We start from the raw sequence: 69,529 nt of genomic DNA, 5'->3' as shown, positions 1-69,529 counted from the left end.
AAAGATTTAGCTTTAGTCCAAACTTTATAGCAAATTTTACAAGATTGAACTAAGTTGAGTAATTTAGGATCCAAAGAGTTCCATAAAAGATCACACAATTGTGCATCAATTCGGGTCCACTTAGAAGTTGAATTTTCTTAGTTTCGTTAAGCTTGAATTGGATATGATTCATGGTTTTAGCATCGTTTGAGGTTATATGTTTGGTTGAGGTCCTAGGGCCTCAGGTTTGATTCGGAGTGGTTTCAGACCATTTTCCCTTGTTTTGCAACTGTTGGAGCCGGTGTCTTGTATTGTTCTTCGCGAATGCGAAGGGTCTCACGCGTTCGCGAAGAAGGATTTTGGAGTGCTGGGAATTTTCCCATCGGGAACGTGATGCAGTAGACGCGAACATGGAGCAGAGGTGGGGCAAGCCTACGCGAACGCGAGTGGGCTATCGCGAACGCGAAGAGGAAGGGAAGTTGGGGGCCAGCCTGGTGTTAAGCCTTCGCGAATGCGGCTCGTGGCTCGCGAACACGTAGGGAAAAGATCGAAGGCTTCGCAAACACAATAAGGAGGTCGTGAATGCAAAGGAGGAAATTATGGCAACACATTTTTGTGCTTCACGAACGCGAGGCAAGGACTGCGTTCGCGAAGAAGCAAAGCCTGGGCAGAAACTTTAAATTCTGAAATCCATTTTTGACGAATTGGAGCTCGGGAAGAGGCGATTTCCGGGAGATTTTCAAGGAAAACAACGGAGTAAGTGTTCTTAAATCAATTTTGCTCAAATTATCCAAATTCATGGCTGTTTTTAACATTTAATTGGTGAATTAAGTTGGAAATTTTAGAAAAACCCTCTTAGTTTAATTTGAAGATTTGAGGGTCAAGTTGATATCGGATTTGAGTAAAATTTATATAGTTGGACTCGTGGTTGAATGTGCGTTCATATTTTGTAACTTTTGTCAGGTTCCGAGACGTGGGCCTCACGGGCGATTTTTGAGTGTAATTTCGAATTTGGGGGAAAATTAGTATTTTGATATGGAATTAATTCCTATAATTTGTGTTGACTGAATCAAATTAATTGTGACTAGATTCGAGCCGTTTGGAAGTTGATACGTGTAGAATGGAATTTCTGAAGTATTGTTTAGCTTGCTCGGCATTGGATTCGGCTTGTTCGAGGTAAGTAACTCTTCTAAACTTGGAGCTGAAGGTATGGACCCTGATTATACGTGTTATGTGAATTATTTGGGGGTGACACACATGTTAGGTGACGGGCGTGTGAGTGTGCACCGTAGAAATTGAGACTCAGTTGATTCAGTAGAGATGTATAGTCAATTAACTTGTATGTTTTCATGTATTTTTATGTGTTAGAGAAACTGAGTTGTGACTCGTGTTAGAAATCATGCTTAAGCAAATGTTGATATTATTGGGACCCACTAAGGTCATTTCTACTGTCGAAGTATATGTTTATATTGTAATTTCATACTCAGTCATATCCATTCATTGCATATCACATCTCAGTCTCTGCTGTTATTTATTGATATATCATATCATCATTTTGGGCTAGTTTCATGACATTGTGAGCCCGAGAGACTAGAGAGATTGATGACTAAGTGAGGTCGAGGGCATGATGCATGTGGTTTGTCCGTGCAATACGTGAGTTATCCATGCGAAAAAGTCCAAAATCACCATACAAATCTATTGGAATCATCAAAACTCTATTCCGGGGTCGTTTACACATAAGTCAATATATGATCAACCTTTTCAACTTAAGCTTTCATCCTTGAGACTAAGTGTATCAATTCATTCCGAAACCTCACCGGACTCGAACTAATTACCCCGACAAGTCACATAACAGTTGTAAAGCTCATATTAAGTAATAAATGAGGGAATAAAACTGTAATACTCAAAACGACCTGGAGGGTCGTTACAAGAATAAATGCCTTAGATAAAAGAAATGTGGGAGATTATTAGTTTTTTTTAGGGCTTGGGATAATTTTTAAAAGTTTGCTAGTAGTAAGGGTAAATTTTACCGAATAGTATAATGGTAGGGATAAATTTGACTGAATAGTTTAATGAAGGTTAATTGTAGATAATATATGAAAGTAGAGGGGCTGATTTGGCTATTTTCCCTTGTTATTAAATTAAGTGATTGTTGCGATTATAGAAGAAGATAGGTAAAATGTATGTAAGTTTACATTTTTGCTTCTCTTTCACTTGTACATCTTTTTTGTGTTTGACTTAGTTAAACTATAGGAGTGAAAATAAATCTCCTTAGTTCTTAGTAAGATATAACCAGTGCATATTATATTAATGTTTCTTTCTAATTTTTAATTCATTTTGAATGTGTAGGAAAATGTGAGTGATGCAATTGGAAATGGACACAAATCAAATTTGATCTATTAAAGTGAATGATGAAGACTTTTAAAAAAAAATTGATGTTTATTTTTGTTGATACTATAAACATGAATACATTCTGCTTTGTAGAGCTCATTACTAGTGAACTTCTTGAACCAATGCTTTATTACTATGGATAGTACACAAATTATGTTTCTTTGTTGAAGTTTATTTCAAGTATATGCATTTGAATTATTTATTCTATTACTTATTATCTAGTTTAATGCTTGAGATCATAATGTATATACTTGAAATAAATTGAACATAATTTAATGTAAAAAAATATAATTTTTTAACCAAAAATTATGGCTAATATAAAAATTTAAAAAATTACTTCATAGTGTAGAAACAATTGCCACGCTTAGAAAGTGTGGCCATATGGATTGTGAATCTGGCGTTGTTAATGATAAATGTTGCTTTAGACGCCACACTTTAAAAGTGTGGTCTATAAGGTGACAAAGATCACGTTTCAAATGTGTAGCGTTATGTCAGAAAAGTGTGGCTATATGAGAAAATATAAGCGTGACCTTTGTACCGTATCGGCCCCACTTTTAAAGCGTGGCATCTAAAGCAACACCTACAAAGCGTGGACAATAGTCAATGGTTACGGTGCTTTAGGCCTCCCCCAAAACGTTGCCTAAAGACGTAAAGTGTTGCCTTTGACCAAATGCTACACTTCTTGGCATCTTAGGCCACACTTCTCAGGGGTTGCAAGAGGCCTAAAATGTTGTAGTGATGCATTTTAAATGGCAATCTTTTACCGCCGTACACTCATCATCTGCTATCACCACAGCTGAGGATTAAAAAATTTGTAGTTAGCACCTTGCAAAAACATAATTGAAAATAGTGGGCGCAAACTAGAGGCAAATTTAGAATCTGAATTTTATGGGCCGGGTTGCCACTGAACGAATTGAGCGTTAGAGTTACACGCTCTACTACAAAATAAGACGAGGGATCGACGCCCCATAGAGAATCCATCCTTTTCAAGTAAGGCATGAAAGAAATCAACTGAACCAATTTTCAGACAAAGAAGATAAAAAAAGAAAAGTATAGTGGCTAGGATTAGGAAAGAAATGGACCATCGATGGAAAATATAAAGTAGACGAGAAGATAAGGTCCGCAGGATTTTAAAAATTGATTTGGGCGACCACATCTATTACTGATGGCTACCATGTTTATAAGTTTTTTTCAATCAAAAATAATTATATAAACATTGTTAAGGTTATAATTTATGTTTCAGTGTTGTATCATTGTGTGTGTTTGAAGAAGAGGGAGAGAAAGAGAGAGACTAACCAGTTGAAAAGATCAATGAGGTGACTAAGAAAAATGTAATCACCGAAGCCTTGCCCATTTTCTGTCAAAAGAAAATCCTTTTGCAGTTTTGAGTGCTTCAGATAGTAGCAAAATTTATATAATACCTAATTCATAAAGAGTTTTTTAATTTGTAAACAAAAATTATAGTAATAATTTCCAATAGTAACTTTGACCTCGATCTTGAATTTTGGATAGCTAAACGTAAAAAATCTTTTATTTATGGCAAGTTAGTCAATGAAAAATGTCTAGTAAATATAACATACCACATGTAGAGATTCACTGCATCTTCTTATGAATCTTCGAATAGCTACCATAGAAAAGGGGCGGAGCTAGAACATAATCTACGTGTTCGGCTGAATGTATTTGTCTTCAAAATTTATTAATATGTATAATTTATTATTTAGAATACAGTAACTTAAATAGATTAGATTTTCGAACTCGTAAACTTCAAATCTTGGCTCCAGCTCTATCATAGAACATCTATTTAGCTTGGTTTGTCACGGTTATGGAACCAATTCTAGTTGCATTAAGCGCGATCACTCTTATTTACCAAACACTACCAAAAAATGCAATTTACCAACAAAACAAATCGGGTGAATTATTGAAATAGATCGGTTAGTAAATCTGGGTTACTGTTTACAAGTAAAACGGTACAGTTGAATTTATACGTAATTTATAGACAAATGAATTAATTTGATCTGGAAATAATAGATGAATTACACAAAAATGTAAGACTTAGCCTTAAAATTGAAATAAAATAGCAGATATCTTAGTCTCGGGTGAAGAGCTTCCGGAGACAGTAAGAATAATATTAATAAGCAAGAAAGTTAAATATTATTGAGCCTTTGATAGAATACAGTGTATGCTTCTCAGAAAATTCGTCCCCCTTACAATGATAATAGAGCTCACTATTTATAGTTAAACCTAGCGAATAAGGTCCTAGGATCAAGCCTTTCTTTAATGACAATTATGAGAGCCATTGAATAATGTGTAATGGTAGGCAGTGAATGCCATATTCTCTGTAACAGGCCACATACTTAATGCTTTAGAATATTCTTCATTAAATATTTTCGGGTGGTAGGAATTTATCTCACCTTTATGAGTATCATTCTCTCCGGTAACAGACGAGATCGTTGTCTTCGGATCCGACTGCCTTCTGTCTTTGGCTCCACGTGTCAGTCTCTCATGTTAACATTAAATATGAACATATTGTACCCATACAGATAGTCCCCCTGCTTTCTGGTGGCATAACTTTGTGTCACCGAGAAGTTGGTAGAGATACCTTTCTTGGAGGGAAATTCTCTGACCCCTCTGAAAAGTTTCTGACGGCTAATCAGACGCACATCTCTCCACTTTTAATGCCCCAAAAATGCGTCATCCCACGATTCAACATCACTTTTTCCGGTGATGGAGGTAATTATGGCTACGATTTTAGCCGCCTATTCCTTTACGTATACACATCAAACTTCTTCATTTACACTTCTCAATCTCTCTTTATTCAAATCGTACTTTCTCTTCAACCTTTCTTTCACCTTCTTCTTCAGAGAAACTCTTCATTCCTTTCTAATAAAAATGGCTTCTTATTCAAAAAAGCCCTAGTCCCTCAAAGAACAAAGGTAAAGCCGATGATGCTGCTCCTCCTACGGTGAGTTCCATCTTCCCAAGAAGTCTTGTCACAACTAAAGACTTCAAAGAGAAGTTTTCTTCCGCTAACCCTCGTATGTGGGCCATAGGTCTGTACCCTTCTTCTATCCATCCTTCTAGCATTTCTACTATGAAAGAGGACTTCCACTGCCAAGATTTAGACATTATCGCTCCTGATCTAGCAGAGCGGATAACCTTACCTAAGAAGGGCTTCACGTATTTTTATACGTATCCTTTTACTTTGGGGTCGTTCTCTTTGAGTGGGGAGATTGACTCCGTTATTGTAAGTTATTCTGTGTGGAGGACAGTCACTTCTCTTCGGCGTTTGTGCCAGGAGACGGGAGAGGAGCTAACCCTAGCTCGATTAATGAACCTTTATTTCCCCAAGAGTTTTCATGGGGGAATGATAAATTTCAGCAAACGTGGCCACCATGCTCTGCTAGCCATCTTTGATGATGACAACGGCCAGATGGATGGAACGATTCGTTGCAGTTTCCCCCAAAGGCATTATTCCGACCACAGCTCATCCTTTCCGAAGTTGTGGAGCCGTACTCATAAGTTCATCGTGTGTCTCTTCTTCTAGTTAAAGGTGACCCTATGTCGTTATCGATTCCTTTTCTTCTACCTGATTCAGCAACTCAGTGGGTACCACCTAGGGTTGAAGGCTTGGACCATTGGGTCAAGAAAACTTTGGATGTTACTACACGCGAAACACGCACGTGGAAAGAACTGGCCCTTAAATACAGGTGGAAGGCCAAAAATCACAGTAGGTTAAACTATTCTTCTTTTTGCCTTTCGTATAAGAAATCTAATTAACCCTTTTTCTCTTGTTGAATTCAGGTCTACCCAGGGCTCTGTTGTCGTCCCTGAGGAGGATATTTTGGCTGATCCTACTGATGCGACGAGGCTTCTACAAGAGGCGTTTACCTGAATAGGTGTCTCTAGGTCTGCTTCTGATGCAAGTGCTTCTTCTCGGAGTCCCCGGTCGGAGAACAAGCAACCAAAAAAAAGATGTTCCTCCGCGGCTAGGGAAAAAAATAAAAAGGCAAAGAATATAGCGCCTGAGCCATCCCCGGATGTTGTGGAGATGAACGTCGTGCCCTAGCCGGTCCTAGTAATCATGGTGATCGATGATGATGGAGAAGCTAGTGATGATGGGGCTTCTTTACATAGAAGACGGCGACCTTCATTAGCTCAATATGTTATGTTAGCTATACCAACCGAGGACGATGTATCAACACTCTAGGGGGAGGGGAGTTTGATATGGTGTAAGATGCCAACTCAAGCTTCCGAGTCCTAGTTTCCACTCCCAGTACTGTAAGGCCGAGTAGTAGGCCCCTTCCGTCTTCAATTGACGAGCAACCAACAACTAGCTATGCACTTGTCGCAGCTTCTTTTCACCCTACAACGCCATTTGCTTTATCTCCCTCTTCCCTTCGCCACCAGCAACTGCTACATTGTCTCCGCCGACCGCAGCCGCTGAAGAGGAGGATGTCCCCCTTCCCCAGTCCCAGTGCATGAGAATTCTGGGCAAAATTATGTTGTTCCCTCTGAAGATCGTCAAAGGAGGAGGAGTGTCGACCTCTCGGTCTCTACTGGGTGCCACCTATTATCCCGGCCGACGGAACTCTCTCAGGAGAGTGTTTGTTGAACAATGCTATGCATAACACAATAACGGTGTATTCTTTGTGTAGGCCAACTTCCTTGCTTCTAAGGGCGTTCAAAGGCTGATTCGTGATAAGGAGGTACTTACCTCTGAGCAGGATCAACTTTTGGCCGAGCGAGATCAGACTGCTGCTCGCCTCTCAGAACTGGAAGCACAAGCTATTGTGGCCATTGAATTGGAGGCTCAGTTGCAACAACGTGAGTAAGAAGTAGTGACTCTTATCCAAGAGGTTTCTCCGTTGAGGGCAGAATTTGAAAAGGCTAAGGCCAAATGGGTTGAAGTCCGTAATGTCGTTCTTGCTGCATCCGATTGTGAGGCTGCCTCCACTGAAAGATTGAATAATTTTAAGGCAGCCTTAAACTCCAAGATCAAATTAGTTACTGCTGTCGATGAAAAGTATGCCCGGTTGGAGGAGAAGCATAAGAAGACCTTAAAGCATAATAAAATCTACAATTCCACTGTCTGTGAGTTTGATGCCAGCCTCTGGTCCATGAGATTCGCACGGGAAACCTTTTCTGCTGAAGTTGGTCGGCTTAAAGATGAACTTAAGCGCCTAGCAACTTTCCTCATTATTGAAAACACATTTTCCATGTACAGCATGAGGAGAAAAATCTTGGAAAAGACTAAAGCGGGTATCATTGACTTTGATGCCGAATTTGCTAAGGCCCGTGAGCTGGAGTTAGCTGCAAAAAGTGGTCTTTCGGCCTGACCTAATGCTACCGATTCTTCTGGTTCCGGTTATGAGTTCTTGGTAACTGAAGAAGAAGCGGAAGGTGATGATGTTGAAAGTCAAAATGATAAAGGCCAAGATATCGAACCGGCATTGGATCTACCAACTTCTCCCGGGGGCGTAGATGTTTCTCTTCCGTAGATGCAACAACTTAGTTTTGTTTTCTTTTTCACACTTTTGTATTTGTGCTGTTTGGCCCAATTATTGTAAATAGAGACATTTTTTCGTTCAAATATCATATGACTTTTTCTCTCTACGTAATGGTTTTTAAGTATTTGTGCAAGTTTTATTCTTTGCGTCTTTTTCTTTTAAGTATTTGTGCATGTTTTACTCATTGCGTCGAACTGTGCAAGATTCCAGGTGTATTTTCCCCCGAAGGCATTTGGATTCCGGGCATTAGTCCTTCCTAAATCAACCCTTTAACGTGAGAGTTTTCATAAGTGAGGGCCCTCTTATATTTATGGTGCTCTTGAAGAAGACGTTTCCTGTTCATTACGGCACTAACATTTGAAGTACTTGTTTAACTTTCAAATGATAAAATCAATTTGTCGTTCAGACAAGAAATAAGATAGAAATAAAAGGACTTTAATTTATTCCTTCCATTTTCAAAAGTACATAAGCATTCATTGTGCTAAAAATAAATTGCCATTGCTTGTGGCTAACTTGTACAACTTGTATCTACGGGGCTGGCCGCAGTCCCCGGTCCCGATGATACAACTATATTTTTGATTTTTGTATTCCGGTCAACATGGAAGTCAATGTTGTTGTATCCCCATATCATCCCCCCTTCGAATGCGAAGAATACGAATTTGAGCACTTGAAGCTTTGCTCCTTCGAGGATTCCTCTAGTGAATTGCTTGACAATCTTCAGTTCGATAGAAGACTTCATTTCCCCTTAGGAATTTATGCATCAAGCCAAAGATTATCTAACAATCCCCTGGTGGCTTGCACTTGTGAATGGTCGGGTAATCTTTGTTCGACAGTAAACTTAACTTCCCGGAAGGAACTTTGCTATCGAGTAAAAGACTATCTAACTGCTCTGCAGTGGTTCTTCGCTTATGTTCCTTGTTATTTAAAGGTCTTATTGATGTTGCTGAAGCTTCCTTCACAGTATGCCTTTCGTTGCTGCCTCATTAAAAACCTTGCCCGAAAAACCCAAATGGGACATAAATTGGACGAAGGGAAAAAGAGTGCAGCACATACATTTAGTACATGCGATGTTTATCAGCAATAACATATCTTGAGTTGTACCACGTTCCAGTAGCTTGAAAATTTTTTTCATCTTTATTTTCTAACTCATTTGACCATTTTCCGGTGACAGCTAAAACCTGGTAGGGGCGTTCTGTAATGACCCGATCGGTCGTTTTGAGAGTTGTAGCCTTGTTTCCCCTATTTACTGCTCATTTTATGCTTAATAGTTTGCTATGTGACTTGCCGGGGTAATTGATTCGGTTCTGGGGATGTTTCGGAATGTGATGAGACACTTAGTCTCAAGGGAAGCTTAAGTTAAAAGGCTAACCGAATGTGAATTTTGTATAAACGACTCCGAAATGGAGTTTTGATTGTTTCGTTAGCTCTTTTGGGTGATTTTGGACTTAAGAGCAGGTCTGGACAGTGATTTGGAGGTTCGTAGTTGAATTAGGCTTGAAACAACAAAAGTTAAAAAATTAGAAGCTTTGGAAATTTAGAAGTTTGACCGAGCATTGACTTTGTGCTTATTAGGCTTAGATTGGGGTTCCGAGAGTTTGATTAGGCCTGTTGTGTCAGTTGTTAATTGTGTGTAAAATTTGAGATCAATCGGACTTGATTTGATATGTTTCGGTGTCTAATGTAGAAGTTGGAAGTTCATAAGTTCATTAGGCTTGAATCGATGCGCGATTTTAGCGTTGTTTGATGTGATTTGATTCTTCGAGCGAGTTTGTATGAAGTTTTAGGACTTGTTGGTGGGTTTGATTGAGGTCTCGGGGGCGTCAGGTGGATTTCAGATTGTTAACAGATTAATTTTTGACTTGGAGATTGGCTAACATTTTCTAGTGTCTCTGATCTGGTTTCCTTATACGCGATAGCATGGACAGGTCCGCGATCGCCTAGGCTTAATTGGACAGTGGAGGACCTTGCTCTACGTTTTCATGTGAGAGGGTTGCAATCACGTAGTTTTGAGAAGCTGTGCATCGCGAACGCGTGGGCTAGGCCGGGTTCACGAATAGGAAATGAGGTAGGAGCTGACTCCTATCTTTTAAGTTATGAAAATGGTCGATGCAATAGTAATACCCAACAAGAGTCGGGGTCGAATTCCGAAGGGAGCTATATGAATGGGTGTTAGTAGTATATAACTTAGTGCACGAGTTTGTATATCTAAATTTACACTTTCGCAATATTTGATTTTGTTTGAAAATCTAAATTAAACTATAATTGCGATTCAAAGAATGAAACAAGGAAATTGTTTTTGTTATTTTTCGATTACAAATGATATAAAAGGCCTAGGGCTATGACCTTCACCTAGGTGTTGGTCTAATGGGTTGTAAACTTTAAAGCTTGTTTTATTGGTCAGGGTGTATTATAGCTATTAACACCTAAAGTACCCACTCACTACCTCTCGGTCAGAGAGTGATTTTGCCCAAGTTGGCTTTCTCAAGTCCAAATGGGTATTGAACAAAATAGTTGATAATAGGCTAAAGTTGGGTCTGCACAATTCTGAGTGCGGATGCACCTTACTCTTCTGCAGTCCGCACAATTCTGAGTGCGGCTGCGTGGCTCTTCTTTTGCAGCCACACAATAATTGTGTGATCCGCACTTTGAGATGTAGGTTCTCTGAACTTTTTCTCTAACCCAGCTTCTGCGGCGGCACAATTTGTGTGCGGTTCGCATCTTGCAACATTCTCTGATGGAATTGCTTCACGACTTGTGGCCGCAGATGATATTCTGCGGTCCGCACTTTAAGCTTATGTGCTTGTTTTTATCCTTGTGTTCAGATTACTCCTTCTTGAGTTGGATTTCATCCCGGTAGCTCATATTCCAATATTCCTGCAATTCAGTAAATTTCCTCAGTATTCGAAAACACAATTAAGCGCTTTTGGACTAAAACGAAAACTAAAAGGCTCTATTAAGTAGTCAAAATCCCCACTTATCATCCACACGTTTGTTCTTCGCGATCGTGTGAAGAGGGACACAATCGCGTAAGTCTGAGGTGGCAGTGGTTCGCGTTAGCAGGTGTAGTGTCATGTTCGCGTAAGGTTAAATTTTCTAGGCAACTGAATTGTGCTTCACGATCGCGATGAAGGGTCGTCTGGGCAAAATTTAAATATTTCAAAATTAGGGTTTGAGTTCGTATCACAAATTTGATTTTGGGACCTCGGTTGGAGGCAATTCTTGGAGAGATTTTCAAGAGAGTGATTGGGGTAAGTGATTCTTACTTAGTTTTGGTTAAATTCCATGTTTATGTCTTCGATTTCATCATTTAATTAGTGATTTGAGTTGGAAAATTTGGGAAAATGGAGGAAAGTTTTTAGGCTGAATTTGGGGGATTTGATCGGGATTGTTGTATCGTATTTGAGTAATTTTGGTATGGGTGGACTCATGGTTGAATGAGTGTTCGGATTGTTTGACTTTTATCGGAATCCGAAATATGGGCCCGAGGGTCGACTTTTGAGTTGACATTATTGACTTTTGATTCTTAACTTAGTATTTTCTTATGGAGTTGATTTCTTTAGCTCGTGATGATTGTATCGAACTGTTTGTGGCTAGATTCGAGGTAATAGGAGGCCTTTTCTTGAGGCAAGGGCTTGTCGGTGTAGGGATTTGCACAGTTTGAGGTAAGTAACATTTCTAAACTTTATTTTAAGGGTATGAAACCCCGAATTACGTGTTGTGTGATTGTTGTTGAGGTGACACACATGCTAGATGATGGGTCTGCGGGCATGCACCATAAGAATTATGACTTTGTTGATTTCCTGGAACTGTATAGTTGAATACCCATATTGTTTGATAATTAAACCCATATTGATAATTAAAATGATGAAATCAATATTCAAAAAGCTCAAAATAGTAAAAGGTTCTAAAACAAGTAAAAGAAACCGTCTACTGTAGTAGCTGATGTCACAAGTTGACCTAAAAAAGTGAAACTCTTCTATTTATACAAAGCAAGAATTTTCGGACAAAAATGCCCGTTCGGAGGTTCTGCGGCCGCACTGCTCTCTTTCTGCGGTCTGCACAATTCTGAGTGTGGACGCACCTTGCTCTTCTGCAGTCCGCACCATTTTGAGTGTGGCCGCGTGGCTCTTCTTCTGCGGCCGCACAATAATTGTGTGGTCCACACTTTGAGATGTAGGTTCTCTGAACTTTTGCTTTAACCCAGCTTCTGCGGCCGCACAATTTGTGTGCGGTTCGCATCTTACAACATTCTCTGATGGAATTGCTTCACGACCTATGGCCGCAGATGATATTCTGCGGTCCGCACTTTGAGCTTTTGTGCTTGTTTTTATCCTTGAGTTCAGATTACTCCTTCTTGAGTTAGATTTCATCCCGGTAGCTCATCTTCCAATATTCCTGCAATTAAGTACATTTCATCAGTATTCGGAAACACAATTAAGCGCTTTTCGACTAAAACGAAAACTAAAAGGCTCTATTAAGTAGTCAAAATCCCCACTTATCATCCACACGTTTGTTCTTCGCGATCGTGCAGTGGTTCGCGTTAGCAGGTGTAGTGTCATGTTCGCGTAAGGTTAAATTTTTTGGGCAACTGAATTGTGCTTCACGATTGCGATGAAGGGTCATCTGGGCAGAATTTAAATATTTCAAAATGAGGGTTTGAGTTCGTATCACAAATTTGATTTTGGGACCTCGGTTGGAGGCAATTCTTGGAGAGATTTTCAAGAGAGTGATTGGGGTAAGTGATTCTTACTTAGTTTTGGTTAAATTCCATGTTTATGTCTTTGATTTCATCATTTAATTAGTGATTTGAGTTGGAAAATTTGGAAAAATGGAAGAAAGCTTTTAGGCTGAATTTGGGGGATTTGATCGAGATTGTTGTATCGTATTTGAGTAATTTTGGTATGGGTGGACTCATGGTTGAATGAGTGTTCGGATTGTTTGACTTTTATCGGAATCCGAAATGTGGGCCCGAGGGTCGACTTTTGAGTTGACATTATTGACTTTTGATTCTTAACTTAGTATTTTCTTATGGAGTTGATTTCTTAAGCTCGTGATGATTGTATCGAGCTGTTTGTGGCTATATTCGAGGTAATAGGAGGCCGTTTTGTGAGGCAAGGACTTGTCGATGTAGGGATTTGCACAGTTTGAGGTAAGTAACACTTTTAAACTTGATTTTAAGGGTATGAAACCCCGAATTACGTGTTATGTGATTGTTGTTAAGGTGACACACATGCTAGATGATGGGTCTGTGGGCGTGCACCATAAGAATTATGACTTTGTCAATTTCCTGGAACTGTATAGTTGAATACCTATATTTTTTGATAATTAAACCCATATTGATAATTAAAATAATGAAATCAATATTCAAAAAGCTCAAAATAGTAAAAAGTTCTAAAACAAGTAAAAGAAACCGTCAACTGTAGTAGCTGATGTCAAAAGTTGACCTAAAAAAGTGAAACTCTTCTATTTATACAAAGCAAAAGTTTTCGGACAAAAATACCCTTTCGGAGGCTCTACGGCCGCACTGCTCTCTTTCTGCGGTCTGCACAATTCTGAGTGCGGACGCACCTTGCTCTTCTGCAGTCCACACAATTCTGAGTGCGGCTGCATGGCTCTTCTTCTGCGGCCGCACAATAATTATGTGGTCCGCACTTTGAGATGTAGGTTCTCTAAACTTTTGCTCTAACCCAGCTTCTGCGGACACACAATTTGTGTGCGGTTCGCATCTTGCAACATTCTCTGATGGAATTGCTTCACGACCTGTGGCCGCAGATGATATTCTGCGGTCTGCACTTTGAGCTTTTGTGCTTGTTTTTATCCTTGAGTTCAGATTACTCCTTCTTGAGTTAGATTTTATCCCGATAGCTCATTTGCCAATATTCCTGCAATTAAGTACATTTCATCAGTATTCAGAAGCACAATTAAGCGCTTTTGGACTAAAACGAAAACTAAAAGGCTCTATTAAGTAGTCAAAATCCCCACTTATCATCCACACATTTGTTCTTCGCGATCGTTTGAAGAGGGACAAAATTGCGTAAGTCTGAGGTGGCAGTGGTTCGCGTTAGCAGGTGTAGTGCCGTGTTCGCGTAAGGTTAAATTTTCTGGGCAACTAAATTGTGCTTCGCGATCGTGATGAAGGGTCGTCTGGGCAGAATTTAAATATTTCAAAATGAGGGTTTGAGTTCGTATCACAAATTTGATTTTGGGACCTCGGTTGGAGGCAATTCTTGGAGAGACTTTCAAGAGAGTGATTGGGGTAACTGATTCTTACTTAGTTTTGGTTAAATTCCATGTTTATGTCTTCGATTTCATCATTTAATTAGTGATTTGAGTTGGAAAATTTGGAAAAATGGAGGAAAGTTTTTAGGCTGAATTTGGGGGATTTGATCGAGATTGTTGTATCGTATTTGAGTAATTTTGGTATGGGTGAACTCATGGTTGAATGAGTGTTCGGATTGTTTGACTTTTATCAGAATTCGAAATGTGGGCCCGGGGGTCGGCGTTTGAGTTGACATTATTGACTTTTGATTCTTAACTTAGTATTTTCTTATGGAGTTGATTTCTTTAGCTCGTGATGATTGTATCGAACTGTTTGTGGCTAGATTCGAGGTAATAGTAGGCCGTTTCGTGAGGCAAGGGCTTAAGGGTATAAAACCCCAAATTTCGTGTTATGTGATTGTTGTTGAGGTAACACACATACTAGATGATGGATCTGTGGGCGTACACCATAAGAATTATGACTTTGTCGATTTCGTGGAACTGTATAGTTGAATACCCATATTGTTTCCAAGTGTTAGAGCAATTGATCTACCAGTCATGTTAGAAATCCTGCATAGGCTCCGTGTTGGTACTGTTATATATCGTTGACGCATATCTCTAGGCTCTCCTTTGTTTTGGAAGAGGTTCTCTTAGCCCATTCTGAATAAATCTTGGTTGAACGATACGATGGAACCTCTTGAAGGATGAAGTTTTGTTGCGTTTAATATAAGTTTGCTACTGGATTTTATCTACTTGTTCAACTATGTAATTATTGTGGTTGATTGAAGGGTCCTCAATTGACTATGCCTATTTAGTATGTATTACTTGAAAAATGGTACATATTTAGGTAGTTGTTTAACAACATTACTCCTAACGTATATGAGGGGTCAATACGGAAGGTTTAAAGGTAGTATGGAATAACGAAACATTGATGTGAACTTAGTGAGCGGTAAACTAATGCTTGCTAGTGTAGTTTGGAAGAATACATCTAGTAAATTATTGTAGTTACTCGAAAGAGAATTACGACACCTAAAGTTCTTACGATCGGTAGAGAATATCTAGGCAAATTTATAGGAGACATAGCGGGGAGGATTCCGATAAGAGGCGAAATCGTAACCCTAGACCATTCCAATCTTGTCTACAACATTTTCTTGTTAGTAATAAAATTTACAGCCTTTTAATTACCTTAGTTTTAGTTAGTAAACACTCAACTCATTATTCAATATTTCTGAAAGTTGATTACTTGAATTCTTGCGAAACTAGCAGTTGTGATTTATAGGTTAATTCCTTGTGGGATTCGACTCCGGACTTATAAACCGGATTATATTTGCAACGACCGCTTAGTTATTTTCCTTACAAGCTTACAAGCTTTATTGTCCAACAAAGTCTTCTATTTCCTTACAGAGTCACTTACTTTTTTCCTCTGTCCCACATTATTTTGTACACTTTCCTTCTTGAAATTTAAATATTAAAATGACAGGTGAGCCCTCTACAGAAAAAGAAGTCAAACCATTTTTCTCTTCAATTTTGAATCCTTCCACTATTACTACTATTAAATTATAATGTAGTAATAATTACTCACAATGGTCTTATTCAGTTGAGATGTGGTTCATGGGACATGGATATGGGGATCACTTAGTCAAAATTGATACTAGTGAAAAGAACCCTAGAGTAAAGAGTTTAGCTACTCATAATTGTTTGTACAACTACAATACTAAAATTCATAACCAATAATAGAAATAAGAAGAAGAAAGTGAAAAACTCGTAGAAGAATTCTTCGCCTTGTTCCTTGTGTGTTTTTATCTCCTTCGGTCGATTCTTCACTCCTTCGGTCGAATCTTTTCCTAAAGTGAGTTTAAGGACTATTTATATGTGATAGAGTTTGCATGGGGCGAAATAATAGAAGCCCACTTCGGATTAGTCTTTTTGGGTTAACTCGTTCACTTTTTCTTTTCCTTCTAGGTCTCTCGTGCACTTCCATGCCTTTTTACCATAATCTGCTATTTTCTTTCAAGCTCCCCTCAGCTAGCTCGTTCACACTCTTGTGTGCACGGAGAGTGAACGAGCGAAGTTTTTCTTTTGTCTTTTGGTCCCGAAACAACTTCTTTTGCTCACCTTTCGTCCAACTTGCTCCTACACATAGGAATGCACGTAATGAGCATAATTCACTATAAAAACTCATGTAACCTCCCACATTCACACAAGTTATGAGACTAAAGTACACCCAAAAATATACATTTTTCACTGTTTATCAATAGTAATAAAGTATGACTTGAAATAAAGAAAGCTTTACTTTGGAAAAAGCTTATCAAAACTAAATCCTTATTTTACTCTTTTGCTTCAAACGAAAAATCCCCTCTCAAGTGACTCACCAAATCAAGACTCAACAGAATACTTTTCTTTTCCTCTCACCAAAATCATAAGATCTGGCCGGGAAATGAGACCACTAATAGAGTCGGGTTAGAGGGTAACAAAATCTGACCGAAAACTTCGCGGAGATTTTAGAGAATATGATGGGTAAGACCGTAATAAATCCTCACGTATATAAAATGAAAGTCAGATATTGCCGGAAAAATATGCCGGAGAAGTGGATGCCGGAAAAGGTGGTCGGAAAAATCCGCCGGAGTATTGACTATCGGAAAAAGCAACCGAAAAAAGTATTTAAGTCTCTACCGAGATCGTAGAGGCTCTGATACCATGTGAACTATGTAAGTGTATTTTACTTCTTACTTCAAAAGATAGATTACACCTAGAATATATACACAAAGCTAGAAACATAATTCAAAAGTGTATTCCTAAGATCATGGCTTTTACTCACAATCTTTGACCATACCATCAGACACAATCTAATATACAATCTAATATTGAAATACTCTCTAACAAGATTTAAGTCTTAACAGTATATTTTTGAAATAAAGAAAGAGATACTAAAGTACTGATTTAACCTATTTTGCAAAAGAATAAAAGTATTGGAAAATTGATCTCCTGATTTTCTAGCCTTTATTTCCCTGTAATATATCTCATGAAATTTTTTAGTAAACTTTATAATCATAATGGTTGTTAGGGTCCGGTACATTTTGCTAAATGATGTTACAATTGGGGTAATTTTTTAGAGTTTCTAGTTATTGTAAGGAAAAAAAAAACTTAGATATTTCTGACCAAAAAAAAAAAAGAGTTTTCTCTTCGTAACAAATTTTTGAAGCTAAACAAATACATCTAATTGGGTATGAACATAATTTGTAAGGTAAAATTAGAGTTCTATGTCTATAAACATACATATGAGAGTGGAATTATAAGAGTGTAGCAAAGTTGAGGTGTGTGCTTGTGCACACCCAAAATTGAAGGGCATATTTGTCACGCTCCGAACTCGAGGCGCGCGACCGGTGCTCAACCGAGTAAACTCGACCGAGCAAGTCTGTTAGATTTTCTTCTACCCAAACTCATACATGAATAAAGAGGAGATGCACTCTATTAATCAAACACGGGAGATTTTATTAACGACTCCCATTTCATTTTCATTAGCAATTTCATTCATAATTTCCAAAATATTATAAGTGTATAGATATAATGAAAAACATGTTTGCCAAATACCAATATTTTTAGTTTAATTCCCAAATCAAACACGACTCACAACCTGTCTACGGAGCCTCTAAGTACTACAGAAGAGTAGTCTGGAAGTGCCGGCAACAAGACCCCGACTATACCTCAAAACACAATGTACAACTCAAATGACATCAGGTCCGGAACAGAGTAGGACTCACCAAAACCTGCTGAATAGAGAGTAACAGCTAACGAGGACCAAAGCTACCCGCTGATGAACCACCTGCATCCATTGAAGATGCAGCGCCCCCGGCAAAAGGGACGTTAGTACATATGGAATAGTACTAGTATGTAAAGCTAATTGTACTCTTTCAAAATAGAATGTCAATGTAAGAAAGGGAAAATCATGGAAACAACAATCAACAATTAATGATATTCAAATGCCAAGTTAAAACATAATAATTTCCAAAATATAAAGATAACACTATGAAGTGATAATCAAAATATGATGATAATATTATTTTTAGTTGGGAGATCTTTATTACCGATATACCGCTGTTCACAATATCACTATTTACAATACCAATAACACCGTACTTTTAGCCCGGAGTCCGATTACGACCCAATCGGCTAGGCCGTATCATCCAAGATATCAACCACAATCACAATTTCAACTATAATTTCCAGCATAATCACCACCATGTGTGCGGCATGGCGTCCGATCATGACCCGATCGGCTAGGCCGTCTCACCACAATGTCGTATGGATCGACATCACCCTTTTCTAACAATCATCTCATCCTAAATAAGGAGAATAATATCATCACATCAATCTCATCCCAATTAAGGGGAATAATTTCATCACATCAATCTCATCCCCAATTAAGGGGAATAATTTCATCATATCAATACGGGGATTTACTCCTCAATCACTCCTATACCGACACGTATAGTTTCGGGGTTAGGTTGTTACCTACCCTTCCTCGATGACTAACGATACTCCCAAAAATATTTTTGATTTGCATACAAAGGAAACAACAATACAAATGCATTTACCTCATAACTTTTCATACCGTATATAGCCTCATTGGTACTTTCAACCACTTATAATATTATTATTTTATTGTCTCTCTTGGTCATACATATAATACTTCTTTCATGGCACAATGGCCGTATTTCATATTCCACATTTTCATTTCTTTTCTTTCGTGGATCATTATCATAAATATCAACAAATAGAATATTTCGGAAATCACAACTTTAAGTTCATTAGAAATAAAGAATTTAAGCATAATAGATTTCTTTCCAAGAAATAGAGTAAAATGATTGGCGATCGATGCGCAAGTTAAAATCATAAACAAGTAATTCACCATTTATTCTTGAAATACTTTTCCCAAAAAGGGAAATACACAATTTTCACTCACGAATATGTAAGAACGCAAAACACATTGAAAATACTCACAAAGTATAATATTAGTTAAAACAGCCATATATGGGCATGACTTGAGTACATAAGTTTTTAGGCAATTCTATTTTTGAAATAATTTTGGAACAGTTGAATCCAGGCCCATGTCATAACCTTTCTCACATCATTTCATATCCTTGGCACCATTGGCCACAAGTATAACTTTCATTATCGGCACGGTGGCCACACTTTACATGTTCAACCCACTTCTTTCACTTTCTAGCATCTTTATAGATTATCAACAACAAGACATTTAAATCAAGACTTTAGGTACACATATGAGCAATTAAGAGTTTTAAGTATATCGAGTTTTTCTCCCATAAATTGACATCATAACTTTCATTTGAAATGCGACTCAAAGCCATAACATTTTAATACACATGTCATTCTTGGACACATTCCCAAAGGATAATATAATATGATAATTGGAATACATTTTGAATACATACATCTTTTGACACTTTGCTTGCTCGGGATAATCGAATTTATTAGGAACAACTCGAAACATGAAAATTGGGAACTTGAACCAACCATACTTGAAACTTACGGGAACATCATGGAATTCATTTCTAAAAGAGTAGTTTAGCCAACATACCTCGATTGAGCTTTCGTTATAGTTGTTACAATGTTCCACTACCCATGGCAATGTCAATCTATAGAAATATGGTCAAATTGGACCATCATTAGGAAGGGGTTCATAGCATTCAGCTCACTTAGGCATTTTATCAAACACCTAGTAGGCATGAATTTTTATATCTATTAACTATATAATTAGTTCATCCAACTACTATCATTTACCAATAATTTATCCCATCATCATTCTTAAACGATTCAGAACTTCCAACATCACATACATGACCATCCATCTACACCCAACCAATAAACAATCCATCAAATAATCACCTTTTAATCTCTACAATGATTATGTATTTAAATTGGAAACTTATGGTTTTCAATCACTATACCATAAGTTTCAATACTTAATTCATACTCATATTCCTATAATATATCCATACATTTAAGTCTAAGGGTGTAGGATTACCTTTTGGAAGAAATCTTGCAAAACCTTCCTTTGAGTTCTTGAAGATCTATGTATTTTATGGAGGATTGAGTTAGTTTTAATGCGGAATTGATGGAATGAAATACCAAATTAGCAGGGATTACTCACCTTGAAGATGGGGGGAGGGGGAGGGGAGGGGAGTTGGGGGTCTTGAGAGAGTAGAGAGGAACTCCAAGAATCGGCCAAGAGGTGTGGGGGAAGTGAGCTACCGAAATGCTCTTTATAAAGGCTTCAGGCCTAGCTTGTCCATCCTCGTGCGTCGCGCGGACACAGATGAGCTCTCGTTCAAGTTCGCGTGATGGGTTAATACTTCGCTGTTTTGTTGAAATGGCTGGGGGTCATGGCTTTTTCAAACCCGCGCGGCACACTAGTTTAGACGAGCTCCCCAGTTGCATCCTTTCTATATTTCTTGTTTTCCAACTTACCCTCCTTCGATACCTTGCTATGATGTAGACCCCAATTCACTTTCAAACTTTCATATAAGTACGAAACCATGATTACACGATGTTTCCCTCATCCATAGCCATCTAGGGTACACAAGCGAAAAGTGGAGATCTCGAGGCGCGATATAACGTCTTAAACCCTTAGCAAAACTTTCTTTGTTCCACCTGCCTCATTTTAATAATTTGATCATAACTTCTTGTAGAAATATCCAAATGACAAATAGTTTGATGCTTTCGAAACAAGACTCGAAGGGCTATGCTTCAGGGACAAAATTCATGAAAAATATCCCTTTGCTATAAGAGTAATTCTCGCTTATAATAAGGTGTTATGCAAATTTAGACATCCTTTCCACTTAATGTATCCAACTTGTTCCACACAAATTCTTCCCACTCACAAACCTCCTTGATATGTTCCAACACACCTTAAACATATATTTTCATTTCAAAATGATGTGGTTCTATCCCATAGGTCTCCTTTAATACTCGAAACGTTATTCCCAAATACCGCTGGCGCACTTTAAAAATCTTAAATCATCAGAAAATTTTAACGGGACCTTACAATATTTGCCAACTGAGGCCAAGTTTGAAGATCTGTTTATGTATTATGCCAGTTTAAAACTAAATTAAAATAATATTGCTCTTTAGATGTCCCTCTTCTATACTTGTGGTTCCCATGTATTGCTTTTAATTTTATCTCCTAACTCTAGCTACTGATTAATGGTTGATATATAAAATGATAAAATTTGGCATCTTAGTCAAAATCTTGAATTTGGCACATTTGGTTTTGGCATCCAAAAAGAAATCTATAACAGCTATATAAGGGCCTAACTGTAGTTTTACCAAACTAAATAGGAGGCAATTGCAATTTATCCCTCTTAAACTTTAAATGTGTGGTACTCCCTCCGTTCTAATTTATGTGAATCTGTTTGACTGAACACAAAATTTTAAAAAAAATGAATACTTTTAGAATTTGTGATTCTAAACAATTCAAAAAGGGGCCAGCGTATTTGTATGATTATAAAAGCTCTCATTAATGATAGAATTATAAGTTTAAACAAAATTGTTTCCAAATTAAAAAATGGGTTATTGTTTTTGTAACGAAACAAAAATTAACCATTCTTTCATTTTCTTCAACACTCAACAACTCCAATGAAAAAACTGAATTAGCCGTCAATCAGAGAAGTAACTATAGGAGCGAGTACTTCACAATTCATCCTCAGGTTCTCATCTTCCTCTCTCTATTTCTCTCTTCTTCTTTTTTTCACTTACTGTTTGCTTCATTGTTAACACAACTCATGTGCTTTTATTATGTGTTTTGGTTCTGTAGAATTTTGAAATCAAGATTGTATTTTTATCATCTGGGTCTAATAAAATCAGCTGAAATTCAATTGGATTTTGCTTATAACTTGATGGAGGTTAACGTTGTCATTGATGTCAAGCTGGCAAGCGTAGGCAGTAGCATAATTTTTTGTACAAGCCGAGCCCTAGGGCTTTGCTCTAATGGTAAGATCCAACAGGTCATGTGTGGGTTTAAACATAATTACTGAGATAAAGTTGGAGTTCTATGGTAATATTTAAATTACAGCGGTAGTCTACGAGTCAGAAATGGGGAGCCTTCGAGTAACGGTAAAGTTATTCCGTGTGACCTATATGTCGTTTTAGCCGTGGAATCAGCCACTAATGCTTGCAGTAGGGTAGACTGCCCACATCACACCCCCTTGAGGCGCAGCCCTTCCCGGACCCTGCTTGTACGCATGCTTCGTGCAACGAACTACCCTTAGTCTACGAGTCGAATGAAGTCAAGTTTATGAAGATTTTTAATATTTTCTAGGTAAAATGTGTATCTTCATAATAAATCAAACATAATGAGAAATTTATTGATGAGTGTTGGATGAAAGCTGAAAGTAGGAAAATTGCTCTGAGGCAGTGTAGCCTCTTTAAAATGGCGATTTTTTTCAATTAAGGATAGGTTTGAAGATCGAGACGTGAATTATAAGTGGTGAACCCAAAGAGTTAAAGTCCAAAGTACTTTCTGAAGACTTCAAAACTACTAACAATGCCCAGTAGCGGAAGGCATGGCGCTGAAGAAAGTCTAATAATCTTAGGTCTAAGCTTGAAGTGCTTCTATGCCTTTTTAATTAATCATTTCTTTTCTCTCAAGATGAATTCTAGCCTGTGAGAATGCTTTTATCTTCTGTTAGTACTCTTTTTTCTTGGGTATGTGAATGTGTTCTAATTTCAAAGTGTTTGCTGCAGCTACCAGGTTCTGTATTTTGTAGAGATGAACTTAGTATTGTTTAATATGACAGAAATCTTTATTTTCTTTTGTGGTTATACTTGCCAAGTAAGCTCTGGATTGTGCTAATTTGATAATAAAGCTGTACTAAGCTTATTTAGCTATTCAGATTTTAGTAGTAAAACTATGAGTTCAAATTCTTAGCATTGATGGTGTAAAAAATATTAATGCAATCATGTCACTTAAAAGGTAATCGTGAGTTAGTTGAAACTATCATGTCACTAAAAGGTAATCGCGAGACAAATCCAGTAACATCCAGAAGATGAAGATGAAATGTCTAGCTCTTTTCTATTTTTGGTGTAAAGGAAAGTTTTTGGAGGATCATGAATCCATTTTTGATGTGCTAGATTCCATGTGAGAAGACCAATGATTATAAGTGTTCTAATTTTCTTTTTGGGCACTCATTTTATAATTATGGGTGACTTCACAAAGTTAGTGAAGTCTATATATTAATATACAAATATGTTACCTTCTCAAAAAAAAAAAAAAAGGTAATCGCGAGTTAATTGGAACTATCTCATTTTGATTTAAAGGATTTGGAGTAGGCTGAAGCATTCAATTTAGAGAAAAATTCATTACGGCATTGTAGTTAGACAAGAGTAAGATCAGTAAGTTCTAAAAACTTTCTTGATGATAACGTGTGCACACAATTGGTCTACACAGCTAGAAAATACGTGCGATGTAAGCATTTTAAAATTGTGTGACCCAAATCCATGTACAAGTTAAATCGACAATATTTGATACCTCTTGTACAAAATCCTATGTCTTGTACTCCTAGGATTGAAGGCTGAAGTGATTATCCATCAGCAAAGTTCTCTTTTTATTTTCACTTTCATTTTCATTTAATAAAAATAATAAGAATCGGCACCCAAGGGTGTGGCCTAGTGGTCAATGAAGTGGGTGAGAACCATGAGGTCTCAGGTTCAAATCCCAACGGAGTCAAATACTAGTTGATTTCTTCCCATCTATCCAAGCCTTGGTGGATCGAGGTACTTGGTACCTGTTGCTGGTGGGAGGTGGCAGGTACCCCGTGGAATTAGTCGAGGTGCGCGCAAGCTAGCCCGGACACCACGGTTATAAAAAAAAATTAAAATAATAATAATCGGCTAAATTCTATTTTAAAGGTTCCTTCACCATTACTTTTAGGATTTAAGTAATATATACTAATAGCGTAAAATTTTACATTATCGATGAATTTTAACATGTGATAGTTGGTTGATTACCGATTGACACTTGTTAAGATATTGACATATAATTAACTAATAAGACTTGATTGTGTAAATATAACCTGGTACATGTTCAAGAATCTAAGCTTATTCAAGTGCTAAAATGGTATTACTTCCATCTCAATTTAACAATATAGTACGGCGCAATTATCAAGGTTTAATGCTAATTGTCATTCTTTGGGGGGGGGGAGGATGGGCGATTAAAACGTTCTTTTATAATTATGAAAACTCGAGATGGGACGTAGAGTGATGAGCCCAAAGTGCAAGGAGTGCCCAAAATAAAGGCTATTTCCATCTTCTTCAATCTTAGGTCTTGGTAAGCTTAATATCTGATTCTCGTCATTGTTTTTTCTCTTCATTTTTGTAATCATTAATTCATTCTCTTCGTACGATGCTAGTTTTCAAAACAAAGGCTCTATCCTCTTTTTCGAAACACGCTATCTGTTCTTCTTACAGTTGTGGGCATGTTTATTTTACAATGTGAACATTAGTTCTATCCAAATAGTTTGGTGATCTTCATCTTTGTACTCTTGTTTATTTTGTGCAGGTTCTTATTGGCGAATATTTATATGATGCCTCCTAAGGGCAAAAAGCAATATCACTGTCAAACTTTAACTCTCGATATGCTTAGCAGCCTCCCTGAGAATGTAATTGATGATATTCTTGTGCGTTTGCCTTTACGAGATGTTGTGAGGACTAGCATCTTATCAAAGAAATGGAGGTATAACTGGTGCAGACTTCCAGAATTGGCGCTTGATCAAACACTCTGGATAACCAAAAAGGATTTAATGTACTTTACACATAAATTTACAAAGATTGTCAACCACATTATGAGATTTCATGATGGACCAATCACAAAGTTCACCCTCTTCATTCCTTATTTGGAAAGATCTCCTAATATTGACAAATTGATACGTTTCCTCCGTAGAAATGGCATTCGGCATCTTGTTCTTAGACTTCCAATCAGGGGTAACCCGTACGAATTGCCGCCTTCATTTTTCACGTGTTTCGAGTTGAGGCATTTGACTCTCCAAAATTGTTCAGTACAACCTCCACCAGCCTGCAGAGGATTTGATAGGCTAATTAGCCTGGAATTACGTGATGTTACAATTTCTTCCAAGTTGCTTGAAAGTTTAATCTCTCATTGCTTGTTGCTTGAGCAATTAGTGCTGCAGATCTCAAGTGCGTTAAGCGATGTCATTGGAATTAATGCTCCCATGCTGAGATCTTTTGACTTCACAGGCAGTATGAGTTCTATCTGTTTAAAACGTAGCCCTCTTCTGGCAAAACTTTCACTTATGCATAGGGAATATTATGTGGCGGCACGAAAAAGTAATATTGCCGAGTTTTTTGAGTCCTTTTCTGCTCTAGAATACCTCCACTTAAATGACATGGTAAATGTTGCTTCATGGCTTCATTGTAATACAGTTTCAATGATTGAACATCTTTTGGGCTATGGGTGATCCTGATTTTTGCCTCTTTCTAAGTCCTTTGTTGCAGGAGCAGGTGAAATACCAACAAGGCTTTCGTTTAATCTTAACTGTGTCAAACATCTTCGCATATCTAGTATTTTTCTGGGTTGCTGGGATGAGGTTGCATGCGCTCTTTGTCTGATAAAAAGCTTTCCATATTTACAATATATGGAAATTAAGGTTCTCTTGGCTTTCGCTTTTTGTGTAGTGGCTTTCTAATTTTGATACTCCTTATTTCATCTATAAGCTTAGGGAGTTGAGTTTTTGTTAATCTTTCTTAGGTGGAGCGCGATGACAATGATATACCAGCTCTAGAATGTCTTGACGTGGAACGTTTCTCAGATGTGTCATTTAATCACCTCAGGGAAGTTAAGCTAATACAAACTAATGGCACAATCCCTGAGATGCAGCTTATGAAGCTTTTGTTGGCCGTGTCTCCCGGGCTGGAGAGAATGCTAATCGAGCCATGTCTAGTTGAAGATTCTGCAGCTGTCAGATTACTCGCTGAGCTAACAAAATTTCAGCGGGCATCACCTGAAGCAGAAGTTGTCTATAACTTGGATAAGCATCCATATAACCGTCCTGTTTGATACCCACGGTGTGGGATTATACTGGGTATGTTGTTGTTGTATAACCATCCTGTTTGATCTTCACGTCTCTTTAATCAGATCATGATCTTTTGCGAAAGTGTTTTGGAAGTTGAAGTGAATAGATAGAAACGAATGTTGATGCTATAGTATAACTCTGTGTTTTGCCTAATTGCCATAAGATTGAGAGAAGTAGGAACATCAGTTCGGGGATGTAAATGAATGTGGATATATGGTTTCTTTTGACTTTGTGATTACAGTGCATGGCTTTTTACTTTACTTAGGTTACAAAAATTAGTTACCTATTTGATTTCTACTGTGAATCAAGTAATTCTTAAGATACATAAGGTAATGTTGATCTTCCCATCTAAAATTTGGTCTTCTCATTCTTAATCAAGTACGAACTTGTTATTCAAGGTGTTATGTTTTGACTGCCAAATACATTTGTATATTACTAAAAGAACTAGTACAACAGTTAATTTAATAATTTTTTTAATTATATGTGAAATAAACAATTGTAGTAAAGTTGAAATTGTAACAAAGGTATCCTACTTGCATTTGTAAAAGTAAAGCTCATAGAAATACATCTTGACACGATTTCTGGTACTCTATAATCTTGCACTATTAAATTCAAATAATTTCGCACTTTTTTGTGGGGGCTACAAAAGGAAAAGTTGGCATTGCAATCGCCTGTTTGACCATAAAAAATATTCTTTTTTTTTTTTGAAATTATTTTTATTTATTTTCGAAATTAGTGTTTGGTCATGAAATTTTCGATTTGGTGAATTTTGAAATTTTTCAAAAATTTAAAAAATTCTAAAAAATTAATTTTCAAAATTTTCACTTCAGATTACTCACAAAAAAAATTCAAAAACAGCCCAAAATTATATTCATGTCCAAACGCAATTCTAATTTTTAAATACCATTTTCACTTGAAATTGTTATTCATTTTTTTCCGAAATTTTACAATTTATATGTCCAAACGCCTACTTAGGAATTAGTAATAAAAAGATTAATAAAAGAATAATCCATTCACGCGTCATAAATATCTCTTACAAGGAATATATTGGATCAAGTGCACTCTAGTTAAATGGGGCAAATTATCATAGACTGATCAGAAAAATTGTATAATGATTACTTATTATAGGTGAAATATTTTAGGAAAAATGAAATTGTATAACCGCCGTAAAAATAATACCCGAAAAAATATATAAAACTTGTATATTTTTTGTATATATATACATTTTATATGTCATATACAAAAATTATACAAATTTTATACACTTTTTCGGCTATCAAATGTAAATAGTTTCTGGCGTGGGCTAAAAGTAATAATACCCCAATCTTTTTTATCTTCCTCCGCCGTGATGATCCCAAAGCGATGCTATGTCTTCAATTATTTGATTGTATAGATCTACTTCGGTAAATTTGTTGAATAAATCATGACATAATCACTAAGCTTCCGCTATGCGCGGAGTCCGGAGAAGGGCCGAACCATAATGACTATTGTACGCATAATCCCACTAGTGGGGTTTGTGTGAGTTATTGTGTACACAGACCTTACTCCTACCCTGGGATAGGGAGACTGCTTCCGATAGACCCTCGGCTCCCTCCAAGAAACTCCTCACCTTGCTCTTGGGGTGACTCGAACTCGCAATCTCTTGGTTGGAAGTGGAGGGTGCTCACCACTAGAAAAACCCACTCTTGTCATTGTTGAACATATTTCATTGTTGAACATATTTGTAATTAAAACTAATATGTTCTTTTTAATTGTTAGGAACATCTTTATACTTTGAAGACAGTTTTATTCCTTTTAAAAAGATATTTCCCTTCGTTTGTTTGTTTTAGGTATGCCGACATCTTCAATTAGAAACGTGTGAGGACAATTATTTTAGAGGGAAAAACCAAAGAGTTAAAAATAATAAAAAGCTCTAAATACTTAATAAAGGCTTGAACTGTTAAAATAGTGGCCAACAGCTGAAATATTGAAGACAACCCAGAGAGAAAGCCTAACTCCTCCTTGTAAAGTAGGATTAACATTATTTTTAACTATTTCTAATTATTTCATGCGCTGTGTTATTGCAGTTGGCGTTCTATAATGTAATTCACTTCATTATGTTAAATATGACATGATTATTCAGTTTCCGTTGTGTTTATAACTTTGCCACTCATGCTTACTGAGATTATTTACGCTATTCCAATTTTAGCTAGTGTTAAGTTTATGCGAAAAGCTATTAAGCTTATTTTGATGTTGATGGTAAAGTTGTTTCTGTGTGATCTATAGGTGATGAGTTCGAGTCGTGGAAATAGCCACTAATGCTTGCATTAGGTTAGGCTATCTATATCATATCCTTGGGGTGCGGCCCTTCCCGAATCCTGTGTGAACGCGGCTTGCCCTTTAGTTTGATGTCAAGTTTAGCCTAATCTGTGAAATAGTTAATCTTATAACTACTTTATTACCTTGCTTTAACAAAACACCATTATCTTATTCAAAAAGAACCGCTAATTTTCCAAGTTAAAGTTACCAATTATTGGACTTGTTTTATTTTTCCTTTCTTGTGTAAAGCTTGGTAGAAGCAAAAAGGGTTATAGTCCTTTGTTATCATAAAGTATTTGTGGATGGTATCCTTGCTGTAGAGAATGCAATTCTTTGATAGTAAGAGGAGATTTATGAATGATTTCAATGAGAACAGACCCCTTCTGTTGTGTTTAATTATAATTGACACACAATGTTAGGGTTATGTACCTACTAGTTTGATGTCAAATATAGCCTAAATTGTGAAACTACTAATTTTCTTAGTTAAATTGACCTATTATTGGACCTTTTATCTCTCCTTTTTGTTTGGCTATCAATGTCAGTTTGATAAGCTTGTTAGAACCAAAACTTAATGCGGTTCTTGGTCCTATTTTTGATATTAAGCGAAGATTTTATGAATGATTAACACACCCTTTCTTTTCATCTTACAGTTATGACATGTTAATTTGACTATCTCATCTGCACTTGTGTCCAGATATTTTGGAGATCTTACTCATCTTTGTATTATTGTTCATTTTCTACAGGTACTGTTATACAACGCCTCCTAAGGGCAAAAAGCATTGTTCTTTCGGGAGAATGTAATTGATGCCATTTTGATGTGTTTGCCTTTTAAAGATGCTGTGAGGACGAGCATCTTATCAAATATATGGAGATATAAATGGCGCAGACTTCCAGAGTTGATGATTGATCAAACTGTTTGGACAACTAAAAATAATGGAATGTTCTGTCCAAGTAAAATTTCCATTATTATCTACCACATTTTGATGCTTCATGTAGGGCCAATTACAAAGTTTATCCTCTACATTACTAGTTCGCGTAGTTATCTTGAGATTGATGACTTGATATATTTTCTCTCTAGAAATGGCATTCAGCATCTTGTTCTTACACTTCCATTCTGTCGTAACCCATACAAATTGCCTGTATCATTTTTTCAAATGCTTGCAGTTGAGTCATCTGACTCTCTAGAATTGTTTAATACTTCCTCCATCAAACTTCAAAGGATTTGACAGGTTAATTATCCTGGAATTACGCAACGTCACAATTTCTTCCATATTTCTTGAAAGTTTAATTTCCGATTGTCTGTTGCTCGAATAGTTGGTGCTGCGAATCTCAGAACATTTGAACGTTATTGAAATTAAAGCTCCCAAGTTGAAATCCTTTGACTTCACAGGCAGTATAAGATTTCTTACGTTAAAAGATGTCCCTCGTCTTGCAAAACTTTCACTTGCAGATACAAGAGATGATGAGAAAGAAGGAATATGTGATATTGCCAAGTTTTTTGAGTCTTTTTCGGCTCTTGAGTATCTCCACTTGGGTAATGGTAGTATCGAGGTAAATCTGTGTTGGGAAAAATAATAATTCCGTACAAAAATAATATCTACGGAAAATAATAATAACACAAGAGAGTAACAACGACACCAACTCTTTTAATTGGGCAAAATACATTACCCGAGCGGAGCAATATAACCACTATAATATTACAACTTAGTAGTGTCAAGAGACAACTACAAGTTTGAAAGAAATAACACTCTTGATTTAAAAATACTTCACTACAATATTACTCGCACTCACTATTTATCTCACAGACTACAATATGTGGATTACTCTTTCTAACTTCTATTACTTCTCTCTTATTTTGGTGTAATTGAAATAAAGAATGTAGGCCTCTTTTTACAGTAAGAAATGTCATCAAACTACTACAAAAAAGATGGCTTGTTGTTGATTTAGCCCTATAATATTTCAACAAAGTTAGACACCTCCCATTTTCTTCAATAAAGTTATCAACAAAGTTAGGCACCTCTCATCCCATTTTTCTTCATTTCTTTTTTATTTTTCTTTAATATGAGCCCCACAAATTTCTCCCTTAATTTTGAATTTTCTTTTTCATTCTAAGACTTATCTCAATCTCTGAAAATCCTTAAACTTAAGAGGCTTTGTAAAAACATCTACAGCCTCATCACGAAACTTCACATATTTGAGCTTGCCTTTCTTCTTGGCAATGCATTGCCTTTACTTATAGCCTTTAGCCACAAGTCGTTCCTTGTATCCCCATTTAACCCCAATTGCACGATGACCCTTGAGAAGAATTATTAACTCCCAAGTGTTGTTCTTATCTATTGACTCGATCCCTTCCTCCATGGCTTGTCTTCACCTTTTGTCTGTAACAACTTCATCAAAGTTTATTGGTTCACTATCATCAAAGAGACAATATAAAAAATCAAAATTAGTAACTTCTTGTGTGCCATCATAGAGCTCTTGAATGCTCCTTGTCTTTTGCGGCTGTTCATTTGAACTTTCTTGAGAAGAGGGAGATGCAACATTGGTTGGAGAAGGACGTGGAGTTATATCCTGCACAAGTTTCACGGTCTCTGGTTCTTCTTCATCGCCAAAGTATGGAAGAAAATCATAAGAAGTTTCTTCCTGAGCTTCCCAGTTCCATGCCAATTCTTCATCAAATTCAACATCGCGACTTACCACCACCTTGCTGCTGCTTGGGTTGTATAACTTGTAGCCTTTTGAACTCGTATCATAGCCAACAAACACATGCTTGACACTTCGATTGTCAAGCTTCGCTCTCCCTTGATGTGGCACATGAGCATATGCTATGCTCCCAAAGACTTTCAAGTGCTTGACACTTGGTTTTCTTCCACTCCATGCTTCTTGAGGGGTTTGTTCTCTAACATTTCTTGTTGGAGACCTGTTGTTCAAATAAACTGCACAAGAAACAGCTTCGGCCCAAAATTCCTTGGCATACTTTTAGCTTTCAACATATATCTAACCATATTAAGGATCGTTCGAGTCTTTCTCTTTGCAACTCCATTTTGTTGGGGTGAATAAGGTATTGTTAGAGGACGATAAATTTCATGAGACTAACAGAAGTCATTATATTCTTTTGAAGTAAATTCGCCTCCTCTATCGTACCTTAAAACTTTTATTTTACAGCCACTTTCTTTTTTCACAAGTACTTTAAAAATTTTAAAAGCAGCAAAAACTTCAGATTTTTGGTTCAAGAAATAAACCCAAGTCTTTTTACCAAAGTCATCAATAAAAAGTAGAAAGTATTTACTTTTACCAAAGGAAGGTGGATTGATTGGTCCACACACACCGATGTGAACAAGTTGAAGTGGCATGGTTGCTCTTGACATGGACTCCTTCGAAAAACTCCTCCTTCTATATTTTTCAAGAAGACAAGCTTCACACAATTGATTGATCTCCACAAACTTCTCTTTGTATCCACACATATGATTTCTTGCTCCATTGTCCAAATACCACGAGCTGCAATCATCCTTGTCTTCTTCCTTGAGTGCGATCAACAGCGTTGACTCAACTTCTTCTTTCTTGTCGTCAACAAAGTTAGCTTTGGGAAGAAAGCCAAGTGTCAAGCACTTGAGAATCTTTGGAAGCATAGCCTATGCTCATATGCCACATTAAGGGAGAGCGAAACTTGACGATCGAAGTGTTAAGTGGCTAAGGGTTACAAGCAAAGGCAATGCATTGCCAAGAAGGAAGTCGAGCTCAAATATGTTAAGTCTCATGACCAGGCTGCAGATAACTTCACAAAGCCTCTCAAGTTCGAAGATTTTCAGAGGTTGCGATCAAGACTTGGAATGACCAAGAAAATTCAAAATTAAGGGGGAGATTTGTAGGACCCGTAAAGGAAATAATGAAAGGATTGAAAAGGTTGCAGAGTGGGCAGCTGGACAAATTTGGCAAGTTGGGCGGCTGTTGAATGAGCAAATTTGATTGGCTGAGAGATTGGCAATTTTGCCTATAAATAGAGATGCTTCCCTCTATGTTTAACACACCAAAAACAAAGAGAAGCTAAGTAGAAAGCAAAGCAGTGAGAGTAATCCACAGATTGTTGTCTGTGAGATAAATAGTGAGTGGTAGTATTATTGCAGTGAGGTATTTTAAAATAAAGAGTGTTATTTCTTTTAAAATTGTAGTAGTCTCTTGACACTACTAAGTTGTAATATTATAGTGGTAATATTGCTCCGCTCGAGTATTGTATTTTACCTCGTTAAAAAATTTGGTGTTATTATTATTTTTCGTGAATATTATTCCTAGGCGGGATATATTTATTTTCCCAACATCTTTCACATCCATTATAGTCCATTCACATATTTATTTAAACCTCTTGCCAAGAAAAAAGAAGAAATTTTCAAATACAAAAATATATATTGAGAATAAGCAAAGAGAAAAAAGTAGAAAGAGAGATAGAAGAGTAACAAACAGGAATTGGAATTACAAAAATTTCAATAATAGCTCCAATTATCCCTAAAATCGGCACAGATCCTTTTTCCTTTGATCCCAAATCTTCAAATCCATTGTTCATTGCAAAGTGTGATCTTTGGTTTTAGGCTCTCAACGGTTTCAATCTCTCTCTCATAGAGGGAGGGGGGGGGGGCTTTTAATTCAAGTAGTTATTTTGGCTTTCAAGAGCAATTTTGGAGTGCAACAAAAAATGAACCGTTTTTGGAGCGATTATTTTGCCTATTTCTAGTTTCAAATAATTTTAAACTCTAACTTTATTAAAATAGTCTCTGGGCCATTTAAACTTGTATCCATTTGTCAATCCGGTAATTGAACTTATAAGTGTTCCATTTGAACACTTTTACTTGACGGAATGAATACCAATAAACAACTCTAGCTGAGCGTGTTCCTCAATCGCTATGACCGACTAACACATTATATTCTTAACCTATTATTGTTTGACATGTGTAATTTGTAGATCCAAATCTCTTTTTAACAATTTATTAAAAAAAATAAAACCTTTTCCTTTCTTTTCTTCTTCTTCTTCTTCACCATGGCAGCACCAACACTATATGTTTAATCCACCATGAACGCAGAACACCGCCCCCATCCACTCTAAAATCCCCCAAATCAACAATGAACACCATCCTTCTTACTCTAAAACTCCCAAATGAATTAAAAAAGTAAAAAGAACACAAACAAAATCAGTAAAATCCAAAAAATTCAGACAAATACATAAAAAGAACTCTCTTCCGTTATCTTTGAAAATCCTCATAAAATTAGTAAAAAAAGAAACAAAATCCCAACAATATCAGATGGGAGCTCACGATACATAAATATTATGGCTTAGAAACCAACATCCTCCAATTCTACTTTTATTTCTTCCTTTAACGTTTTTTGAACATAAATTTTAGAGAGATTCAAAATCATCTCTAAAAATTTCAATTGAAATTTTATTCTTTATTTTTTTCGAACCAGCATTTTTTTCTTTGAATTGTGGTCATGTTAGGTTTGTTAGAAGGTAGTTGGGAGGGGGGATGGGGGAGTAGGAGAGAGACGAGAAAAGAAAGGGGAAGGGGAAGGGGAAGGGAATCGGGCAGCAACAAAATGAAAGGGTGAAGGAAGAAAGAGGAGAACCGAGGGTGTGGGGTGGGTGAGAGTTTTCAGCTTTTGCAATTTCTTTTTTGTTTTTCCTTTTCATTTGCTTTCTTTTCTGATTTTAATATTTTTTTTAATCAAAACTGTTATATTCACACGCCTCTTTATCATGGTCTACACATATTTGAGCCACATCATTAAAGTCTTTACCACATAAACATGGTCAATCGCGAAATGTATTTATTAGTACTCATTCCGTCAAGTATAATTGTTCAAATGAGAAACTTGTAAGTTCATTTACCGATCTGACAACTAAGAAGGGTATAATATTCCATACAAGTAAATTTACACCGAGATTATCTCCAACATTTTGATACTTCATGCAGGACCAATTACAAAGTGTACCCTCGACATTTCTAGTTCGAGAGGTTGTTCTAAGATTGATGACTTGATATCTTTCCTCTCTAGAAATGGGGTTCAGCATCTTGTTCTTAGACTTTCATGGGGTATTGAACTAATTTTTTATGACTCTCCTCGCCCCTTTCCCCAAGTCTCTATGTTTTTTGTGCTCTCCCCTCTCCCTTCCCCAAATACTCAACATTTTCATGACTCTATTTTCTTTTAAAATTTAATTATTCTTCTAAAAATTTGCACAAACCCAAAGGAACTAATGTGTTGCTTTACTTTTTTACGCAAAAACAATGTTGAAATTTGTGCTCCATAATTAAAAAAAAATATACTCATTTTTTTTTGTTGAAAAAGAAAGTACTATTTTCTACAACATGAAAATAAAGTACTCATTTTGTTGAAATGAAAGAATACTTTTTCTACATCATGAAAAGAAAATACTCTTTTTGTTGAAATAAAAGAAAATATTTTTTACTACATCATTGTGTTAAATGAATGAAAATTCTTTTTACTACATCATTTTGTTAAAATGAAAGAAAATATTTTTTGTAGATCATGATAAGAATTTTTTGTTAAAATGAAAATAAAAACTTTTTTTATATCGTGAAAAGAAAATACTCATTTGTCGAAATGAAAAAAATTTACTTTATCTATAACATGAAAAGAAAGTACTATTAATAATATTTTTATATAGGGTAGAGGTGGGGGTAGGGTGGGTTGGGGTTGGGGTGGTGGAGTTGGGGTGGGGTGGGGTGTGGTATGGGTTGGTGGGGATGGGGAATGGGGGAAGGTTGGAAAAGAGTTTTGGAAAATGTTTTTTTTTCTCTTGATAGGGAAAATATTTTCTTCCAATTGGAGGAAGATGAGTTCGTGAGGAAAATATTTTACAAAACATTTAACCCAACCAAATATGAAAAAATTAAAAAAAAATTTCCGAAAAATATTTTCCTTCGTACCAAACACACCCTAAAGCCATAGAAAATTGATACTAGGTAGTAGGTAGCAGTTTCAAATGCTGCGTAATACTCCCTCCGTTCCAATTTATATGAACCTGTTTGACTGGGCACGAAGTTTAAGAAAAAATGAAGATTTTTGGAATTTATGGTTCTAAACAAGTCAAAAAGGGGTCCGGAGTGTTTGTGTGGTTATAAAAACTTCTCATTAGGGATAGAATTGTAAGTTTAAGCTAAATTGTTTCCAAATTTAGAGAGGGGTCATTCTTTTTGGAACGGATCAAAAAGGAAATAGGTTCACAAAAACTGAAACGGAGGGAGTAATCACTATGGTATTTAATTTAAAGTGATGTTAATCAAGTCACTGTTGATATATAAAGTGATGTTAATCTTATAAAAATTTGATCTTCTCATCTCTAAAGATACGAATGTTATTCTAGATGATACTAATATCGTAGTATATATGATGTGTACGTTTATCAATCAAATACTTTGTAGTATTTCTAAAATAAACTTTCATATGAAATGTTGCTTTACTTTATATTTAAGTTAATAATGTTCATTTTTAATTTTATTCTGTAAATTACTATAATAATTCCAGCGGAGGCTAAAAGCACGAGGTAATTTCTTCTTATCTACCCAAGTCTTGGTGGATATAGTTACCTGGTACATGTTGCTGGTGGACGGTGACAGATAACCCGTGGAATTAGTCGTGTACGCAAGTTGGCCAGTACACCTCGGTTATAAAAAAAATTACTATAACATTCAATTTAATAGAAGCATTTTATTTAAATTTGAAATTTACAATATACTGTAGTTGAAAACGATATGGTGATACTATGATTTTAAACTTTCAAATTCACATAATTTGACCATATTTTGCTATAAATAGTTGGGCATTGTATTCTTGAATTTGTAATACAAATATTAAGATTATGAAGCTAAATATAAAAAATAAAAAATTGGCACGAATTGGCCTTGTAATCGAGCCAAGTCTAACCAACTTATTACAGTACGGAAACGAGCTGAGTGTAACAACCCAAACTTACTAGGTACAGCTTTGGGCATAGACCCGCAACGATTTCATAACGTGTCACTAAAGTTTAAGGCATATGTACTTGTATACCAAAGATCAAATAAGGAACGAGGAGAGTTACTTGAAAATTGATCTCGAGCAGATTAGTATTTGAAAACTGAAGAGATTAATAACAGGGATACGAATGAGGAGAGTTTTTTCACTTCTTGATATAATAAATCTCAACAGTCATTCTTTTAATGATGTAAATAGTCTTTTTAAATCTCGAGATGGTTTTAAATATTGATAAACCCGAAGAGTTATGGGCCAGAATACTTATTAAAGACTTGAAAAGTACTACAAATAGTGGCCAACATCCAAGGCACTGAAAGAGAAAGGCTGGCTTACTTCCTTTTGGAAATTCCATCATCAATAATCTAAGTTCTTGGTAATTATTTTCTTACTCATTTCTTTCACTTTTTGGATGAATTTTAGTCTATGTAGAAAAGGTACCATGTCCTAAGTATGTTGTACTCCTTTTTATATGTTGATTTTTCTTGTTTATATGCTTCAAATGATCTTATTAGTAATGATAAGTATGAGAGAGTTGTTCAGTTCAGTTGTGTTATACCTGCCAAGGAAACCTAAGGTTTTGCAGAATGTCAGAGTAAAACTACTAAGCTTGATTAGGGTATGCAATTTTTAGTAGTGAAGTTACTACTTAAACTGATTTTGTAAATGAAAGTTACCAAATATTGGTCAATAATATCTTTTTCTTCTTATTATGTAGCTATTGACTGTCTGTTGCCACATTATTAGGAGCAAAAGGCAATAAGATTGAAGGAAGAGTTTCTTGCTATAGAGCTTTAAAGAATGCAATTTCTGATTATTACTAGGAATGAGAATACACTCAATCTTTTCTTCTTACATTCTTGGAATGTTGGTTAAATGTTGTGAATAAAAGTTATGTGATGTCTGTGTTCTTGTTTGAGGAATATTCCTTAACTTAGCATATTTGATTAAACCCTGCAGATTCTTACTGGCGATTATCGTTATAAGATGCCTCCTAAGGGCAAAAAGCATGGTAGTAGAATTGTATCTTCCGATATACTTAGCAACCTTCCCGAGAATATCATCCATGCCATTTTAATGCATTTGCCTTTACGAGATACTGTGAGGACAAGTATCTTATCAAAGAAATGGAGGTATAACTGGTGCAGACTTCCAAAGCTGTCTCTTGATCAAACACTTTGGGGAACAACAAACAACTTAATATCCCCTACAGTTAGGTTTACAGATATTATCTACCACCTTTTGACACTCCACATCGGACCAATTACTAAGTTTACCCTCTCTATTGCTAATCTGGGAAACTGTCCTAAAATTGACAACCTAATATGTTTCCTCTCAAGAAATGGCATTCAGCATCTTGTTCTTCAATTCCCAAAAGATGAAACATACAAATTGCCTTCAGCATTTTTTACATGTTTGCAAATGAAACATCTGAGACTCCATAGTTGTTTCTTTCATCCTCCACCCGCCTTCAAAGGATTTAATCAGTTGGTTAGCTTGGAACTATGCGAAGTTACAATTTCTTCCGAAGTGCTTGGACGTTTAATCTCTCGTAGCTTGTTGCTCGAGCACTTGGTGCTGCAAATCTCAAGTATTTTAAACCACATTCAAATCAAAGCTCCCAAGTTGAGATCCTTTGACTTCAATTGCAGTATAAAGTATATTTCGTTGAAGAAAGCGCCTCTTCTTGTGAAACTTTCACTTATGGATACAATCCTTTTTGTTAATGCAGTACAACCTCATCTTGACAAGTATTTTGAGTCTTTTCCTGCTCTCGAGCATCTCCACTTAATAAATTATTATAGTGTCCAGGTAAATGTTGCATCATGACTTCAGTATAATGCATTTTCATAGATATACCTGTTAGTCCCGCCAATATTGATATATATGTAAATAATAATTCTGCAAAATATAAGTTATCGTAATGAAACAGTAATTAATTCGAGCCCACTGAATTCACAGTGTTTCCTTAAGGAATTTAATCCCCTCCTAGTACCCAAGGTAATGGATTATTTCCTCCCAGGATAGAACGAATCACACACTGGTGTAGCGGTACTTCAAACCCCAGTGTTTCAGCAAACACAAAGTTCGGTAGCAAATCACACTTACAGTTGCTTTGTTTGAAGTTAAAAACAATGCAGAACGAAGGAGTAGAAACTTAAAAAATTGTATGAAAATGCTGAGAGGAAGGTGTGCAGTGTATAGCCAAATCTGTTGAGCGATTTCAGTCTTGTGTATTGTGTGTCTTTCTTCAACAGCTGCTGCACATATATATAGCAGCCAGTGTTGAAGAAGAACAATCGTCCACCCTCCATGGTAGAGCAAGCATTAGCTTGTTTGTGGAGCAAGCACATTCATGGTGGGAAGAGTATTAGGCGGCTGCCTTGTGGTCAATACACGGATTGAAAAATATTCGTTACAAATGCGGATAATCTTACGTTAATATTTACTATTAACAAATAAATTTGGTCCAAAAATTAATCAATCAATCGATCATTTGACCAAATCCGAATCCGAAGTCGAAGCCGAGCCGAGCGAGCGACTACGATGACGACGCGAGGCTTGCTTTCTTCTTAACTCTTTAAGAGCTACAAGAAGATCAATTATATATATACCCACCAAAAATCTTTGTCTCTTCCAATATGGGACAATGTCTCATTGTCAAGAGGGGGAAACTTAAAATTTTTACTCAAAAATTTTATTTTCCCTCCATTTCCCATTCACCCTTATTTTAAGACTATTTCATCTTAAAAACAAAAAACCTCAACAATCCCCCACATGAATGGGGAATGGCTATATCACGGAAGTATGCATGGAAAAACTGTGTGATTTACAAGCAAGGATTAATCGCATCTGGATAAGTAGGTTTCCCTTTGAACTTTCCGTAGTAAACTTATGTCGGATATACTCGGTCAATCGGTAGATTTGATATCTTTGAACCGTCGATCTTTGGTGTATACCTAGACAACCATAAGTCATACAATCAACCCTTAACCGTCTTTGGTTCTCATTGTTGTGTTCGTTTCAGCCATGAACACCGCCTGGTTTCATAAGTGCGTAGAGAACTGGCCTTACAAAGTTCTCCTTGAAGCGGCTAACACTTCACACTTACATAGGTGATTCCTAAATGTGTCATCCTGTAGATACACTATTTGATATACCCCGTATCAAATTTAGAAATCATTAAAAAGCCTTAATGCTTTATCCTTGGTACTGAACATTGTCTCATCACGAGAACGGACTAAAATTTTATTTGACAATGTTGAACCGTCATTAATGACTTTGTTTGATCTCCTTGAACCTAGATCTTGGGATCTCCAGTCTTCTAGGTAGAGTTACCGCCACAATGATTTGTTCTCGGCCATAGCCCCATTCCCCTTGATGATTTCTCAACTACCTCTCTAGTTAGGCCTTTTGTAAGTGGATCCGATACATTATCACTTGACTTTACATAGTCAATCGTGATAATTCCTCTAGAGAGTAATTGCCTAACGGTTTTATGTATTCGTCGTATATGACGAGATTTACCGTTATACATAACGCTCCCAGCCCTTTCAATTGCCGCTTGACTATCGCAATGTATGCATATTGGTGCCAACGGTTTGGGCCAAAATGGAATTTCTTCCAAGAAATTCCGGAGCCATTCAGCTTCTTCACCAGCTTTATCTAAGGCTATGAATTCAGCCTCCATTGTAGAGCGGGCAATACATATTTGTTTGGACGACTTCCAAGATACCGCTCCTCCACCAATAGTGAATACTTATCCACTCGTGGACTTAGAATCAGTTGAACCGGTGATCCAATTTGCATCACAGTATCCCTCAATCACCGCAGAGAATTTATTGTAGTGCAATTCAAAGTTCTGGGTATGTTCTAAATATCCCAAAACTCGTTTCATTGTCATCCAATGAGATTGGCCTGGATTGCTCGTATATCGACTCAATTTACTTATAGCACAAGCTATATCTGGTCGTGTACAATTCATGATATACATTAAGCATCCCAACACACGAGCATAATCCAATTGTGATATGCTTTGGCCTTTATTCTTTGCTAATGCAAGATTCACGTCAATTGGAGTCTTTGCAACTTTAAAGCCCAAGTGCTTGAATTTTTCAAGTACTGTCTTAATATAATGAGATTGTGACAATGCCAGACCTTGAGGAGTCTTATGGATCTTAATTCCCAGAATTAAATCAGCAACTCCCAAGTCTTTCATATCAAACTTGCTATTGAGCATACGCTTAGTAGCATTTATGTTGGCAATGTCATTACTCATTATCAGCATATCATCCACATATAGGCAAACAATGACTGTGATTTGGAACATTTTTAATGTACACACATTTATCACATTCATTTATCTTAAAACTATTTGACAATATTGTTTGGTCAAATTTCGCATGCCATTGTTTGGGTGCTTGTTTTAGTCCGTAAAGAGACTTAACAAGTCTACATACCTTCTTTTCTTTACCTGGAACCACAAACCCTTCAGGTTGTTCCATGTAAATTTCTTCCTCCAACTCTCCATTTAAGAAGGCCGTCTTAACATCCATTTGATGAATTTCAAGACCATACACTGCAGCTAATGCTACTAACATCCGTATGGACGTAATTCTTGTAACTGGAGAGTATGTATCAAAGTAGTCTAGACCTTCTCGTTGTCTATACCCTTTGACTACGAGCCTTGCCTTGAATTTATCAATGGTGCCATCATCTTTGATTTTTCTCTTAAAAATCCATTTAGAACCCAAAGGTTTATTTCCAGGAGGAAGATCAACCAATTCCCATGTATGGTTGTTCAATATGGATTCTATTTCACTATTGACTGCCTCTTTCCAAAATAATTTTTCCGAAGAAGTCATAGCTTCTTTAAATGTTTGAGGCTCATTCTCCAATAAGAAAGTCACAAAATCTGGTCCAAATGAAGTAGACGTTCTTTGACGTTTACTACGTCTTGGATCTTCCTGATTACATGTACTTTCTTTTGTTTCTTCCCGAGGTCGTTTAGATCCTTCACCAAACGACTCACATTTCTTTTTATACGGATATATATTTTCAAAGAACTCAGCATTATCTGATTCTACAACCGTATTATTATGAATGTAGGGATTTTCTTATTTATGAACCAGAAATCGATATGCTTTACTATTTGTCGCATATCCTATGAAAACTCAATCAACGGTTTTCGGTCCTATCTTTACCCTTTTGGATTTAGGAACTTGCACTTTTGCTAAACACCCCCACACTTTGAAATAATTCAAGTTGGGCTTCCTTCCTTTCCATTTTTCATATGGAATGGATTGTGTTTTGCTATGGGGCACTCGATTTAATATTCGATTAGCCGTAAGAATGGCTTCCCCCCACAAGTTCTGTGGCAAACTAGAACTTATCAACAATGCATTCATCATCTCCTTTAATGTGTGATTCTTTCTTTCCGCAATCCCATTAGATTGGGGCGTGTAAGGGGCTGTTGTTTGATGAATAATTCCATATTCTAAACATATTTCTTCAAAAGGAGATTCATATTCACCACCCCTATCACTTCTTATCATTTTTACTTTCTTGTTAAGTTGCGTTTCAACTTCATTTTTGTATTGCCTGAATGCGTCTATTGCTTCATCTTTACTATTCAGTAAGTAAACATAGCAATATCGAGTACCATCGTCAATAAAAGTTATGAAATACTTCTTTCCACCGCGAGATGGTATTGACTTCATGTCACAAATATCTGTGTGAATTAAGTCTAAAGGATTTGAATTCCTTTCAACTGACTTATAAGGATGTTTAACATACTTAGATTCCACACATGTTTGACATTTTGATTTTTCGCATTCAAACTTAGGCAGTACTTCCAAGTTAATCATTTTCCGTAAGGTTTTATAATTGACATGACCCAAACATATATGCCATAAATCATTTGACTCAAGTAAGTAAGAAGAAGCTGAAATATTATTATTGTTTTCCACAACCATTACATTCAGATTGAAAAGGCCCTCGGTGAGGTAACCTTTTTCCTACAAATATTTCATTCTTACTTATGACAACCTTGTTGGACACAAAAACGCACTTAAAACCGTGCTTAACAAGAAGTCCAGTAGAGACTAAATTCTTTCTCATTTTGGAAACATGAAGGACATTGTTCAAAGTCATGACCTTGCCAGAAGTCATTTTCAGAAATATCTTCCCATATTCTTTAACTTTTGCTGTTGAAGCATTTTCCATATAAACTGTCTCTCCGGGTCCAGCAGGAGCATAAGTAGCAAAAGCTTCTCTAACTGGACAAACATGGCGAGTGGCTCCTGAATCAAACCACCACAGTTTAGGATTTCCCACCAAGTTACATTTAGAAAGTATGGCACACAAGTTATCAACATCATCATGGTTTACTACCATGTTTGCTTGACCCCTTTTCTTGTCTTTCTTCGGAGCTCGACACTCCGTAGATTTGTGTCTGGTTTTCTCACAGTTGTAGCAGTTTTCACTGAACCGCTTCTTGCTTGGGTTATATTTCGGACCAGAAGCCTTCTTCCTCTTTTTGTTATCTTCAACAATATTTGCTCCCATTATTGTTGAATTTCTATGGCCTCTCCTTTCAGCAGCTTTATTGTCCTCTTCGATTCTCAACCGAACAATGAGATCTTCAAGGGACATTTCCTTTCGTTTGTGTTTCAAATAATTTTTGAAGTCCTTCCACAACGGAGGAAACTTCTCAATCATTGCTGCTACTTGGAATGCTTCATTGATGACAAGACCTTCAGCAAGTAGATTATGAATAATCACTTGCGATTTCTGGACTTGGGTAATAACAGACTTGCTATCTACCATTTTGTAGTCCAAAACTTTTGCGGCAACGAATTTCTTCATTCCGACATCTTCAGTTTTATATTTCTTTTCAAGCGCATTCCACAATTCTTTTGACGTCTCCACGCTACTGTATACATTATACAGATTATCATCCAGTCCGCTAAGAATATAATTCTTGCATAAAAAATCAGAATGCTTCCACGCTTCAATCACGAGAAAGCGTTCATTCTCTGGAGTTTTATCTAGCAGATCAGGAACATCTTCCTTGATGAACTTCTGTAGACATAACGTAGTTAAGTAGAAGAACATCTTCTGCTGCCAGCGCTTGAAATCAATCCCGAAAAATTTTCTGGGTTTTTCTGCCGGTGCCAACGCCGGTGTTCGGCTTGTCGATGCGTTGGCAGTCACCATCGGAACAGCTTGGTTTTCGCTTTCAGTCGTTATTTTTTCTGTTAAAAAAAATGACACAAACAAACGTTTAATACACGTTTTCAATCAGGAGTAAAAATCACGTAGATTTTAATCTCCAACAAAATGCCACAAAGGCTTTACTCTCCAAAACAGGAGTACACAAAACCACAAAGGTTTTAGTTTGTAGAATAATAAGAATAACACAAATACAGAAATAAATATTAAATTCCTTAAGATTATTAGTCCCGCCAATATTGCTGTATATGTAAATAATAATTCTGCAAAATATAAGTTATCGTAATGAAACAGTAATTAATTCGAGCCCACTGAATTCACAGTGTTTCCTTAAGGAATTTAATCCCCTCCTAGTACCCAAGGTAATGGATTATTTCCTCCCAGGATAGAACGAATCACACACTGGTATAGCGGTACTTCAAACCCCAGTGTTTCAGCGAACACAAAGTTCGGTAGCAAATCACACTTACAGTTGCTTTGTTTGAAGTTAAAAACAATGCAGAATGAAGGAGTAGAAACTCAAAAAATCATATGGAAATGCTGAGAGGAAGGTGTGCAATGTATAACCAAATCTGTTGAGCGCGTCTTGTGTATTGTGTGTCTTTCTTCAACAGCTGATGCACATATATATAGCAGCCAGTGTTGAAGAAGAACAATCGTCCACCCTCCATAGTGGAGCAAGCATTAGCTTGTTTGTGGAGCAAGCACATTCATGGTGGGAAGAGCATTAGGCGGCTGCCTTGTGGCCAATACACGGATTGGAAAATATCCGTTACAAATGCGGATAATCTTAAGTTAATATTTACTATTAACAAATAAATTTGGTCCAAAAATTAATCAATCAATCATTTGACCAAAGCCGAAGCCGAAGCCGAAGCTGAGCGAGCGACGACGACGGCGCAAGGCTTGCTTTCTTTTTAACTCTTTAAGAGCTACAAGAAGAGCAATTATATATATACCCACCAAAAATCTTTTCCTCTTCCAATATGGGACAATGTCTCATTGTCAAGAGGGGAAAACTTAAAATTTTACTCAAAAATTTTATTTTCCCTCCATTTCCCATTCACCCTCATTTTAAGACTATTTCATCTTAAATAAAAAACCTCAACAATCCCCCACATGAATGGGGAATGGCTATATCATGAAAGTATGCATTAGTTCTTGGCTGCAGGATCAGGCGACATAGCAGCAAAGCTTTCCTCTCCTCTTTATTGGTCCTTATTTTTGCAAGTGTTTTTCGTATAGTGCCTTGCCTATATGAGGGATTGATTTTTCTTGATCTTTCTTAGATTGGTAATGAAGTTGAATTCCTTGTTAATGTGCCCGGTGATGTTGTCAATAAAAGCAGAAGTTGACTATAACGTAGATAACAATCTTGTTTGATCTGTAGCCATTTATCAGACCATGTTCTTGGCTGAAATGTTTGGTATCTGAATTTATATTGTGGTTGTTTTATTCTCTGTTATGTTGTATAGAGCTTGATTCTCCACTTTGATCAAATATCACTATTGAAGCCAGAGTTAGTTTGTAGTTTGATTCTCCTACTTGATCAATTCACTATGGTAGGCATGAATAATATTCACTTCATCGCACATAAACACTCTTTGACAAGTGATTTAATCACTAGAATTAACCATAAGTTACAATATGCCAGAAATGCATATAGTGTCACATTAGGAGATATTGAAAGAAATTCAAAATTCCATAGGCAAAAGAAGAATCTATAAGAGATCCATTTTAAAGAATTCTATATTAGTACTAATTAAGAGTATGTTACTCAATGAAACCTAATGTACCTTAACAATATTCATAATGAATTTTTTTTATATGGATAAGTGTGGATAAAAAGTTAAAACTAAAAAAGAACCTAAAAAGAGTTGGTGCAATTAATTTGGGGCAGTGCATAGGTCAAGAGATCAAAGTTCAAACTTGTTTTTTCAGTTTCATCAGCACTTACAAATTAAGGCGTCTTTTGGTTAGGGATTAGGGATAGGAATGAAAGACAATGGACACTCGTTTGCTAGTAAACTTTTCTTACTTTGCCTCCTTTCATTCCAAATGCCCCTAAACATTTAAAAATTCATAATTAAGCTCAATTGATCATTTTCAACCATTAAACATGTAAAACCACCAAAAACAAAGAATTATTTTTTTTCCTAATAAATGTGAAGTATTACAATAACAACCAAAGCAATTTACAACCTAATGTGTCCTTGGCCACCTTCTAGGAATAGTAGCTCAGACACTAGATCTCAAGATACAAATAGAGGTCTAGTTACATAATTTCTAAAATAACAACTCTTACGAGCTCTTTTTGACTTACACAATATTCCCATTCTATCGGTGATCTCTTTTTGAATCTGAGCGAATATAAAGTCTCCCCTACAGTACCTTTCCTAAAAATCTTCCAGTTTCTTGCTTTGCCAAGTGTAATATATCATAGCACCTCATGCTACCGCAACTATTTCCTTCTAAAATTGCTTCCATCGTTTTCGTTTGATTCACTTGAATTACCTGACTGGACTCATTATCTTGTATCTTGTTGCCCAGTAGGAGTGACTAAACCGACTGAACCGTACTGCACCGAAACGATTTTTAGGTTTCTTTTTAAGAAACCGTAGGTTTTTATATAAATCTATAACCACACCGATAATTAGGGTATGTTTTTTATTTTATAAAAATAAACCGGAAAAATACCGAACCATATCGAATAAATTTTACATATGAAAAATATATTTATTTAGTAAGTTTAAAAATAATAATGCATTAAAGAATCGAACCATTGACACCCCTAATGCCCAGCCAAGTGCTCAGTTTGTCTCTTAGTTCTGAAATTCACTCACATTTGCCAAAGATATGTTCCTGTGTCTCTGCCCATGCCTGATCACATAGACAACATTGTTGATTATCTACATCTAACATTGGTAGAGCTAATCTCTTGTTAGTTAGCAGTTTATTTTGACATGCTAACTAAACCACAATTCTCTGTTTAGGAGGCATAACTGAGCTCCACAGGCATCTCTTGATAACTCTTAGACACTGAGTATTCTCCTGTTGTTAGCAAGTACTTGTCACTTTGGTACCAAAAGAAAGAATTAAAACATCACACAGAGGATAGTGAAAACGGTATTGAGGCCTTTCTACTTCAAATTATTTAATGCACTAAAATAATATAGTGAATGGGATTCCTTATTTCCCTTTCATCTTCTCTATATTTAAATTTTTTAAATTCTCACCATTCCCTTAAAGCTAATGTATGTGGCATGAGACGGATCAATTTTTGAACTTTGTGGGTTTAAACATATCATAGTATTGTATAGCTATAAATATTTTTTGTTTAAACATGGTATAATATATTTATGATTATTGTAAGTACCTAATTTTTGACCATAATCGAATTTTTCACCATTTTTTAGTATGTAAATATTTTTTTGAGTTTAATCTACATATTTTTAGCTTTTGTTTTACCTTTTATAGATTTTTCTTAGGAAATTAAAACTCACAAAAGATTCACATTTTTGAATTGCTAGCTTTGTTTTAATTTGCAAAAGAAAAAAAATTCACAAAAATATGTTTTTCCTTCTAAGTTTGGTAAGATTGGCAATTTTATAACTTTTTCCTTAATAGTTTTTTATATTTTTCTAGTTTTTAATTTTAGTGTAGTATCTTTAATTTTGATTATCTTTAATAAATAAAAAAGGAAAAAAAGAACCAATGCAAAAATAATACCTAGGAAGATTCTTTCATATCTTTTGCAACAAACTCACATGGTCTCACTCAAAATTCACATGCACATACACAACAAAAATGACCAGCTGCACATTCCCTTTTGATTTTCCCCACGTCACATTTTTTTTATATCTCTATCCAATTACATACTCTCCCAGGGTCGGCCTAATGGCCAAGCAAGTAAAGTTGTTGCTTAGTGGCCCTTATTTGTAGGCCCCCAAAATTTTCTAACATTTAATATATTTGTCCATTTTTTTAACAATATTAAGTATTTGAAAAGAAAAAAATGCAAGCTTCAAGAAAAGGGGGTCGTTGGAGAATAATTGGAAAAGTAATATATTTTTGGGATCCATACCTTATTTATGTGTGAATATTCCACAATCTTGCCTCATTTATGTACCATCATTATTATAAATTGGCCCACATTCTTTTTATCTCTTTTTATCTTTCTCTGCAAAGTCTATTAACTTTTACTTTTCTATTATTTCTTTGGCCTTCTCTATATTCCAATCTCATTGAGTCATTATCACAAAATAAAAGAGCAGAACACAAGTACCATATGTTTTATTTTTTCTCAAGTATTTTGGTATTACATCAAGAATTTTGAAGTAGCAAAAGCTTATCAAATTATCTATTTGTTGAATTAGGTTTGATTGTTCTATATTTTATTATTTGCATTTATTTTTTAAAAATTTTGGATATATTTTCTTTATAAGTATATATTATTTTTTTAGTTATTTATTAGAGTTTTAATATGTCAACTAGAAAATATGAATTCGGATTTCAAAACGTCAAAAAGGGAAAAGGATTGAAACTCTAATACAATCCCAAAAAATGATCACTTGATAAATTTGTAGCGAATAGTAAAATTCTAAATCAGAAAATGTGGAAGATTTTATGATAAATGAATAAATCACTAATATAATTGAGATAGACAATAATAAAATTCAAGAAGAAGAGGAAGGAGCAGAAGTTGGCGAGAAACCCAACATATATCCTCAAGAAAAACAAGAAGTTCTAAATAAGTTGGATAATTATACTCCTAGGAACATATATGATCCTAGTCAATGGACTAGTATAGATACAAAGTTGAGAGATCTATTAGTAGAAAAGGGACCAATTGAAATTACTAACATAGATTTTCCAAAAAATAAATTCTTTAGACATTTTTCCACCACAAATTATATTCAAAAATTGGCTAATGGAGAAAAACATGAAAGAAGATGGTTAGTTTGCTTATATTGTTTATAGAATAATGTTAACAATTCATGTAACAGTTGCCTCAGCAGAAAGAAGTTTTTCAAAATTAAAATTAATAAAATCTTACTTAAGATCAACAATGTCTCAAGATAGATTAAATGGATTAGCTATATTATCAATTGAAAAAGAATTATAAGAAGAAATCGATTATAAACAAATTATTAATAATTTCGTATCTCAAAAAGGAAGAAAAATAAATTTCAAATAAAATTATGAGTTTTCTTCTATAAAAAAAATCTTAGGATCCCTTATTGAAGTTTGGCTTTAAGCCACAAATATCATTGAGCCGAACCTGTACTCTCCACACATGACCCAGCTTTGCTTGCTCCCCAATTCATCTTACCAACTATAAAAACACACATTGAAACAAAAACAAGAGGAGGGAGGCACATCTGGGGGTCGAGATAGAGGCCACCTGGGAAGGAGACGTTGAAAACTAAAGGTGACAAACGGGTGGGCCGGGCGGTCCGGGTCGAGAAAAATAGTGACTGATCGGTCACCAATCCGGGTCGAGTTCCGAGTTTTACAAATCGGGCTTAACGGGTTCAACCTCATTCGTCAAAAATTGAATCAGAACGGTTCCGGGCCTAAGGGGCCGGGTCGGGTTTATGTTTTTTTGGTTTTGTTTTTTTTTTTTAATTTTTTTTTGTATTTTGTATAACTAAAGTAAAAATATAAAATAAAATAAAAACAATCTTATAAAAAGAGTGTTTGAATAAAGGATGCAAAGACTTTAAAATTCTTATATTTGAATATTTCATTAAGAATTTAATATAATAGAATACAATGAAGATGGAAAAAAAAGTGCACTTATAATTTGCAAGTTCAAACTTGCAAATTAAAGTTTACATTTAACAACAACTAAATTAATAAAAAAAGATTAAATTTAAAGTTTAATTATTAAATATAAATCTAGAACTTCAAAGGTTTTGCACTGCGTTAGTAAGTTCTTAATAATCAATATGATCTTCTTGGCCATCTTCTCGAGTGTTAAATTCAAAGGCTTTATAGTTTCATTTCAAATTTTCATTGAATAATAATACTTCAAATTAATCTAACAAACTAAAATATTAAGTACAATACGTCTAATAATTTTAAAATAACACAAATTGTCTCAAATCAATTTAAAATCTTAAATACGAATTTCTGGAGGACGCTCAAGACAACTCTTCATATGGCTCCTTATACAGCTTGTGCCCTCCCACTTTCGACGAAGATTTAAGATTCGATCATAGTTCTTGCACTTTAGTTTGCGAACTTCTTCATTTTCTTCTACCACCTCAAAGTGTTCCCAAACATATTAGCGCACTCTAGAATCACGAGGCATGATTTAACTTGAATTGAGAATTTGAGTTTGAGAAATGAGAGATGAGAGAAGAAATGAAGAAGAGGGGGTATTTATAGTTTTTCAAAGGGCTTAATTAGTAATTACTAAAAGTATTATTTTTTAAAATAATTGCCAAAAAGGGCTATTCTTGCAAAATATCTGTTGGGCAACGGTCAAATTGGAAGCTGACCGTTACCAACGGTCAAATAAATTTAAAAAAGAAAACCAGAAAATCACTGATGAACCGGGCTGGGCCGGGCGGTTAACCGGTTCAACAGTGATTTTCCTTGACCCGATTTGACCGATCCGGTTAACCGAATTTTTTTTTTATACAGATCAACCCCTAACCCAGCTCACCTGGCCTCCTAACTACCGGTCCGGGCTGGTCCGAAAACGGGTCAACCCGACCGGTTAAACAGGTTTATTGAAAACAAAGAGAGAAGAAAAAACTCCCGTCTTCTTCCTTTGCAAGAAGAAAGCGTCGAAAAAGCTAGCCAAAATCCCATCCCAAGCTCGATGAAAATCAGTTTCTTTTACCCCTTTTAACATCCAAACCCAACTCACAAGACAACCATAAAACAGAACAAAAGTAGACACTTTTCACCTCTATTTTTACCGATGAAACGAAGCTTCAGCTGAGGTCGATTGAGTTCTGGCGAAAGTTCGAGGTCGACAATGTGTGTCTTTCCGTTGAGGTCTCCTCCGCGATTCCATCTTGTTTTGGAGCAAATCATCAGTCAAAAAATCAAAAGTTGAAAGTTTAATATTAAGGTTCTTCCCTTTTCTCTGTTTATTAATTAGCACCTGGATTCCACTTTGTTTTTGCTTGAAAATGTTTTCTCCGTACATGTTTCCTCTCACTTAAATTTTCTTATATCTTGTTTGCATTAATTTTGTATCGGCTTTTCTTATCTTTCTTTTATAAAAAATGGGGGCGCAATTTAGTTTATTGCGTTAATACATTAGAGGGGTGTCTTTAATAAATATTAAGCAGTAGTAATTTGAGGCCAATTCTTGTCAAAATCAGTCATTTGGATTACAAACTTCTCATCTATGTTGTTAATTTAAAATCATTTAAGAAGTCCACGTCAGAATTAGGATGTAAATAGGTTAACGTTTTAAAGGAATTTTGTTTTAATATTTCTTTTTAGTATTTTATTCCTTAATTGATGTTTTGTTGCTTTGGTTCTATTTTTTAATTTCTTGTTTTATGAGTTAATATTATTTTAGTTTATTTAACCAAAGTTGAATATTATCCCTTAAGCATAGAAACGGTAATATGAAGAAGAAGAATTGGGCTAGCTGGTCTTTGGAGATAGTTGGAAATGAGTTCTTTCATGTGTTGGATCGTGGGGGTGACATCAAAAGAATTGGATCTGGGCCAAATGAATAAGCTGGCCCAAATATTAATAATGCTACAAGCTAGCCTACCTTTCCCATAAATGATTAACTTCATTTGCTCAATAATATTATCCATTATTGCATTACATTACAATAATCTCAAAATTAGTTTAGGAGAAATAAATCTTAATAATCGCTAGTATACTTTAGGCACGTATTAATAAATCAATTATGGTGATTATGTACACGATCATGTCCAAACACAACTCTAAATTTCAAATACAATTTTCACTCGAAAAACTTTTTCCCCCTATTTTGGAATATTACCATTCTTATGTCCAAACGTCCACTTAATTTCATTAAGTAGGAATTTATAAAACTTATCCGGATAATGAATGAACAGTAGTGTCAGCGTTAAAACTGGAACAAATGGCATTCTTTCTTTAGTGAACTGAAAAGTTGCTTTCTTTTCTAAACTGGAGATGGATTTGAAAGGCAATGCAAAATAAAGACTTGGGAGTTACAAACATTGTGCCAAACAGCAATAGCACTGCGAATATCAGGTTTTTGAAATGTCCTTTTTTCTCAATCATTTTTTCACCTTTAGATGAACTCCTGTTTCTTGTTTGTATACTACTTTCTAGATGTTGATTTTCTTGTATATGCACACACATTCAGTTATTGCCATTAATTCTAAGAGTTGTCAATAGCTTGAAATGCCCTTAATTTTTTTTATTTATCATTCTTTTTCACCTTTGGATGAGCATTAGTTTCTGTAGCAAAGGTTTTTTATCTTCTTTTTTTAGATGTTAGTTTTCTTGCATATTCGTGTTTGCTTCAGCTATAGATTCTATAACTATGCTAAGATGAACTTGTAATTTTGAGTAAGACTGGATTGTTTAGTTCACTTGTGCTTATACTTTCAAAGCAAGCTCAGAGCTTTTGCAGATTTTGTGAATAAAGCATTGATGTAAGGGATCTTGCCGTATAAAGAGTTAATTTACTCTTATTAAGAGGAGGATTCCCTTTTCTTTTCTTCGTACAGTTGTGGCATGATTAGAGAACCTCTGGATGTGTTGTTATTATATTGATCGTTAAATGAATACATGTCTTGTTATTACTTTTGAATAGAAGGGACATCGATTGTAAGTATTTACTGATAGAGATTCTAAAAATGAATTGACTATATTTGGACCATTTCTCGATTTGTGCATGTCATCGTTGTTCGCTAATCTTCTCCATTCTTATTTTATCGGATGTCCCCAAAGGAACGAATTGACTATATTTGAATGCATTGGTTGACTTGAATTTTCATTCTCAGGAAAATGTCTTCGAAAGGTGTCAAAAGAAAACGAACAGGTGCTGATGAAGAATGAAGATATAATCAGATCAGCAACTTGCCACGAAATGTGATAGCTTGCATCCTAGGGAAAATGCCTATACGTGAAGCAGTAAGAACCATCGTTTTGTCTAAAAAGTGGATATATTACTATTTAAACATTCCACAGTTAGTATTTGATGATCAGTTTTGCAAAGAACTTGATGACTACTTTGTGAAGAAAAGAATAAAAATTTATAAGCTCAAGTATTATCAATTCGACGAAATTATAACCAAATCTCTTCTGCTTCATCCTGGTGGATTAGAGAGATTTAAAGTATGCATTCCTTTTAATCCTTCAACGGTGGTTCCTTATGTAAACAAATGGATACTATATTTATCTTTCAAAAACATCAAGGAATTAACCTTAATTTACGAGAAGGTTTATACGCATCATCATCATACGTTGCCTCCTTCATTCTTCTCTTGTCTGCACTTGACATCATTGAAGCTTATTAATTTTGTTCTTTCGCCGCCACCAGAGTTTAAAGGCTTCCCTAATCTCCGCTATTTAATACTTTCTGGGGTTGACTTTACAAACAACTGTTTTAAAAGTTTTATTTCCAGCTGCCCCGTTCTTAAAAGACTAGTGTTGTATGGGTGCTCTGGCATCCGTCATTTTAATATCGTTGGTCCTAAACTGAAGAGGAAGTCGATGACGAGTTCAAATCAATCTCCTTGGAGAATGCTCCTATATTGTCTAAAGTTTCTGTTTCTCAGCCTCTGATTTAGTTATGTTTGTGGGTAGCTTGACTAATATCAAAATACTTCGTATTGATGGCAAGTTTCTACAGGTATATTTTTATTGCTATTGATGATGTTTGTATTTTGCCTTCACAACTAACATTCCAGCTTTCAAGATTCTTGTTTTTTAAGTTGATCTGATTAATTTGTGCTTTCATTTTTCCCACATTATTGTTTCAGCTCCTGGCTGAAACTCCATTTCCGCCTATGCTTTCGACATCACCAGACTCTAAAGATTCTTAAACTCAAAGATGTAAACTTTATGGACTTCAATCAAATATCTGCTGTTGTTTGCTTGCTTAGAAGTGCCCCGAATTTGCAAGAACTTTATATTGAGGTAAGTTGTGGTCTAATTCATGATCTGTTGTTTTGGAAACAAATAAGGAGTTGTTAAGTTTCTGCTCTATTTTTGCGTAGGCTTCTACGGTCAAGCTAAACCAGAAACTAGTGTCAGATTATCTAAAACACCTCAACTACACAAATTTTCCCCTTAGCAAACTTCGTCTGGTCAAGTTAACGAATATCTCAGGATTTGATCCTGAGTTTGAGTTTATCCAGTTCCTCTCTTTAGCTCGATATCACTTGTGACAATGAGCATCCGGGAGCACCCACAGCTCGGAAGCTGCTCCAGTTTTGGCCACCATCAGCAGTGTCTATAAATTTCTTGAGGAAGTAAAGCACAAGTATTATAATGTGAGTTTCAAGTAACTGGATTGTTATAGCTTCACTTGCATTTTGCAGTTCCCTCGTCTGTTTGCAGATAAAGTGGGAACTAAATGTTTCTTTTTGTAATGATCCTGGTAACAGTACTCAGGTGCAGACAACACAAATTAAAGGATCAAACTACCCTGTACTGATGCATTATAGATGGAGTAATATTTATAAATAGTTTTCTATTGGACCAAAAAAAGATAGTGTTGTAGTTTTGTAATGCTGGAAATCAAATATGTAGAGATATGTAAGGAAGACACTCACAGGCGGATGTAGTAAGTAACTAACGGTTGAACTGAACACATAACTTTTGACGCGGTACAAAAATTTATATGTAAAAATTCATTTAAATTGCAAAAATAATGAATATGAACTCATAACTTTAAAAATATAATGAGTTCAATGCTAAAAACTTAAAAGTTTGAACTCATAAGATTTAAATCCTGGATCCGCAAGACACTAGATGTTATTTCTCCCGGTGGTGACAAACATGGACGGAGCTAGGGATGCAGAAGGGTTCGTCCGAACCCAATTTACTAAAATATTACATTGTGTACATCAGATCAAATTTTCCTTTTACTATATATATTTTATAATTTTTTGCGTGCTTACTTTTTTTCTTGCTTGAATTTCCTTGGCGAAAATAGTACATCCTCCACCAGTGACAAATAATGCAAATGTTATTGTTTTAGTGAATGATCTGAATCCAATAATTTTTTAATATTTAATGTGCATATGGTTACAAAACGACCACACTAGAACACGTTTCCCCTGCAAATTGAAACTAACTTTTCACTTCAATGTCGGAGTACTAACTTTGCTCTCTCTCTCTCTGGGGTCATATCATCTCCGTTCCCTTTAAACATTTGGAGTAAATTTCACCGGCGATTATTTAATTTTTATCCATCTTTGATCTTGGATGGTAAGCTTAATACCTGCTTTTCCTCATCGGTTTTTTCTTCTTTTTTCTTTTAATTGTTTCATTCTCTTCTCTAAGATGTTAGTTTTAGAAACAAAGGCTCTTGTCTTCTTTTTGATGTTAGTATTGGAAGCAAAGGCTCTATTTTCATTTTTCCAGTAATTGCAATTGGGGTTTAGTGCAGCAATGTAGAGACGTTATTTTTCATTTTCCGTTGTATTTACAAATTGCCAGTGAAGGTTAGGGTTATGCAAATTTTGGGGAAATAAGGTATTAAGCTTATTTAGGTTACTAGTTTGATGTCAAATCTAACCTAAGCTTAAATTGTTTAAATTAACCAATTATTGGACATTTTTTTATGTCTCCTTATTGTGTAGCTTTGGATGGTGGTTTGATAAGCTTAATAGGAACAATAGGCAATGTGATTCTAGGTTCTATTTTTCCTCATCTTTCTACTCTTGTTTATTTTGTACAGGTTCTTATTGACTATTATTGTTATATAGAGACGTGATTTTTCATTTTCCGTTGTATTTACAAATTGCCAGTTATGCAAATTTTGGGGGAAAATGGTATTAAGCTTATTTAGCTACTAGTTTGATGTCAAATCTAGCCTAAGCTTAAATAGCTATTTTTCTGAGTTTAAATTAACCAATTATTGGTCCTTTTTTGATGTCTCCTTATTGTGTACCTTTCGATGTCAGTTTGATAATAGAAGCAATTGGAAATGTGGTTCTCGGTTCTATTTTTCCTCATCTTTGTACTCTTGTTTATTTTGTGCAGGTTCTTATTGACGATTATTGTTATATAGAGACATGATTTTTCATTTTCCATTGTATTTGCAAATTGCCAGTGAAGGTTAGGGTTGTGCAAATTTTGGGGGAAAAAAGTATTAAGCTTATTTAGGCTACTAGTTTGATGTCAAATCTAGCCTAAGCTTAAATAGCTAATTTTCTTCTAAATTTAAATTTACCAATTATTGGATCTTTTCTGATGTATCCTTATTGTGTAGCTTTCGATGTCAGTTTGATAAGCTTAATAGAAGCAATAGGAAATGTGGTTCTCGGTTCTATTCTTCCTCATCTTTGTACTCTTGTTTATTTTGTACAGGTTCTTATTGACGATTATTGTTATATAGATACATGAGTTTTCATTTTCCGTTGTATTTTCAAATTGCCAGTGAAAGTTAGGTTTATGCAAATTTTGGGGAAAAATAGGTATTAAGCTTATTTACGCTACTAATTTGATGTCAACTCTAGCCTAAGCTTGAATAGCTAATTTTCTAAGTTTAAATTAACCAATTATTGGACCTTTTTTGATGTCTCCTTATTGTGTAGCTTTCGATGTCAGTTTGATAAGCTTAATAGAAGTAATAGTAAATGTAGTTCTAGGTTCTATTTTTCCTCATTTTGTACTCTTTGTTTATTTTGTGCAGGTTCTTACTGGCGAAAATTTATTATATGATGTATCCTACGGGCAGAAGGCAGTATCGCTATCGAACTTTACCTCCTGATATACTTAGCAACCTTCCTCAGAAAGTAATTGATGAAATTCTTATTTGTTTGCCTTTGCGAGATGCTGTGAGGACTAGCATCTTGTCGAAGAAATGGAGATATATATGGCGTAGACTTCCACAATTGACGCTTGAGCACACACTTTGGAAAAAAAGAGAGGATATAACGGACCTTACAAGAAACTTTTCAGAGATTGTCAGGCACATTTATTGCTATCATGCAGGACCAATTAAAAAATTTACCCTCTGCATTCCTTATTTGGATTTGGACCGCCGCTGTCCTTATATTGACAGATTGATAAGTTTCCTCAGTAGAAATGGCATTCAACATCTTGTTCTTAGACTTCCAATCAGGGGTAACTCGTATGAATTGCCGCCATTGTTTTTCACATGTTTCCAGTTGAGGCATCTGACTCTCTATAATTGCTCAATGAATCATCCACCACACTTCAAAGGGTTTGATTGGTTAACTAGCCTAGAACTACATGATGTTACAATATCTTCCAAGTTGCTTGAACGATTAATCTCTCGTTCCCCGTTGCTTGAGCAGTTCGTGCTGCATATCTCAGGTGCTTTAAGCAACGTCATTGAAATTAGTGCTCCCATGCTGAGATCCTTTGACTACACAGGCAATATAAGCTCTGTCTTGTTAAAAAATGTTCCTCTTCTGGCAAAATTTTCACTTTCGCAAAGGGAATATCATGTGGCAGCAGGAAAATGTAATATCGCCATGTTTTTTGAGTCTTTTTCTGCTCTCGAGCATCTCCACTTGAATGACATGGTAAATGTTGCTTCATGCCTTCATTGTGATGCATTTTCAATCATGGAACATCTTTTGGGTATCGAGTCATTTTAACTTTTGGCTCTTTCTAGTCCTTTGTTGCAGGAGCTGGTGAAATACCAACAAGGCTTCCGTTTAACCTTAACTATGTCAAACACGTATGTATATCTAGTATTTATCTGTCTGACTTGGATGAGGTTTCATGTGCTCTTTGCTTGATAAGAAGCTTCCCATATTTACAGTATATGGAAATGAAGGTTCTCTTTTCTCTCTTTTTATGTAGTGGATTTCTTATTTTCATGCTCCTTAAATCATCAATAAGCTCAGAGAGTTAACTTTTGGTTCATCTTTCTTAGGTGGAGGCTAGTGACGACAATGATATACTGGCTCTTGAATCTCTTGAAGTGGAACGCTTCTCAGATGTGACATTTAATCACCTCAGGGAAGTTAAGCTAATACAAACTAACGGCACAATCCCTGAAATGCAGCTTATGAAGCTTCTGTTGGCCAAGTCACCCAGGCTTGTGAGAATGCTAATCGAGCCATGTCTCGTTGAAGAATCTGCAACAGTCAAAATACTTGCTGAGCTAACAAAACTTAAGCGGGCATCACCTAAAGCTGAAGTTGTATATAAGTTGGATAAGCATCCAAATCTCGGTCCTGTCTGATCTTCACAGGTCTTTTGTCAGACTGTGACCCTTTTGAACAAATGTTTTGGAATTTGATGTGAATTGATAGAACCAAATTTTGATGCACTAGTATAACGCTGTGTTTTGCCTAATTGCCATAACATTGAGAGATGTCTAAACATCAGTTTGGGGATATAAATGAATGTGGATATGGTTTCTCAACTTTGTCATTACTGTGCTTTATGCTTCTACTTTACATGCATGTGCTTGATATGAGATTTGCAACAAGAGTTGCTACTGCGGTTGTTTATTTCATACTTCAAAGTATGGCTGTCCAACGGGACGGGATGGGACGGGACAGAATTAACGGGACGGGATAGGACGGGACAGAATTAACGGGACGGGATGGGACGACATTTAGCCGGAACGGTGGCGGGACGGGATAAACGGGATGAAACGGTAGGCCCATCCCGTCCCGCTAACAAACGAGACGGGACGGGACGGACGGTAGGCCCATCCTGTCCCGCTAACAAACGGGACGAGACGGGTTCGCGGGCCTTAAGTGCCGTTTTAAAAAAAAAATTATTTAAGCATTGAGTTTGGAAACCGCTATTCTTTTGACAATGACTAAGTTTTTAAAGTTTGCAAACAGCTAGTTTTTTGAGTTATTTAATAAACTTAAAAATTAAACGAAAATTAGGAAACTAAATAAAGAATTATAAAATATTAAAACAAAAGACTTGTAATGAAATATTCTAGTAATTATAAAGTTATAATTTATTTAATATAATTTCAAGCCATTAAGTAACTAAGTAAGAGTGTAAGACAATTCATAAAAACAATTCAACGCTTAAAGCCTTTTATTTTATTAATAGAACTTTCAAATCTCACATACAAATATAATTCTTTTGAAGAGCACCTAATCTACGCAGCCACCTTCTAGGAAAGGTTCTGTTTAAACTAGGCCTCTTAGTAGCCAATTACAAATTATCATACTAATATTTGTAAGCTCCTATATAACTTCGTTATAACTTATCTATAATTTCTCTCGGACATTGTTCTGGAATTGGCAATGTTGATTGATGTTCTATGAGTTCCATGCCGTCATAGCTCCTGGTGCTAAGTATCTCATTGTATTCTTCTTCTTCCCTAGTTTCACCACTTGTTGTTTCCATAGATTTATATTTATCAAACATTGATCTAACATAAGAATATATGTTAGCTTGGCAGTCTTCGAGAGATGGTTGTTCATTTTCTTGAATTGCTAAATTCTCATAAATTTTACGAACAAGTCCATTTGCACCTCTTAATTTTAAAGATGGGTTAAGTATAGTAGAAATTAAATAAACTTGGGGAATAGGGAAAAAATACTTTTTAAATTTTGCAATCATTTCATTAATGGTCGGTGTATAAGTTGGATTAATTTTGCAATCATTTCATTAAGCTAGTTGATGCAGTTGTGTTAGCACTTAGCAGAAGCATTATCTAAGGTGATAGTTAAAACTTTATCAATGAGTCCATAAAAATCAACAATTTGTAGAACAATAGTTGCAATATATGCTCCACTGTGTTTTGAATCAACAAATTTATAACCAATAATACGTTTTTGCATGTTCCAGTGATGATTAACCCAATGACATGTAACAGTTAAATAATCACAACCATTAGGACAACGACCTATATCAAATGTGATAGACACTTTACAATCTAAGTGAAACAATACACAACGAATATACTGAAAATATTCGGTTTGAAGTTTAAAAACATCATTTCTAACCGTGGTCTTAGGAAAACCTTGAAAACCAGGATTACAAGTTTCTTGTATATAATGCACACAAAAAAAAGGACGCGGGACAGACGGGACGAAATGGCCATCCCGTCCCATCCCGTGTCCCGTTGGACAGCCTTACTTCAAAGTTAGGTTGTTGGTTGCAGTCTAGCTCCGGCCGAACACTGTAATACCAGCGTCACCATCCAAGGTACGATGGGCACAGATGGTGGTGTGTGGCTCTGATACCATCGATACAACCCAGAGAGAACCACACCACAAAAGCTAGTTATTAAGGTGGAGAGTCCAAGGCTATATAAACCCCACATCAGTACTTTGTAGTACCGATGTGGGACTCAAATCTCATTTCTTGCAATAGACCATAACAATAAGGTAGAGCCGAGGAGTTTTGCTTACTATGCGACTTTTGTTGTGTCACTAAGTTTCTTATATCAAATAAAGAAAGTGTAACTAAATATATTAGTTTTTTGATGTGTCATTCAACAAAATGTCATCTATTTCATATTTTTGACGTGTCATTCAACAAAATGTATACAACTACATAGGTTAGTCCGACTTTTGTTGATTATTTGATTTTGCAGGCAGCTATTCTTTCTCCTATTGTAGTAGAAGTCAATTGCAATTTAAGGGTGGTATGACGCAAATAATGTAGCAATATTGAGTCATCTCATACCAAGAATAGGTTCTTTGATTTAGAGCAAGGTGATTAAGATGAAGGGGAAGAAGCAATTGCTCAAAACTCTGGTCTTGTGGCAAGAGAAACTGATATTTCTGCTAGACATTTACCAAAGTAATCAAAGAAGAATAAAAAAGATCAAGTGACACCAAGAGGCCATAAGAAAAGTGTAGGTCTAGTTTTTATATACTTGTTGAGGCTTAACCTCCTTTCTAGGATTTTTTTTCCCTCTACTTTCTTATTAATAATAATAAAAGTTCATGCATATATTATGTGTTCCAAGACAAAATCTAGAGGGGACATATATTTTTTGTTTAAACTAACAAATAAGTGCGTAGCAAAGAAACTGTCACTGAAATTATATACGTATATTTTTTTAAAAAAATAAAAAGAAAGGATCGCCAACTCACTCAAGTGGTATGGTAACAGAATTAAAATAATGCAAACTCTAATGTTATTCATGTGTTCATAGCAATGCTTTCTTCTGATATTTTTCCTTTCCTTTTCCTCTTTCTTTCTACCTTTATTCGTGAATGCCTTGTGTCTAGTTAAAAACAAATTCGACATGTTCCGAGTCTCTAAAGGTTAATAATTTATTTATAGAAGCACATGTTGCAACCTTCTGCTATAAATTTCCTGTATTAGACCATGTATCTTGCTTGCTACGCTAATAATTTTAGGTACATAATCTAATGTATATAAATATCGAATCAAAATGGTTGAAAGTAAAATCTAATAACAATGCAGAATCCGTGAATTGGTAGACATATCTAGCAATGTTTAGTTCAAAACTAGAAATTTTCAGACTAAACCTCAATAAATGTTAATGGAATAATGTTCTCAACAAAACTGCTATTCATGATTTAACCGAAAATGATCGGGGAACACCAAGGAAACTGGTGTACTAATAAGGTAGTTAAGGCTCACTGTTGCTAAAACAGCTGCAAACCTTGTGTTGCCAATCCTTTCCATGTTCATGCCTATAAAGAGTAATAATATACCGTTGTTCTCTCCGTATTTGGGTTGGTTTGGGTGGTCCTTTTCTAATTCTACTAGTATTTGGTTAACTTTATAGAAAACAAATTATAAGTGCTAATAGGGATTTAGCCAGGTTTCACTATTTGAGTTGGATTCTTACCAGGGTTTTAGCCGCAAATTTTTAATATTTGAGTTCGTTTCTGTTAGGATCGGGAACACGGGTAGTGCGAAATTTAGCCAAACAACGGTATAATGATAATAACAAAGACAATGCAAGTTGATAATAACGACAATTAAAGTAGATAAAGAAGACATAAATTTAATGTGGTTCGATCAAAGTGACCTACATCCACAAGCGTAGAGGAGCAATTTCACTATACCAACAAGAGTACAAAATTAGAGTAAACACTTTAATAAATCCCAAACACCCTAAGAGAATAACCTCACAAGATCACTCCAAAGAAAGGGTTCACAAAAGTGCTTCCCAACAATTAACTCACATACAAAACACTCTTAATAAAAGAGGAAAGGAAGAAACAAGAAATGAAGACTCAAGTCTTGTTGATGTGTTTAAAATGAACTAATGGCCTTCCCTTTTATAGGCAAAAAAGTCTTGGCCTCTTAGGTGTAAAAGAAGAGATACAACTTGTGCAAATGATGTCCACCACACAATGCAATATTTTTGGGTCCCAAATAATATTGCCAACAAAGTCTACACTTTGCAAAGATACTTATACTTATGTGAGATGAAATCCATTAGCCAAACTATTGGTTATAATTACAAATCTCAACCTTGGCCTAATTTTGGGTGATATAGTAAGTTTGCTCCATCTTCTCCGTAAAAGCCCAAATGGGCATATGTCAAAATTTAATGCCATCAAAATCAGACAAGTGGTCTGATACCGAAACTGTAGTAGGGCCTATAACAGTGGAGCCCAATAAAGTATATAACGAACCAGATCTATGTGCTTTCATGATCACAAGAGCACCTTGAAAATTTTTTAGAACTCCACCTTCACTAGTGAATTTGCACCCAAGGAATTCTAAAGTGCCCAAATAGATCAGATTTTTCTTCAACTCAGAAACATATCTAACATCGATGATAGTTCTCACCACACCATCGTGCATTCTGATCTGAATTGTACATTTGCCAATAACGTTACAAGTAACATTGTTATCCAGTTGGACAACTCCACCTGCAACTGAATCATATGTAGAAAACAAGTCCCTGCTATGACACATATGATATGAACAACCGGAATCTAAAATCCACTCATTGTCTGATCTGAAACTAGTTTCAGTTGCTAAAAATATAGTTCCCTCAATCTCATCAGTTGCTACACTAGCTTCGGCGGTGTCAGTATTTTTGTGCTCATTTTTTCTTTCGTTATGCTTTTCTTTATTTTTCAGTTTATAACATTCAGAGATAATGTGACCTTTCTTATGACAATAGCAACACTCTAAATTATTATATCTGGATATGGAGTCGGATTTGCCCCTAATAAACAAGCCAACTTCCGCTTGAGTTTCACTAGCTTCCCCAATAATATCACTATCTATCTATTCTTTTGATTTTAAGATAAATTTAATATCCTTATAAGAGATATTATCATTTGCATAAAGCATAGTATCTCTTATATGCTTAAAACATGAGGGTAGAGAACAAAGCAGTAACACAGCTTGATCCGCATCTTTAATTTCAGCATCTATATTACTCAAATCCATAAGAATGGAATCAAATGTATCAAGATGAGAGAGAATAGAGGTATCTTCACCTATACGAATTGTAAATAACTTCTGCTTCAGGTAAAGTCTGTTTTCCACCGTCCTCTTCGTATATAAGGTTTTCAATTTTTCCCACATGCCTTTAGCTGTAGTTTCTATAGAAACTTCACGTAAAACCTCATTTGAGAGATTTAAAATGATACTTGCTTCTTTTTGTTTATGACGACAAACTCCTTGTCCGTCATTTTATCCGACTTTTTCTCCTTTCCTTGCAACGTCAAATCTTAGTCATCCTGAATTAGGATAGCTTTCATCTTTAATTTTCATATTCCGAAGTTTGCACTTCGATCAAATTTCTCAACATACGTCTTTATTAAAGTCATATTGGCTATTAAAACTATCCCGATTAGATCCGGCTCTGATACCAATTTGTTAGGATCGGGAACCCAGGTAGTACAGAATTTAGTCAAACAATGGTATAATGACAATAACAAAGACAATGCACGTTGATAATAACGACAATTAAAGTAGATAAAGAAGACACAAATTTAATGTGGTTCGGTCAAAGTGACCTACGTCCACAAGCGGAGAGGAGCAATTTTACAATACCAACAAGAGTACAAAAGAGAGTACAAAATTAAAGTAAACACTCTAATTAATCCCAAATACTCTAAGAGAATAACTCCAAAGAAAGGGTTCACACAAGTACTTCCCAATACTTAACACTCTTAATAAAGGAGAAACCGAAGAAACAAGAAATGAAGACTCAAGTCTTGTTGGTGTGTTTAAAATGAACTAATGGTCTTCTCTTTTATAGGCAAAAAAGTCTTGGTCTCTTAGGTGTAAAAGAAGAGATACAACTTATGCAAATGATATCTACCACACAATGCAATATTTTTGGGTCCCAAAAAATATTGCCAACAAAGTCTACACTTTCCAAAGATGCGTATGCTTATGTGAGATGGACTCCATTAGCCAAAATATTGGCCATAATTACAAATCTCAACCTTGGCCTAATTTTGGCTAATATAGTAAGTTTGCTCCACCTTCTCCGTAAAAGCCCCAATGGGCATATGTCAAAATTTAATGCCATCAAAATCAGACAAGTTATCTGATACCGAAACTGTAGTATAGCCTATAACAGTGGAGCCCAATAAAGTATACAACGAACCAGATCTGTGTGCTTTCATGATCATAAAAGCACCTTGAAAATTTTTTAGAACTCCACCTTCACTAGTGAATTTGCACCCAAGGGATTCTATAGTTCTCAAAGAGATGAGGTTTTTCTTCAACTCAAGAACATATCTAACATATGTGATAGTTCTCACCACACCATCGTGCATTCTGATCTGAATTGTACCTTTGCCAATAACGTTACAAGTAACATTGTTACCCAGATGGACAACTCCACCAGCAACTGAATCATATATAGAAAACAAATCCGTGCTAGGACACATATGATATGAACTATCGGAATCTTAAATCCACCCATTGTCTAGTTTCTAGTTTCAGTTGCTAAAAATTTAGTTCTCCCAATCTCATCAGTTGCTACACTAGCTTTGGCAGTGTCAATATTTTTGTGCTCATTTTTTCTTTCTTTATGATTTTTTTTATTTTTCAATTTATAGCATTAAGAGATAATGTGACATTTCTTATGAAAATAGCGACACTTTAAATTATTGTATTTGGATATGGAGTCGTATTTTCTCCTAACAAACAAGCCAACTTCCGCTTGAGTTTCACTAGTTTCCCCAGTAATATCACTATCTATCTGTTCTTTTAATTTTAAGATAGATTTAATATCCTTATAAGAGATATTATCATTTGCATAAAGTATAGTATATCTGATATGCTTAAAAGATGGGGGTAGGGAACAAAGCAATAATACGGCTTGATCCTCATCTTTAATTTCAGCATCTATATTACTCAAATCCATAAGAATGGAATCAAAGGTGTCAAGATAGAGAGAATATAGGTACCTTCACCCATACAAATTGTATAAAGTTTCTACTTTAGATAAAGTCTGTTTTCCACCATCCTCTTCATATATAAGGTTTTTAATTTCCCCACATGCCTTTGATTGTGATTTCTACAGAAATTTCACGTAAAACCTCATTTGAAAGATTTAAAATGATACCTGCTTTTGCCTTTTTGTTTATGACGGCAAACTCCTCGTCCGTCATTTTATCCAGCTTCATCTCCTTTCCTTGCAACTTCAAATCTAAGCTATCCTAAATTAGGATAGCTTTCATCTTTAATTTCCACATTCCGAAATTTGCACTTCGATCAAATTTCTCAACATAAATCTTTGTTAAAGTCATATTGGCTATTAAAACTATCCTAGTTTGATCCGGTTCTGATACGAATTTGTTAGGATCGGGAACCCGGGTAGTGCGAAATTCAGCCAAACAACGGTATAATGACAATAACAAAGACAATGCAAGTTCATAATAACGACAATTAAAGTAGATAAAAAAGACATAAATTTAATGTGGTTCGGTCAAAGTGACCTACGTCCACAAGCGGAGAGAGCAATTTTACTATACCAACAAGAGTACAAAAGAGAGCACAAAATTAGAGTAAACACTCTAATTAATCCCAAATGCCCTAAGAGAATAACCTCACAAGATCACTCCAAAGAAAGGGTTCACAAAAGTGCTTCCCAGCACTTAACTCTAGTACAAAATACTCTTAATAAAGAAGGAAAGGAAGAAACAAGAAACGAAGACTCAAGTCTTGTTGGTGTGTTTAAAATGAACTAATGGCTTTCCCTTTTATAGGCAAAAAAGTCTTGGCCTCTTAGGTGTAAAAGAAGAGATACAGCTTGTGCAAATGATATCCACCGCACAATGCAATATTTTTGGGTCCCAAAGAATATTGCCAACAAAGTCTATACTTTGTAAAGATGCTTATGCTTATGTGAGATGGACTCCATTAGCCAAAATATTGGCCATAATTACAAATCTCAACATTGGCCTAATTTTGGCTGATATAGTAAGTTTGCTCCACCTTATCCGTAAAAGCCCCAATGGGCATATGTCAAAATTTAATGCCATCAAAATCAGACAAGTTGTCTGATACCGAAACTGTAATAGGACCTATAACAGTGGAGCCCAATAAGTATACAATGAACTATATTTGTGTGCTTTCATGATCACAAGAGCACCGTGAAATATTTTTAAAACTCCACCTTCACTAGTGAATTTTCACCCAAGGGATTCTAAAGTGCCCAAATAGATGAGATTTTTCTTCAACTCATAAACATATTTAACATCGGTGAGAGTTCTCACCACACCATTGTGAATTCTGATCCGAATTGTACCTTTGTCAATAACGTTACAAGTAACATTGTTACCCAGTTGGATAACTCCACATGCAACTGAATCATATGTAGAAAACAAGTCCCTGCTATGACACATATGATATGAACAACCGGAATCTAAAATCCACTCATTGTCTAATATGAAAGTTTCAGTTACTAAAAATATAGTTCCCTCAATCTCATCAGTTGCTACACTAGCTTCGGCGGTGTCAGTATTTTTGTGCTCATTTTTTCTTTCTTTATGCTTTTCTTTATTTTTCGGTTTATAGCATTCAGAGATAATATGTCCTTTCTTATGAAAATAGCGACACTCTAAATTATTGTATCTGGATATGGGGTCGGAATTGCCCCTAACAAATAAGCCAACTTCCGTTTGAGTTCCACTAGCTTCCCCGGTAATATCACTATCTATCTGTTCTTTTGATTTTAAGATAGATTTAATATCCTTATAAGAGATATTATCATTTGCATAAAGCATAGTATCTCTTATATGCTTAAAAGATGGGGGAACAAAGCAGTAACACGGCTTGATCCTCATCTTTAATTTCAGCATCTATATTACTCAAATCCATAAGAATGGAATCAAAGGTATCAAGATGAGAGAGAATAGAGGTACCTTCACCCATACGAATTGTATAAAACTTTTGCTTCAGGTAAAGTTTGTTTTTCACCGTCCTCTTCGTATATAAGGTTTTCAATTTTTTTTCAATGCCTTTGGATGTGGTTTCTACAAAAAATTCATGTAAAACCTCATTTGAGAGATTTAAAATGATACATGCTTTTGCATTTTTGTTTATGATGGCAAACTCCTTGTCCGTCATTTTATCTGGCTTCTTCTCCTTTCCTTGTAACCCCAAATCTAAGTCATCCTGAATTAGGATAGCTTTCATCTTTAATTTTCACATTCTGAAGTTTGCACTTCGATCAAATTTCTCAACATAAGTCTTTGTTAAAGTTATATTGGCTATTAAAACTATCCCGGTTAGATCCGGATCTGATGCCAATTTGTTAGGATCGGGAACTCGGGTAGTGCAAAATTTATCCAAATGACGGTATAATGACAATAACAAATACAATGTAAGTTGATAATAACGACAATTAAAGTAGATAAAAAAGACACAAATTTAATGTGGTTCGGTCAAAGTGACCTACGTCCACAAGCGGAGAGGAGCAATTTCACTTTATCAACAAGAGTACAAAAGAGAATACAAAATTAGAGTAAACACTCTAATTGATCCCAAATACCCTAAGAGAATAACTTCAAAGAAAGCGTTCACACAAGTGCTTCCCAATACTTAACTCTCATACAAAACACTCTTAATAAAGGAGAAACGGAAGAAACAAGAAATGAAGACTCAAGTCTTGTTGGTGTGTTTAAAATGAACTAATGACTTTCCCTTTTATAGGCAAAAAAGTCTTGGCCTCTTAGGTGTAAAAGAAGAGAAATAACTTGTGCAAATGATGTCCACCACACAATATAATATTTTTGGGTCCCAAAAAATATTGCCAACAAAGTCTACACTTTGCAAAGATGCTTATGTTTATGTGAGATGGACTCCATTTTTAAAAATATTGGCCATAATTATAGTTTCTTAAATTTTTTTCAAACTAGTTTCTGGTCACGTGCGTTGCACGTATAGCCCATTGGTATAATAGTTTTTAGAGGTTCTGACATAATTGGTCATTCGGCACAAACTTAAGACAATCGCTAGCCCATTATATTTGATTGCAAGTTATAACCAAAAACTTATTGCATTGGTTACAACAAAACATTCGCTAACCCACCTTATCTTTTTCATTCTGCCTCTTTGCTACGCCCAGCTCCACCATCCAAACAATTATCATAACCCATCATAAATATCAGTCTTTACTTTCTCAATTTGATAGTTCATGTAGTATGATTGATATTACATGCACTTAATAGATTTTTTTAGTCAAGATATGGTTACACAGAAAAAAAAATCGCTATACATGGCGGGATGTTTACTGTACATTACTCTATTGATAATGAAAATTTTTAGTTGCCAAAAAAAAATCAATTTTCTGTTTTTGCTTGTTTTGCATCTTTCCTTTTAAGAATTGTGGAGTATACGCCTTTTTTGTTTTTGAGAAACTGAAAATTTTATTTATATAATACTACGGAAGTTCGAACATAGGATCCGTGGAATATACTCCATTTGTTACAATTTTCAGATACACTAACAGACAATAAATAATTAAAAATCACAGTAAGATGCATCACATCAATTATGTAATGACTGATTTTACAAGCTTGTAGTCATTCAATATACAAAAAAGACTGTCACTATACAAAAAATATACAAATAGATTATCACTATACAAAAAATATATAAAATAGACTGTCACTATACAATTTATATACTAAATAGACTGTCACTATACAAAAAATATATAAAATAGATGTCACTATACAAAATAAATACAAAAAAGACTGTCACTATACAAAAAATATTCAAAATAAATGTCACTGTACACAATAAACCGTCACTGTACAATTTATATATATATATATATATTTCGGGCTATTAAATGTAATATGTTTGGGCCGGAGGAATTTCATGTCAATAGGAAAAAATATGGGCTATTAAAATTTTGAGTGGCTATAGAGATTCATTTTCTCATTTTTTTTTTAAATCACAAAGTTATTATTAAACATATGTATAAGGTTTAAAAAAAGATTTAAAGGAAAGTTTGTAGTATATTCTAAAAGCATTTGCTTTTGCTATAAAAATAAAATAAAAAAGTAAACAAGATAAGTTCCGTCACATATCCTCTCAAGACCACCGATGAATATGTCGGAATAATTATTCTTCACCTACTATATCTCCTCGGTATGCTCATATAACACTACATATTACTATGTCCTTTTGTATTTCCCTTTTGAAACATCACTTTTC

General features: G+C 35.5%; 2 protein-coding genes across 9 annotated transcripts; both read left to right on the top strand.

Moving 5' to 3' along the window:
* Positions 1-21,716: 21,716 nt before the first annotated feature.
* On the top strand, positions 21,717-26,480 carry LOC107827117 (F-box/FBD/LRR-repeat protein At1g13570-like). 3 transcript variants are annotated; one of them, XM_016654184.2, is made up of 4 exons: positions 21,717-21,862; positions 24,712-25,558; positions 25,652-25,816; positions 25,918-26,480. In XM_016654184.2, exons 2-4 carry the CDS (start codon positions 24,734-24,736, stop codon positions 26,224-26,226), a joined length of 1,299 nt encoding a protein of 432 aa, XP_016509670.1. In that variant the 5' UTR covers positions 21,717-21,862; positions 24,712-24,733; the 3' UTR covers positions 26,227-26,480. The 3 variants fall into 3 exon arrangements, with proteins under 3 accessions (XP_016509670.1, XP_016509672.1, XP_016509671.1); XM_016654186.2 differs by lacking the exon at positions 21,717-21,862 and adding an exon at positions 21,882-22,145; XM_016654185.2 differs by lacking the exon at positions 21,717-21,862 and adding an exon at positions 22,152-24,480.
* A 24,073-nt stretch (positions 26,481-50,553) lies between these two features.
* LOC107827115 (F-box/FBD/LRR-repeat protein At1g13570) lies at positions 50,554-58,343 on the top strand. Of its 6 annotated transcripts, XM_016654176.2 has the most exons (8): positions 50,743-50,879; positions 51,932-52,012; positions 52,771-52,900; positions 53,752-53,908; positions 53,989-54,264; positions 56,634-57,492; positions 57,585-57,749; positions 57,849-58,343. In XM_016654176.2, coding segments are annotated over exons 5-8 (1,338 nt in total). In that variant the 5' UTR covers positions 50,743-50,879; positions 51,932-52,012; positions 52,771-52,900; positions 53,752-53,908; positions 53,989-54,262; the 3' UTR covers positions 58,161-58,343. The 6 variants fall into 6 exon arrangements, with proteins under 6 accessions (XP_016509663.1, XP_075104093.1, XP_016509662.1 ...); XM_016654177.2 differs by lacking the exon at positions 51,932-52,012 and having other exon boundaries at positions 50,554-50,879; XM_075247994.1 differs by lacking the exon at positions 53,989-54,264.
* The last annotated feature ends 11,186 nt before the right edge of the window (positions 58,344-69,529 follow it).

The sequence above is a fragment of the Nicotiana tabacum genome, chromosome 24, assembly GCF_000715075.1.
Source record: "Nicotiana tabacum cultivar K326 chromosome 24, ASM71507v2, whole genome shotgun sequence".
Classification (NCBI taxonomy): Eukaryota; Viridiplantae; Streptophyta; class Magnoliopsida; order Solanales; family Solanaceae; genus Nicotiana; species Nicotiana tabacum.
Note: the sequence above shows the minus strand (reverse complement) of the source record. Positions and strands in the feature narration are given on the sequence as shown.

What these genes read in the sequence shown, in the direction of transcription:
- LOC107827117 (XM_016654184.2), top strand. Translation starts at nt 24,734, where the DNA reads ATGATGCCTCCTAAGGGCAAAAAGCAATATCACTGTCAAACTTTAACT. An exon ending in ACCTCCACTTAAATGACATG is followed by an intron (nt 25,559 to 25,651) that starts GTAAATGTTGCT and finishes CCTCTTTCTAAG; the next exon opens with TCCTTTGTTGCAGGAGCAGG. An exon ending in TACAATATATGGAAATTAAG is followed by an intron (nt 25,817 to 25,917) that starts GTTCTCTTGGCT and finishes AATCTTTCTTAG; the next exon opens with GTGGAGCGCGATGACAATGA.
- LOC107827115 (XM_016654177.2), top strand. An exon ending in ATCTCCACTTGAATGACATG is followed by an intron (nt 57,493 to 57,584) that starts GTAAATGTTGCT and finishes GGCTCTTTCTAG; the next exon opens with TCCTTTGTTGCAGGAGCTGG. An exon ending in TACAGTATATGGAAATGAAG is followed by an intron (nt 57,750 to 57,848) that starts GTTCTCTTTTCT and finishes CATCTTTCTTAG; the next exon opens with GTGGAGGCTAGTGACGACAA.